Consider the following 72,089-nt stretch of genomic DNA (forward strand, 5'->3'; position numbering starts at 1 on the left):
TCCTTCATCGCGAACGCGAGCAATGCCCCGTGAACGCGAAGGCCAGTGGGGAGTAACCATCACGAACATGTAGGCTTGGCAGCCAATACCCTTCGCGAACGCGATGAACACTGTCGCCCAGCACTTAACAGAATCCAAAAACGGGATTTTAGCCAAAAATTCATTTTCTCAAAAACCAAATGGTGAAAGGCGATTTTTCAAGAGCCATTTCTTTCCCAAATTATTGGTAAGTGATTCTAAACCATTTTCTTTCAATTACCCATTATATTTCTTGAATTTTCAACCTAAAATCTAGAGTTTTCATGGTAGAATTAGGGGTTAGGGTAGAAACTAGGAATTTCGGGAATTTGAGGATTTAGACCCCAATTTGAGGTCGGATTCCAAAACTAATTATATATATTCGGGCTCGGGGGTGAATGGGTAAAAAGATTTTGATCCGAACCTCGAATTTTGACCAAGCGGGCCCGGGATCGATTTTTCGACTTTTTGGAGAAAAATTCGGGAAATTTAATTTATGAAATATAATTGATTACTTTAGCAATATTTGATATTATTGAGGCATTTTTGAATAGATACGAGTGGTTTGGAGGTGTATTCCAAAGGAAAAGATGTGATTGAGAATTAAGTGGCCTTCGGAGCAAGGTAAGTGTTGTGTCTAACTTTGGCTTGAGGGAATAGGTATTGTGTGAGTATTTGCTATGTGTTTTGTTATTGAATACGATGTATAGTTGAGGTGACGAGCATCTATGCATTGTAGTCGAGTCATAGCATGCGAGTGAAATTTCATTCTTGCAAATTTGTAGTCTTAAATCTTGTTATCCATGCTTATTCTTGTTGTTGAAATGTTGGGAGACTTGTATCCAGTTCCACCAAGGTTGATAAAATTGTGAATATTGATTCGAGATTGAGATGTTAAATTGTGAAAGTAATCAATGATGAAATATTGATTTCTTTGTGAAACTTCTCTCTATCCGTTGTGATTGATTTTGTGAATTGTAAGGAAGAGTGTAAAGCATGAAGGGTGATGTCGTGCATGATTTATTTATATTGTGAGGAAGAGTGTAAAGAACGAAGGGTGATGTCGTGCATGATTTATTTATATTGTGAGGAAGAGTGTAAAGCACGAAGGGTGATGCCGTGCGTGATTTATTTATATGGTGAGGAAGAGTATAAAGCACGAAGGGTGATGCCGTGCATGAATTATTTATATTGTGAGGAAGAGAGTAAAAGCACGAAGAGTGATGCCATGCAGTCTTATTTATTATTTGGTGAGGTTGAGAGTAAAATCACGAAGGGTGATGCCGTGCAGTTTTCCTTGCTGTTTTAATTGCTCAATTCGTTTAAGGATTTTCGGTTTCATTCTGTCTTTTCATTATTCTCACTTTTTATGTTGTATTCCCCCATTGTATGTTCCATTCCCATTATTTCTGCGTTATTTCTTTATTTACTGTTGTTGACACTAGCATGATTATATTGTTCAGGTTATATGTGGGTGTCTTGTCTTAGCCTCGTCACTACTTCGCCGAGGTTAGGCTCGACACTTACCAGTACATGAGGTCGGTTGTACTGATGCTGCACTCTGCACTTTCTGTGCAGACTTTGATACCAGCTCAGGTTGATCGAGATTTTGCTGTTGGTCCGTTGTCCGGAGACTCAAGGTAGATCTGTCGGCGTTCACAGACCTTGAAATCCCCGTCTACTTTTTATGTCATTGTTGTTTTCTTTCATTCAGACAGTTGTATTTCTTCTAGACTATTACTTGTAGTAAATTCTAGAATGCTTGTGAATTGTGACTCCAGATCCGGGTGGTAGTAATTAATACAGTTTTATGATATTTCGCCCTTATTATATTTCATCTTAGTTAATTATTGTTAATTACTGAATGGAAATAAGGAATTGGTTTAATGATTCTATAACGTTGGCTTGCCTAGCAAGTGAAATGTTAGGCGCCATCACAGTCCCGTCGGTGGGAAATTTCGAGTCGTGACAATCTGCTGGTCTGCCAAGAACATAAGACTGCCACCATCTACGGGCTCTGCCCTCTAGTTGAAAAGTAGCGAAATCAACCCCATGAGATTCTAATATCCTCATGTTGTGCAGTTTGTCCCTGCAACGATCAATGAAGTCCTGTGGATCCTCATGTCGCTCACCCCCGAAGACAGGAGGATGTAGTCTAGTCCATCGGTCCAATAGTTTCTGAGGATCGGCGGCTACAGCTGGCCTGGGCTCAGGTGTAGCTGCTGCCACTGGCTGGGCTCCACCCACGGGTAGTGCACCCTGGGTATGATATACAGCAGTTTCCTGTCCATGAGCCTGCGCGGTAGGGGTCTGTGCTCCCCCGCCCGCCTGAGATGTGGCTGGGTCTGCCGGAAATAAACCGGCATGAGTCATATTGTCCATGAACCGCAGCATACGACCCATGACATCCTGAAATCCCGGTGCAGATGTGAAATCTACCGGAGCTGGCTCTGCCACAGGCACCTCATCTTGTTCCTCAACAATGGGGTTCTCTGCTGGACCTACTGGCGGCATAACTGAAACAGTCCTGTGATGTCCTCGCCCTCTACCACGGGCTGGAGCCCTCCCTCGGCCTCTGCCTCTGCCTCTAGCAACTGGAGGAGTAGCTCTTTCCTGGCCTGGAACCCCATTCGAGCGCGTTCTCACCATATGAGAGAGAATAAGAGAAGGATATTTAGAACTACATCAATTGCACGATGGAATATGAAGAAAGGTAATTTCCTAACACTCTATAGCCTCTCGAAGATAAGTACAGACGTCTCCGTAGTCCGTACCGATCCGCAAGACTCTATTAGGCCTGCTCATAACTTGTGAGACCTACGTGAACCTAGTGCTCTAATACCATATTGTCACGACCCAATTTCACCTATAGGTCGTGATGGCGTCCAACACTACGGCTAGGCAAGCCAACTTAATAAATTAAGCATATATTGACAAAATTTAAAACCAAGAAAATAATAAAACCCAAATTCTACCAAAATGTGTGCCAAGACCTGGTGTCACAAGTGTATGAGCATCTAGTAGATTATACAAAACCTCAAATACTGTCTGAAATAAATATAGACAGAATGAAAAATAAAAGGAGAGACACAAGTAGTTGTAGAACGGCTCAGAAAGTGCAGCTCACCACTATGCCCATGGATAACGTGGGTGTAAGACGATAGGTTCCCCACTAGTACTTGCCTCAGGTCCTGCACAAAAAGTGCAGCAAGTGTAGTATGAGTACGTAAACAACGTGTACCCAGTAAGTATCAAGCCTAATCTCGAAGTGGTAGAGACGAGATGACCGACTTTGACACTCACTATGGGTCAATAATAATAATTGAAATACAACTAGGATATTTAAATCAACATGATTTACAAAATTTACAATAATTTATTTAAGCAACGGAAATAATCAAATTCCTTCAAATGCAACAATTCTCAATATATTAATTAAGTTTCTTAAATTCAAATAATTTTTATTTTATCAATTAATCTCATTTAGAGGAATAACAATTAATTCCTTAACATGCAGGAATAATAATTCATTAAATTTCAAGGATTTTTCAATTTATCAATTAGTTTCGCAAGCTGAAATAACTATTTAAAGTATCGTGTAATTATTATTATTAAGCACGATTTCTGTCGAGGACGTACGGCCCGATCCAGAGTGTCGTGTACACTGCCGAGGGACGTGCGACACGATCCATAGATGCATCTATCCTGCCGAGGCGTTCGGCCCGCTCCACAAGAAAGGAGGACATTTTCTTATGTACCTCCGGAAGGAGAGTATATTTATTATAAGATAAATTCGGGAGGAAGAACCGTTTCTTTTAACAATTAATTAATTTAAATAGAAAATCAAGCATATGAGATTTTCATCCTTTAATATCTTTATCTAACAATTCACAATATATTTATATATAACAATTAATATTAATTAAACAAGAAATGCAATTTACACAAGTAATTTATGCTTTGAATCCTAAACTACTCAGACTTTAGCATTAATAGTAGCTACGCACGGACTCTCGTCACCTCGTGCGTACGTAGCCCCCGCAATTAGCAGTAATTATTCAATTTAATCCCTATGGGGTAATTTTCCCCTCACAAGATTAGACAAGAGACTTACCTCGTCTCAAAGTCCACTTTTCGATTATCGCGTCGCATAAAATTCTCGATTCGATGCCGAAAATTTCAAAACTATCCACAAGTTATATAAAATAATTAATATATGTTCAATAATTCGAAATTCATCTATTAAATAAATTACCCTATCCAAAATGGTAAAATTTCTAAAATTTACCCCGGGCTCACGTGCGCAGATTCCGAAAATTTTCGGATGAAAACGTTACCCATAATCTCAAGAACTCAAATATATAATTTCTACCAAATTCCATAACTATTTTCGTGGTTAAAATTCCATTTTTTTAAAATCTAGATTTTTCATCTAAACCCTTGATTTCTAAGATTTACTAGTTATAATCTATCAATAATCTATGTATTTAACTCAAAGGGTATAGAATTAACTTACCTCAAAGTGCTAGGTGAAAACCCTCTTCCAAAAGCTCCAAGAATCGCCCAAGAGATGAAAGAAAAATGAGATAAATGGCCTAAGTCGCGCATTAAATGAGCTGGGCATAGGCCTCTGATGTCGCATTTGCGACACCAGGTTCGCAAATGCGAGGGTCGCAAATGCATCACAACTCTCGCAAATGCGAAGCTTGGCCTTCGGCTACTGGGGGTCACAAATGGGACCAAAGAGTCGCAAATGCGAATTCTGGTGGGATCGCAAATGCAGCAAATATGTCGCAAATGCGAACACTGCCTAGGTCGGGCTTCTTCGCAATTGCGAAACCCTTCTCGCAAATGCGAGGTTCGCATTTGCGAACAATTTCTCGCATTTGCGAGACCTGCAACTGCTGCCAAGAAACACTAGAAAACTGATGTATTTTCATTCCTTCCGAACGTCTGAAACTCACCCGAGCCCTCGGGGCTCCACACTAACTATCCACACAAGTCTAATAACCTCATACAAACTCGCTCGAGCGATCAAAATCATAAAATAACATTAAAAATCAAGAATCGGACGCCAAAACGCATGAATTGACTTATGAATTCAAAAACTTCTAAAAAAACTTCTGCTCGTCTGATTCCTATCAAATTAACTCGGATTGACCTCAAAATTTGCACACAAATCATAAATGACATAACGGAGCTATGAAAATTTTCGGAACTGTATTCCGACTACGGTATCAAAAAGTCAACTCCCCGGTCAAACTTCCCAACTTAAATTCTTGTTTTAGCCATTTCAAGCCTAATTTCACTACGGACTTCCAAATAAAATTTCGATCACACTCCTAAGTCCAAAATTACCATACGAAGTTGTTGGAATCATCAAAATTCTATTTCGGGGTCGTTTGCACATAATTCGATATCCGGACACTATTTGAACTTAAATTTTTTTTTAATTGTTTCATCAAAATTCCATATCTCGAACTAGTGACCTCAGAATTTGATTCCGGGCATACGCCCAAGTCTCAAATCACGATACAGACCTACGAAAACTATCAAAACACTGATCCGAGTCCGTTTGCTCAAAATATTGAGCAAAGTCAAACTTGGTCTTTTAAAGCCATCTTAAATAACCAAATGTTCTGATTTCAACCCAAACACTTCCAAATCCCGAACCAACTATCCCCGCGATTCATATATTAATAAAAGCAAGTTCGGGGAGTTTTATTTTAAGGAACGGATTTCTAAAAGTTAAAAATGACCGGTTGGGTTATTACACTGCATTTCTGTAAGAAGTTGTTTCCATAACTTGAACTCGTGATAGGCTATTTTCACAACTTGAACCCATGACCTCCTGATCACATGACAACAACTTTACCAATTACGTCAAAACTCACCTTCAATATCTTGGATATAATACGGTCAACACAAAACATTTACATAACCAAATTGATTGCTTGATTATTGGTCAAATGTTATCTACTTTTTTATAACTATACGCGCCAATCTGCATAAATTTCAATTAATAATATTTGCTAATAGATATGGCATGACTCTAAATGAGAATGTTGTAGTACTAAGTAAGAAAACAGAAATGTTATAGTATTTGCGTATATTTGTATGGATAGTATTGAACACGCAAAGATGGCCATGTACAATAGAAAGCGCGCTAGGAAATCGACATTTCATGTGGGACCAACTTTGATGTGGACCCCAGTAATGATAAAGGTCCCTATATTACTTTGGCCACCGTTAGCTTTTCCAACAATTGGGTTAATAGGCCCCACCAATCGACAATACTTTATACGGTTGAAATTCCTCTTTAAGTCGCTTTGGGACACGTGGTCAAAGCAGCCGCTCTATCCGTGGCACCAAGTTAACGAATGTATTCGTGTGTGCTTCCGATCACGGAGGTTAAGGTGAGCCGTCGCCAAAAGAAATGGACTGCTGACGCAATAGTTAGGGGAAGCGATTATAGTAGGTTTGTGTACTCGCGAGAGTGGGGATGATTAGCTTATATGTGTGAATGACGTGGGTTTTCCGTTAGTTTAAAGGAGAGAGGTTTTTATTTCCCGTTACGGCGAAGCGTCACGCCTATCAAGTTGCTTCAGAGAGGCATAGAGTAATTCCGAAAACAAGAGGAATGAATTTACAATTACGTCCTCGCCGTGGTTTATTAATTTGTTTTTTATTTCTTCAATTATTTATTTTTGGAATTAATAGCCTGTATGACCAAGCTTTTTTCCGGGCCAAAAGTACCTTTTTTACAAGTATTTTTTTTTCACAATTGAGATGTTTGGTCAAGCATTTTTGGAGAGAAAAAAGCAGTTTTAAATTTTTTTTCTTGCCAAAAATATCCTTAGTAAATACTATATATACCAAAACAACCTTACTTAGTTTAAACTATTAACTAATATATAATGACTTTTGGGATGAACTTTCATATTTGTTATGAATTTTGACATATTTAAACCATCTTTAAAGAATAAAGTACTTTTCGATTTTACTTAAACAAGTTAAAAAAAACTTAATTATTGTCTTTAATAATAATTATTTATGATTATTTATCTATTTATATGATAATAACTATTAAGTAAATTTGTTCATGTCCTTATTCATAATTTGATACTTAAAAGCAATTTTTGAAAAGTTTGGCCAAATATAAATTGTTGCTCAAAAGTATTTTTTCAAATTAATTAGTCAAACATAAATTATTTTTCTCAAAAAACACTCAAAATAACCTGATTTTTATAGCTTGGTCAAACAGGTTATAAGACTTTATAACATATAATACGTTATACAATGAGTTCCAACGGGAGAGGTGGAATTATAATTTGTTTGCGCTCCAAATATCTTTATACCTTAGTGGTTAACATTTTTTTCTTTACCAAATTGTTTACTTATGACTGAGTCAAAGAATAATTTAGGTATTTGAAACGATTCAAATTATATATAAAGTTTATAAGGTATTTATCCTTAATTAGATTATTATAGATAAGCTTTTCTAAATATGGACTACAGGGAAGAAGACCGATTAGCTGCAAGGATCTACCGATAATTCAAAAAGTACAATAGAGATTGAATCACACATTTAAACAATCATCACATTCAATAATTGACTTTGTAGTAAAATAGTTGAGGTTTCGAATATATGATTATTGTAAATAGCATGACAAAGAGAAGAAAAAAATCGAAAAAAGAGAAAAAGAAGGAAAAGGGAAAGACTCATCACATGGGCCAATTCACCTCGAACAAGAGAAGACTAGAACAAGCAATAAATAAAGAAAAGAAAATGACGTTTCGCCAAATTAACTCCAAGATACCAAACGTGCTAAATTAATCTGTAGAATTATGTATATCTCACACAATTAAGGCCAAATCCTTTTGTTTCACGAAATGCATGCGAGTCAATTGTGAAAGTATTAGTGGCTACTTGCCGTTACTTTACGATATATTTAATTTTTGTTGTAACTACTCACTTAACTTACTCTTGATAAGTCAATTATAATTAATAGCAGTAATGTTGGGGATAGGAGAGCATTTGTGTGACTCATAAATATTGAGACATAGAAAGAAGGTTTTAAACCAACAAACAACGCTCGATACCTAACAAGTTGAGGCCAATTAAGATGAATCATCATCTTTATTCGTTCATATCGCTTATTTAAAGGTGTTTGATTTTAATTTTCCTACATATTCTAATGAGATATTAATCTATAACAAGGCTTTAATATCATATCAAAAACTGGATCTAACGTATACAAATATACTAACATAATATATATCAACATATTGAAAATTCGATGCAGAATTAAATCTATGGCCAAAAAGTGACAAGTAGTGCTCAAATTCGAAAGTACAATTCAATTAGATACTTTTTATTTTCAATTTATTAAATTAAATAATAGTTCAAGATAAATTACGATATTTTATATATGATGATATTTGACTACATGTACAACTACAAAAATAAAATAAAAAATATTTTAGCATCACATGCTATATATGGAAGGCACAAATATTATTATTATATATTGTTTTTACAAATTAAATAAGAGATGGTAAGAGTTCCGCACCTTGATGCGTATTTATTCTACTTGTAAAAGATCAACTTTTATCCCAAATATGTATTCAGTCATTAATTATTAAGTAGTTTCTAAATACGAAATGTAATCAGTATTAGGAGTAATTCATAAGCCTAAGCACTGACGTAATTACCACAACGTTCCAAAAAGGAGGAACTAGCTAGGGTTAAAAACGTAAAAGAATTAATAGGAGTACCGTTGAGAGACAAAATAATGACGTGGCAGCCTTTCTGGATAAGAAACCCACTCATATTCCAACACGCCTTTTCTTCATTTTGCACGCACTTTTGCATTTCCACAAGCAAATTCAATTCTCGTCATCAATTTTTTTATAAATAAAAAAAGCACACACCAAAAAGCTCCCAAACAGTATATACAAAAAAGAAAAAAACTCTCTCTCTCTCTCTCTATTCGTTTCTCTTCACAAATCATCGCGACTTTTCTCGAAATTCAAATTTCAATTTCTCTTATAAGAGTTTTAAAAATCCATATATTTTCGAATTAAAACGTTGTAATATCCAATATCCATAGATCGAAAGCTGAAGTTGTAAAGAGTGATTTGATCGTTTGTTTCGGAGTAATTTTTCTTTTTCTTTTTTGGAATTATTGGGATATATAGGAGTTGTTTGATTGGAGGAGATATAGGAATATGGAAGTGGAGTCGCCGGAAAGAGGGAAGATAGGTGGAATAGCGATGGAAATTCCGGCGACTGACGGAGCAACGTTGTTGTCGCCGCCGAGGATTCCACCTAGGATTCTTCAAAAGCTGTCAGAGCCTAAGCCTAAAACTCCTTCTACTGCTGAAGAAATTGAAGCTAAGCTTCGTGGCGCCGATCTTCGTCGACAGGTCTTTTTAACTTTTTCCGATAAAGCTGTACACAGTCGATAATAATTTTTTTCTTCTGTTTTTAGGACTTACACGGAATTAGTTAACTGATTCTTTAATTTAATTTTGAATATGTTGATTTCTAACTTGTAGGATCAGTTTTCTTCAAAGTCCTGGTTTTTGATTAAGTATTTACTTTCTTTCCTAAATAAAAATTTTTATGCAGTGGAAGGCTTCGCCTTTATAGTAATTTTATCTCGTCTATACGGTTGTTTGTTGAGTTAGGTAAGGGTATGCGATTCTTTCCTTTATGTTGCAGTTCTTGTTAGGTCTTTGAAAAAAAAAGACCATTTATTTTGAAATATATTCAATCAAGTAATCAACTAAATAAATACTCAAATCCCGAATTTGTTGAGATAAATAAATTATTAAACCGAATTTGTTGAGATAAATAAAGTATTAAACTATTAATAAGAAATTATGTGTATTTTTGCAATATTGATGATCATTGTTCCACTTTTACCTTGATATTTTACTGTATGGATTTTAGTACTTCTTTGTTTTAGAATCTGTTCCCTGTTTGTCCCTTTTCATTTTTTGGGGTATGATACTTTAACAACTTTTATGGATGAAGAATTTATTTTAACAACTTTTCTTAGTTAACCACATGTAATTCCTGGTTAATTTTCTTAATTGTTGTGGTCCTAAAGGGCTTTTCATTAGCAGGAAGCATAAAGATGAAAACGTTACATGATAATTTTCTGTCATGCTTTCTTTTTAGGATAATCCTGTCATATTATGTCATGCTTCGTTTTTTGGATAATCCTGTCACTAAAACTTGCAATTTGGTATCAAGCAGAAATTCTATGAGTATCTGTCAAGCAAAGCCAGACCGAAGCCCAGAAGCCCCTCACGGTCTCCAACTCACGGAGAAGATCTTGGACAGCGTCTTGAGGCTAAACTTCAGGCTGCCGAGGAGAAAAGGCAACTATCTTATTTCATATAGTTTTGTCCCTGAATCTAAACTTTTCATTTATTATTTGTTCTGAGCAGTTTTCTACTGAAATCCTATGGTACATATTTGTGCATGTAAGCAGCTTTATTTTTTAATTACGCCTTTCTACAGAGTAATTGGGTCATTTGACAATGCTCAGGGTTTTCGTTGAAAAATATAAAATGTTTTGCCATGTGATTCATCATAATTATGTAGAGCACTCTAAGTTAGTATTACACTGCTGGTCTTTTTAGGTTTCTCTGTAGGCCTTTTTCGGTTTGTCATTATAGCAATTTATGGGGCGGGCCCTGACATGTAACAGAATTATGTTCTCTTTGTTTGCCGGTGGTTTAAAGTAGTACTCCCATCATTTTTCGGACTTCCTTTGTTAATCACTGTCGGATGTGACTACTTGAGCTTTCTCTTTTCTGTTGATCGTTAAAGATCTCATTGAGCTTGTTTCTATCTCCATTTGTACTCATAACTACTACTTTTAAGCAAACTATTTTAGTCAAAATATCTTGTGTGCTGGCGTACATATACATCGGAATCTGGGGAATCCTCTATTGTGTTTTTCTGGGTTCAAATACTTATACTAGTGCATTTTATATCAATATGGTCTGAATTGAAGATTCTTCCGGAGGGAAACACAAACACATCCCGTACTCCTCAAGTACACTTGCCTAAAGAAAAGCAAAAAAGAGAAATGAAAAGCAAAAGCAGGGGAAATACTACTTTGATATGATGTATGCACATAATCTCTTTTCTTTACCTGATTAATACAGCTTGTGGAGTTAAAGAACTGATTGACTTCGGGCAACTATCCGAATGACTGTGCATGTGCTACTAAATATTGATCTTGTACAAGATAATGAGTAAAATGACTATTGTATGTTTATGTCTAGTAGGTTGTGCTGTGTGATTGTGCAAGCCATCCTGTTATTCGAATTCTAAGTTCTTTTTATACGCAGGATGAGCATTCTAGCGAAGGCTAAGTTGCGGCTTGCAAAATTAGATGAGTTGAGGCAGGCAGCTAAAACTGGAGCAGAAATGCGCTTCAGACAGGAACGAGCTGAACTGGGTACAAAGGTGGAGTTGCGTGTTCAGCAGGCTGAGGTAAATAGGATGCTTCTCCTAAAAGCTAATCGCCAAAGGAGGGCCACACTGAGGGAGAAGACATCTCAATCATTACTACGTCGAATGGCTCGTGAGAGCAAGTACAAAGAGCGGGTGCGTGCTGCAATTTATCAGAAGCGTGCAGCTGCTGAGAAGAAGAGGATGGGATTGCTGGAAGCCGAAAAGAGGAGGGCATGTGCTAGAGTCATGCAAGCGCGGACTGTTGCGAAGTCTGTTTCTCACCAGGAAGAGGTCAAAAGAAGAGAAATGAAGATTAAAATAGAAGACAAACTACAAAGGGTAACAACATATGCACTTGGTTCAAGTCAAATAAATTTTGATGATGTCCTATGCATAATGTGTGACAATATTTCTGTCGCAATGAACAGGCAAAGAGGCAAAGAGCAGAATACTTGATGCAGAGAGGAAAATCACCAAATTCCTTTCATGGCAGCTATGACAAGATTCATGACCAGGCTGACCTTCTTTCAAGGAAATTAGCAAGGTATGGAAGCAGCAAACCCTCTTTCATCGCACATGTTGTCTTACTATAAGTTAGCTCATTTTCCTGGTTGCATGTAATTACTGACAGTAAATGAGATATGTGGATCTTATAAGTGTTCTTTTGCAGGTGTTGGAAGCAGTTCCTTACACGTGGAAAGACGACCTTCCATCTTGCAAAAGCTTATAATATGCTGAGTATTAATGAGAGATCAGCTAAGTTAATGCCATTTGAGCAGCTAGCAATGATGATTGAATCGTTTGGTACACTACAGACAGCTAAAGATTTGCTCGATAGGCTTGAGCTTCGCCTTAAATTGTTGCGTGATGTTGACAGTGCCGCAAGTACTTTTGGTTGGGGGGACATTGATCATCTTCTTAAACGAGTAGCTTCACCAAAAAGAAAGGTTACACCAAGGAGATCTCTCTGCAGTGGTGGTGTAAAAAAAACAGTATCCAACTCACCAGCAGCCAGAGCTCCAGTGAAGTTGTCGAGATATCCAGTTCGAATTGTGCTGTGTGCATATATGGTTCTAGGTCACCCTGATGCTGTGTTCAGTGGTAAAGGGGAGCGTGAGATTGCCCTGGCCAAATCGGCTGAAAAATTTGTCAGAGAGTTTGAACTACTGGTTAGGATAATTTTAAATGGCCCCACACAGACTTCTGATGGGCATTCTGATAGCGGTTTGGCAAGTCGCAAGACCTTCAAGTCACAACTCGCAAAGTTTGATTCAGCATGGTGCTCTTACTTGAATAGCTTTGTGGTGTGGAAGGTTAAAGATGCCCAGTCTTTAGAGGAGGATTTGGTTAGAGCTGCTTGCCAGCTTGAACTTTCTATGATTCAAAAATGCCGGATAACTCCTGAAGGCGATAGTGTTGCTCTTACTCATGATCTGAAGGCTATCCAGAAACAGGTTTTACCCCTAGCTTTTCTTTTTTCCTTAGTAGCACCGAAAAGTTGTTATTTCAATATTTTTGATTCTTAAGTTTGGTTCAGAGAACATTACTTCCATAAAAAATATTCATTCTTATCGAGCTTGGTTTTTGAGACTTATCATTTCTGTCATGTAGGTGACAGAAGATCAGAGACTCCTTAGAGAAAAGGTGCTTAATATTAGTGGAGATGCTGGTATTGAACGGATGGATGATGCGATTTCTGACACACGAAGCAAATACTTCGAAGCTAAAGAAAATGGGAGTCCTCTGAGCTCTCCAATTCTGCATTCAGCTCCAAGCCCAACTGCGCTCCCAAGTGCCTCTTCTTCTCTTGTTGGTACTAGTAAAGGAGAGAATTTGCTTGAGGTGAGGGATCAGAAGCCAAACCGTGTGGTGCGCTCCTTATTTAGGGATGAACCACATCTAAAAGTTGGTTCTTCATCCAATAACAGCACGCAGTCATCCCGTAGTGATGAGGGATTGGAAATGGAGAATGAATTAATTGTGAATGAGAGTCTTCATGGGCAGCATCTTGAATTTGATGAGTCTCCAAAAGTTGCTGATAAATATTATAGTAGTATTGAGGTAGGTGCATTTCTTACATCTTGATTTACTAAACCGGAGCACAGTTTGGTTAGGCTCCTGAAACGAGAAGAGATATTAGAAATTTTAGTTTATTCTTCTGCTCTGATGACCTTTACAGGACAAAGTTAGAGAGACAATGGAGAAGGCTTTCTGGGATAGTGTCATGGAATCCATGAGAAAGGATGAACCTGGATACAACCGTGTTGTTGATCTGATGAGAGAAGCAAGAGATGTACTTTGTAGCTTGGCTCCTCAGAGCTGGAGACAAGAGATCAATGAAGCGATAGATATAGACATTCTCTCTCAGGTATCTGGTCATTAAGTTCATATCTCTGATTCTTTCACCTTATGGTATGAGCAAGCTTTTTTATCTGTCTATTAATTTGCCTTCTTTTTTAGTTGTTGATCTCAGGCAAACTGGATATGGATTATCTACAAAAGATCATGGATTTCACATTAGTCACTTTGCAGAAACTTTCCTCTCCTGCTAAAGAGGATGAGCTAAAAGCAAATTGTCAAAAGTTATTTAGAGAAATAGCTGATATATGTCAGGATGGGTCAGGGAATTCATTTATCCTGGCACTGGTTAGGGGTTTGCGTTTTATACTGGAAGAGATACAGGTAAAAATCTCTCGGTATCTTTCATTTGTTCCATGGTTTAACACATCACAGCTATAGACTTCGGTCAACTAACTTTGTGGATAACTGCAAGATGAGTATGTCTGTTGTGTCAAAGTAGAAAACTTTCCACTTAGATGATCAGGGACTGATACTGGTAATAATATAAACATATACTGAACTTTTTGTTTTCCTTGGGATCCCCCCCCCCCCCCCTTCTTTTCTCTCCTGTAGAATGGGGGTGCATAAATCTGTAAGATAATAAAATTAGCATTTGTAATAGTCTAGATAGGTTCCTACTGCACATTCCAAAAGAGTTCTTTAGTGCGGGTATATTCTATTCTTATACAGAGTGTTGTCACACTGTCACAGTGTGGTGCTTGAATTCATCTTGAAAGATTCTGTGGGGTTATCTCTTGCCAATGATTCTCCTATCGTAATTGTTGTATCACTTTTGCTTAACAAACAAGTCTTTGGGGTAGAGATTTTCCGTCAGCTATGTCTTTGAGGATGATTGTGCTTACAGTTCTGCTATCTCTGTATTTTCTTAACCTGACATTCCTCTTCTTCTGTGCAGCTACTCAAACAAGAAATAAGCAAGGCAAGGATTAGAATGTTGGAACCAATTCTCAAGGGACCTGCAGCTTTTGATTATTTAAAGAAAGCTTTCACCAAGCGTTACGGTCTTCCTTCTGTGGCTATGACCGCCTTACCCTTAACAAGGCAGTGGCTTTTATCTGTCAAAGATTCCATGGACCAGGAATGGGATGAACACAAGGAGGCTCAATCAGGGCTGAAAGGCGGAGAGGGTCGTTTCCTTCCTTCTGCCACCCTTAGGACTGGAGGAAGCTTTTCAGTTAAAACATATAAAAACCATGCTTCACCTTTGACCTCTATAGGTTGGTTACCTCAGAGTTGGCCCTTTCCTTCCAAATGGCATCAGATGACTTTAGAGCATTAAAATGCCTAAACTGCCTGTTTTCTTTTCCTGACTACTGTCTGTCTTTTCTTTTCAGAAGCTACAGATGAATGCCAAGAATGCACGGGGGACAAGGTTGATTTATTGGTGAGGCTGGGTTTGTTAAAGTCGGTAAATGCAGTATCTGGTCTGACACAAGAAGGGTTGCCTGAAACTATGCAGCTGAACTTCTTTAGACTAAGGGTTGTTCAGGCAAAAATCCAAAAGATCATTGTAATAGCTACCAGGTAAATCTTATCTCCACTTCATTCACCTCCCCTCCCTCTGCAACAGGTAAAGAAAGAGGCCCTGAGATACAATAAATGCTCTCGTTTTTGGATATCTGTTATTTGACATTTGATGATTTACTTGTTGACTTGATTATGATTGTGCAGCATTCTAGTCCAAAGGCAAGTTCTCCTGAGTATGCAAATGGTATCGAGTGCAGCAGATATGGATAAAATTGTTCAGGGAAGTGTCAAAGCGCTTTCTGAGCTCCTCGACTCCAACAGTGATGCTGGGATTCAAGAGATCATAGAGACACTTGGCAAACCTTTAGAGCATGGCAACTATGGTACTGATGTGATGAAGCTTCAACAGATCAAGGAGATCATGGCAAGGATGTTATCCAAGAGCCTGCAAGCTGGGGATGCTATTTTTGTACGTATATCTCAGGCGACATATTTGGCTGGAAGAGGAGTTGTACTTGGGGGAACCGGAGGACCGGGAAGAGAATTGGCTGAAATGGCTCTGCGGCAGGTGGGAGCAACTGCTCTAATTGACGAGATTGTGGAAGCTGCCTCTGTATTGGTTATGGCAGCACGTGTGACAGTGAATGTTCATGGTCCTTGGTATGCACAGTTAGTAGATAGTATGTGAAGGTATTTTACATTCTTTTGTACATATCAGGGCATGTAGTTACTATTCTGTATCTCATCTAGTTGTGAAGCTAATAGTCTCCCTAGATTGAAGGTAATTGTTATTGCAGTAATGTGAATGGAAACCTAGAGAATGTTGATATTTGCTGAAATAAGGCAAACTGAAACGCTTGCTTGTATGTAACATTTAAGTTTGGCTAAGACAGGAGCCTAAAACAGAGCTCTCAAAAGTAGCTTCTGAAGTGCGTTCCTTCATCTAATTACCTATGCAAATAGCGTATTGCTGTCTGCGCCACACACACTGTTATTAAGTCAGTAATCTATTTTTCCATTCCATTCGGAAGTTCCTTCTGTTGTGTTCTCTCACCGCTGCCCAGACGGTTGCATTTGGAATGATCCATTCCAGCCTGCTTCTCGTGTGGCACCTACTTCAACTATACAAAAGATTAAATGCTGTCCTATCCCGTACGTGTGTATGGTTAAAGGTGGTACTCCCTGCAGTCGAGGTGTGTATAAGTTGACATGGAAACCATCACTATTAAGAGGGGGAAAAAGGTTAGCAGTTGTAACCCGAGAAGGCCCAAGAAAGAGAACTAAAGAGAGACCATGCAAGGTATTCCCCATTTCCCCTAGAAGAAAAGAAATTCACAGTAGAGAGCAATCACGTCATGGTTATTTAGAGGCATTTCATCACAGGTCAGAACTTCTTCTGGACTCCATCAGTCCATCTCATTTGTGCTGCCATAGTATACTAGGTGCACTTGGACCACAGCTGTTCAGTACTCCTTTCAAACTGACTATAAAACGCTCCTACGTTAAAATTCATATTCAGACAACGCAAATTTGATCAGGGAGAGTGCTGTCGGAATTCGTAAGCCCCTTTGCCTTTGAGAGGTTTCCTTATGGAGAAACCTTGCACAATGTCCTGATGGGTTGTTGATGATTGACTTAATGCGGTGTTGTCGTCCTAACTCATTTCAAAAATGGCAAGGCAAACTTCCAGCACAGTGCAAACTGCAAACTTTGCTGTTGCTTTACTGGTTTTTGCAGTCAAGAATGTTTCATCTCCGTTTCCTTGGTGTTCTTTCCAAATTGATTGTGCAAAGAATTGCGAAATCACTTCTTCATCGTTGAAGAAATTGGAGGAAACGGAAACAGGCTTCAAGTATGCGCTTGCCTTGACGGGAAATTTCCTGATTTGCTGCTCTCATATGACTAACAGTGTTCTCAACAACACCTCAATAGCTTAAAAGTTAATTTTACTGATGATCATTGAATTATATTTTTTCACTTAAAAGTAATTAAACTTTATCATTGTCACTTAAAAATTATTTTGCCTCAAACATAACATATTTATAATTTTCTAGTGAAGTTAAAATACTATTGTGCCTTAAAAATGATTTTTAAGTGACAATGATAATGTTTAGTTACTTTTAAGTGACAAAAAATAGTTGAATGACTTTAGTGAAATTGAAAGATAGTTCAATAACCATCAATGAAATTAACCCCTTAAAACGATACACATTGCCTGAATATTTGAACAACTTTGCCCGATTTCCGGAAACATTATCCATAGGCAACCATTGTTTGTAACTCCCGACTATTATAATGCCTATCTATCGCTTTTGCTTTAATGCTAACGCAAGCTTTAGTAGAAAGTTTTCCTCTTTTTTTTCTTCTTTTCCCTTGGACATAATTAGTCGAAGTCTCTAGTTTTTTCCTTCTTTGATGTATCATTTGATCGCATTATTCCTTCGTTTGAGTTTCCTTTGGATTTTGTCAAAAACTATACTAGTACGCCTGTAATATAAATTTTTTGTCGCCCCTATTACATGCAACTCTACGTATTCAATAGCACTAATTTTTTCATGCTATGAATGTAAAAGCAGGTATAGATTAAAAGTTGTGTAGCACCGAAATAACTAAATAAACTCTAATGATACCAGATCCCTCCACAATGATACTGGGTATTTCGCATCAATGCAACCCAACTAACTGACAGAAATAATATAAGAAAACAAAAACTAGTACTACAAACAAACTCCTTAGAACTCGAGGAAATAGTGGCAAGAGCCTATAGAACAGGGCTTGTTCAAGCAAGGTCGTAAACTCGCAAGTAGTACAACACTCTAGCAGTTTTCTGATAGGTATATATTCTTATTTCAGGCTTTCGGGCATGATTCAACATGTGACAAAATGGAAAAGAGATTAACTAAATGAGTATACACTATACATATCTATCTGTACAGAATGGCAGGCAAACGTAAGGCAAGACCGTCTCAAACTTGACAAAGCACACTTCGAAGACATCGAAAACCCACAAAAGGAGAGCAAGATCTTTGAAAATCCAAAATCTTCAAGCTCCACAATGAGTTGACTACAAGTGTCTGCTTCATCACTTGGCAGCTGTTAATTAGCAGCAAAATCTGCAGCAGCCATGTCCCTAACATGCCGAAAACGCCTTCGTCGAAGGTAAAGTCCAACCAAATATAACACTGACGAAAGTGCAATGGCAGAATAATCAAAGACATCAATGACATTTTGATGACCTGCAGTGAGATGACAATAAACTTACGTTAAACGAAAGAATATAACTGGAAAAGGCAAACACATCTTGAGTTCTTCGCCAATAAAAACACCAATTAGCACCCAGGCATGCAGGGCAGGATGGAGAAAGAAAAGCTCAGCGAAGCCAAGCTCTCATAGCAAATAAATAAAGGAGAAAGGTGTATTAGTAAGACACAAGAATATGCATATTCTCAGCTCGTCTTCACATGCATTTCAGTAGCACCTCTCCCAGTAGTGCCACAGAGATTCATAGTTTATATTTGTACTAAAAGACCAAGACTACATCAAATTGCTTAAGTCTTATTGTTCTTCTGAATCTACATCCATCAAGTTTAACTAGAAGATGTGAGTACCTATTCTGAGAAAATCAAAGGGGCTGAGTGTGTAAAGGAGTCCCAGGAACATCTGCAAGAAATTATCTGCTTCAGCGGATAAGTAACGAAATGAGGTCACTACAATATATTGAAGGATAAAATGGCAAAGTAGATAAAGATAGTTGATCCGAAAAGAAACCTATAACAACCATTAAGGCCAGAAATTTATGAGGCTTCAGTGTTCACTTTTGAAATGTTTGAGGAAAAAAATTGAGACTGTAGAGCTATAAAATGTAAATACTACAGGTAGCTGACTGAAGTAGATTGCATTATGCATAGCAGTCAATGCATTTAGCTGTCAGATGAACTTACAGCAAAAATTCGCAATTTGTTCAAATGAGCACCAGGCCTATCAGGATTCATCATTTCATTAAACACTCTTTTCATGTAAAAGGGCAGACCAAGCACCTTCTGCAGAAAATAGAAAGAAAAGGATTAAATATAAAAGAAAACATGGTGTTCTGCTATTACTTGATGGTAAACCAGTAATCATGTCCGCAGAAAGTGCAGCACTAGAAACCATGAGAAAATGTGGCTCTCTGCTATTATTGAATGATCACCAGTACGAAGGCAGCACAAAATCAGATCAGTTCAACTAATATGACAAACATTGTCTAATTTGCATAATCTCTTGCTGGATTCGGGGAAATCACATACTAATGACCTTTTCTTTTCAAGCACATAATCTTGAACTTGAAAGTAATGGATTCAGCAAAAATATATTCTGTTTGAAAATACAAAGGACAATGCACAAATAGATACCAATCCAAATTTGCAAGTCTCGTAACATAGAGAGATAACATCCAGAAAGATAGTCCAATCGGCACTTTGAAATATAAGGATAATTCCATCTATGCAATCTCAACACATGATAGAGTAACATACGAGTCCAACGCACCAGCATGAGGCCATACGTGCCACCCACAAAAAGGCGATTATACTTTCTAACTTTTTTTAAGACCTCAATTACTTCAGCATCCTGCTGACTGTACAATGATGCCTCAGGTGTCAAATCAGTAATCTTCCTCGAACACATGGGGCAGTTACAAGGCTGAAGTGCGGCACCATAGTTCCAGTACTGCAAAATGCAACCTCCTACACATGGAGAAACCAATTGTAAAGAATATGTTAAAAAAGAAGTATTGCGAAAAGCTTGACCGAAATAACTTCAAGACAAGCAACTTGGTGGTAGACTGGTCAAGACGTGGATTTTCACATTATCAACAAATAGGCAGTCAAGAGTGCAGTTACTTTTTCTCTAACCAACATCTAAACAACCAACCCCAAACACACAGAGCACATCACAGGCTTGATACATCACCCAAGAGGGTAGGAAACCAAGGTTAGTAAAGTTATGAGATTACAGATCTCAACAATGCTCAAGAAGATTCAAATATCATCCTAATCAATATTTGCTTACTACACTTGCATCACATTATCATTTCCTTCTCCTCCCTTAAACAATGACAGAAGAAGGGATTCCCAAATAAAATAGTGGATTTAAACCCTCATATATTTCAGATTTTGAACAAATAACAGAAAAAAAAAACGTAGAATGATTTAAGGAAAATGATCTGCATCTTTAAAGCCTCCTCATGAACCAAAAAATAATAGGATTAATCTGGCTTCCAACTATATATAATTTTTTTGATACGTAGTAAGAAATTTATTATAGAGAAAACAGCACTAAGGTAATGCTGCAAAACATAGTTACAAATAGTGCAATTCCTCGATTGTATCTAACATGGCAACTACGTCCTTCACAAGAGCTAGGTTGAACTATATATATGTGATGCTTTTACATCCTGTACCGTCACTTTCCTAGGCAAGTTGCTAAAATCAAAATGTAGAGTGAAACGACAACTAGCACTACCCAGTAATTAAGAAATTTCAGAAAATAGCGAAGAACATCCGTCTGTTCCATGTAACCCTAATTCATTCCCAATATAACTGCACAAAATCGATTTCATGGAAAACCAAATCATATCCTTGAGAGATATTGTAATTAAACAATCACAATAAACTGGAAAATGAACCAGCGATTTTTAAGACTAGCTAAATTTTATTACCGCAGTACCAGTGGCCACAGGGACCTCGGCAAGGAACCACAAAATTGCTAAAGCAGATTGGACAACAATCGTCAGTCGGAGGTTTTTCCGTCCTCATAAACGCATTATCCGTCTCAACAACCACAAGGCTCTTCGAAGATGCACCATCCGACTCCCCACGGTTCTCGTCCTCAATTGTCCGTCCATGATTGCCGTCCAGCTCATCCTCAATCTCCTCGGCCACTGAAAACGACGCCGTAGTGTCCACCGAATCCTCACTCTCCGGAGATTCGTATCCAATTTCTTCCTCTTCTTCGTCCTTATCAGAGCTCATCATAGCGGAGGAAGAGGCCCCCGCCGCTTCCTCCTCTTGTATGTCGCCGGATTCAGGAGCTAATTCAGAAAGCGTAGAAGGAGAAATTGTGAGGTTGAGGTCAGTGTTAGGGTTTTGGTTGTGGTGACGACGACGATTTCGTAGACGAAGACGATTCAGGAAGAACTTCATGTTTTCTTCGTGATAACTGAAAATAATGGGAAAATGGAAATGGAAACATTTCAGTTTTGAATTTGTTTTTATATGCGGAAATGACGATGACGTGCCTGAAAGTTTATCCAAAAATCAGCTCGCTCGCTACCTCACTAGTTATTTCGGGGTAGCAAAAAATTAATGAGGGATGAATTTTAATAGAAAGATTATTAATATAAGAATTGTAAGAAACGTTAATCTTGCATAATTTATTAATCATGAATAATACTCAATATATATGATCTGTTTGTCTTTTAAAAAACTATTTAGTATTTTAAATGATTTAATCTATATATTATTTTTTTTTATATTCTTATTTCACTTTTGATTCCGTATAAAATAATATTATATAAATTAATACACAACTTTATTAGGTAAAATATGTTATGGCACATGGCCACCCAAGAAGGGGACACGTGGAACCTAAGTCGGAAAGACGAAAAACTAGGCGTAGATATCCTGTGTGTCATCGGAAAAGATAACGTTCGTGAAGGCATTGAATACTCTGCGCCTGTTGCGACCAAACACACTCACACAAGTATACGTGGCCGTCAAGTAATAGAGTAGTGAATAAAGTATCGTTCTCACGAAGACTTATGATTAACTTTTGACTAATTTAAACTCAAATAGCTTATCGATTCCAGCGATTTATCATAAAATAGATAATTGTCTAATTTACTACCTAAAAACTATCAATTATTGAAATACTAGAATTCAACACAACACTTAAATAGTTTTAAATAACAATAAATGGGAGATAATATTTCAGGGTCACGGGTTATCTAACAATCATGTTACATTCTTATCTTAAAATAACTAATTGATTTATCTGGATTGTTGATTGACAGGGTTGATATTACTCATAAGAATCTGTCGAGTTCTTACTCGCCTATTCAAGCTAACTTAATGCCTATATGTCTATGGAATTAATATTAACAAGAATGCATTTACACTTCCTGTATTTCAACCGAACAAGACAATTAGGTATATTTCTATCCTAATTGCGAATCCGTTCCCCGATGCCCGGGTTTACGAACTTGCTCTATTTAATTCTATATGCAATCTAGACTTCCCACTTTCGAGTTCAACTCTAGATTCGTAGATAGTAATTTACTGTTAGCTACTCAGCAAATTAATTAAAAACAGAATTAAATAAACAACCCAATCTGATAAAATCAACTTCGTCAAATTAAACTTCGAACATCAATATTCATGTATACCCATGACCCTAGAACAATAGGGTTCTTAGCCACTCATGTTCATGCAATCATCAAAAAATTCACAAGAGTGCATAAGAATCAATAAAAGAAGGAAAAATAAGAACTCAAGATGAATTCAGTGGTTCCCCAGCTTTTTCGTGGCTTTTTCTCCTCCTCCCAATCTGTTAGATTCCCTAAAAGAGGCGTTTTTAGCTTATATATTGCGTACAAAAGTCGTGGGCCAAAGTTCTCCTATTCCTAATCCAAATCAGCTTCAGGGATCGATGCTGGGGTGGATGCGTCGCATCCACCTCGTCCTCGACTTCCCAGCTTTGCCCAGGTGCGGATGCTAAGGCGGATGCTATGGGCCGACTTCACTGCTAAGGGTACACGAAATCTGATTTTTTCTAGATTGGATGCGACGCATCCAACCCCTCTTCCTCTACCTAGAGCACCTTTTCTTCATATTTTTGTACTCCAAACACCCTAAATCATCACACATAACTCAGTTAGTCATAAAACCAATAATTAAACTATGTTGGATATTTTAAAGCTCAAATAACATTAAAAAGTGGTTAAAATATGGATAAAGTAACATCAACATATATCGAAATATGCCCAACATCACCCCCCACACTTAAACCTTTGTTCGTCCTCGAACAAACCATCACTATAGTAGACGAAACAAAATTAAGATCTTTTCATTCAAAGCACACTTCACCTATCACCATGGTCATTTGCCACAATTAGGCTCTAGAATATGCATCACATACACTTTCCTTTACTTATGTCATTCTTAAAAAAATATTCACACAAAGACAACATGCTCACAACAATCCTAACCTCAAAAACCGACTCAGTGTCACAATGCACTCATGGTTTGAACACCCAACATCATAGAGAAGTCTAATAACGTTACCTATCCCTCGTGAAACTATGTGCCCTCACAACAAGAACAAGAGAGCGAGTTCAATCCACACATTTGAATCTCATGATCAAATATATTTTAATGACTCACATATATCAAAGAAAATCGCTCACTCTCACAAAGAAGTCACATGCATGCAATTGGTACCATAGGCTTGCCCTTAATATAAATCTCTACTAATGTAAGCTCGCTCGATCTAAAATCAATTAGGACTTTTTCATGGTTGTAATGTGGGCTAAAGGACGGGTAGGATATATTTAAGGAATAGTGACTCACCCTCCTAAGCACTTTAATATCACAAAATTACTTTGAGCGTATTTTCTTCAACCTCACTTCAATTTCACAAATAATATCACCCCCACAAATATTTCCTCTTTCTTTAAGCACTACTTTAATTCATACCTACTAGCAAGAACAAGATAACAATTTATTCATCTATATTTTTCTTTTCTTTTTTTTTCTGCTAGTGGTGTATTATTTTACAAAACAAATGCACCTTTCTTTCTTTCATTAGTTCCACTCAAAAGTCACCCCACACTTAGTCCCTTCTTACTTCTGTTAGCGCTCATCTAACAATTAAAGTGCTTTAAGAGGTAAAAGGATCAAAACAATGTCAATTAAGAATAAAAAGGGTATAGGCTTGTAATGTGGTTACCAAATAAAAGTCAATAGGCTCAAAATGGTTAACTAGGGATAAATTTTATTTGTGATAAGCAATAAGCTCAAAAAGATCAAAGAAAGCCTAAAATCATCTTTCAAACCGAGCATCACCTCAAATTTCGCTTCAACTCACATACCGGGCAAGTTCTAGACACAAGTATAATACATGAACTACACAAAAACCTCACCACACATGGCATATGACTCACTAAGGACGATCACATTCCGACTCTCAAGCAATGCAAGTATTCACGGAGCCACGAGATATTAAGCATCAAGCACAAAGTGAACACGAATCAAGAAAATGAGAAATAGTCGTCACAAAATATTCTATCTAATATATATAGAGGCATCAAGATTAACATCACAATATAGGGGAGATACTATACATGCCAAAGCATAAGTACGTTACTATGAAACAAGTCAAGAGCGCTTAGGTTTATCATTCTTTCTCCTTTTATTTCCTAAATTCCTAATCTATTCTTAAAAATAAAAAACAAAACTATTACTGCCTGGTTCAAAATAGATCCCATGAAAAAGAACCGAGGCACAAAGAAAAATCACAGGAGATTATTATTACCTAAAAAAATTACTAACTATTTTTTTGATTTTCTTTAGTTGTCTGTCAATCTTCTAATACTAACACTAATTTCAAAAATCAAATGAAAATCTTTTTGTGTTTTTCTAAGGACCTTAATTCCTCGAGAGAACTGTCCAGGTAGTCCGTCGTCGGGAAAAGTCCTTTATTTTCTATGACTATACATAACAATGAACTGAGAGTTACTCCATATAGATGACATTTACTAACTATTACATGCCATTAATCCAGTGAATATCACAGCCCTCAACAGTATCAGCATCAACAAAATTTGTAACAGCTAAGTACATTCATCCACATGCATAAGGATAACCCCCACCCCACATTTAAAACCGTGTTTTGCCCCCAATGCACACAAATAACGTAAAGTAGGGTGAGAAGAAACTCCCCTTAAGTCAAGGTGGAAGGCTCATCCGCAGTCTGTGGAAGAGCATCAACATCCATGGCATTCATTAAGACCACATCCGGCCTGGCGATATCATCCTCACGAATATGGGGAGCTGTCACAGTCCTATCATCACCAACTAGAGCCGAGTCTGTAGTAGGTGGGACATCGGCCTCAGCAGGCATGGTGTGTGGAACCTCGGGGACTATAGGAGAAGCAGAAATAGATGGTCCAGCAGTGGACGATGCAAGCAGCTGTGAGATGTCTATATCTGCACGTTGAACCAGAGCACGGAGGAGTAATGATACCTCCCTCATCATCATGGCATGCTCAGTCTGAACTTGGCTTAGATCCGCACTAGTCTGACTTAACTCATCCCTGGTGGCACTCAACTCTACACGAGTCGCTATCAACTCAGCCCTATTCTCTTGCATATCAACTTGCATCTGCTCTAACAACTGTTGAATGGTGAGCTTAGAAGACCTTCCCTTGTTCGGCTCAAGAACATGAGTAACATCATATGGTCCTAGAGCTTTAGCCTCAATGTCATCATTCTCCTTGTCCCATAGTACCCCCATCTCTGTCAAGAAAGCCGATAGGGTATTTGCAAAGAACAGCTTCCACTTGTAATTCATCCTGGTGCGCTGCATTTGGTCATGCATGATGGCTCCTAAGTTGAGCGGTATCCCCTCCAATAAAGCATACAATACTAGTGAGCGGTGACGAGGGACATCAGTTTTGTGTTGGCATGTCATCAGGCGGTTGCATATGAAATTTAGAGCCACACGTGCTAACGCACTCATGAATTCCTTAGCCAGATAATGGTACTCCATACTCCCATGTTTCCAATTTGCATCCTTCCTGGTAGGGCATAAGACCGACCGAATGTGTGCATAATCCGGTGTTGTGCATATGGAGTCAAACCTATCTGTTAGTGTGTGTGGCACCCCTAAGAAGTTATTCAGAGCTTCAGCTGAGACATTAATATCCACCCCTCGTACTCTCACAATGTTGCCCCTGGAATGACGCCAATTGGCGTAAAGCTCCCTGACGATAGTGAGGTTGGCTTTGCCGTGACCCTTCAAGATAGGTCCCCATTGTTGCACCTCTCGAATTGATTTTAGAAACTCTGGGTACTTTTTCTTAAGTGTTCCGATGTTGATCGGCTTTTCTGGAATGTACTTCTTTGAACCCAGTATCTTATTATAAGCTCAGAATTCCTTTTCATTAACAAAGTTCTTCTCCCAAGCAGCTTGGTCTATTGGTTCACCCTCATCTTCATCACTCATGTCGACATGTAGAAGGTCATTATCCGAATCGGACTCGGACTCAGATTCTGCAGTAATCTTCTGCTTTCCTTTATCAGTCGGATCACTCTGTTTGGAGGCTTTTCTCTCGTATGTCACAGGTTCTCTTATCTCTATCCCTTTGCTTGGTGGATTTAATGATGTTGTTGAAATACCCTTCTTCACTGTCCTCCTGACTAATGGTTCCTCCTCTTCTTGCTCTAATTCATCAATTAACTGCCTAGTCTGCAGTTCCTTTTCTTTGTCAGTCCGCTTCCTTTTTTTTTCTGTGGATTTGGAGTACCTGTTGCCTTTCCGGTGGGATTTTTGGGTGGTTGCTTGTTATTATCTTTGTCTTGTTGCTTGGACTGTTTGCTCGTTGCTGCCATTTCCCAGCCTCAGTACCTGCAATGCGAAGAAATCAACAATAAGCGTATAGAACAGTGAAGTTCAGCTATAAATCAGTTGCAACATCTAGCACTTCCAATCATTTGCATAGTCATGTCATTTATGACTGTATGAGAGTATAGCCCATGTCTTTCAGCAGGGATGTGATAACTCTTTTCAAGTTTACAAATAAGCACTTCGCGATATAGATATCACTATGCACAACATGAGGTTTATCCGAGCGACGCTCACTAACCATGTTCAATTACACATAGCAGCTCACTCGACCCCACACTTATTCTCACGACATATCATTACGCATAGAGCTCACACAATTCAGATCGAGTAACACTTTACAATACAAGATATCTAGCATGTGCATGATGTTCAATTCTCTTAGACAATCTTTCATAGGCTAAAAACATTCCGACAATCAAGACAAACGACCCTATACTTATTCATTAGCATATACCAGTGTTGCTCGGTTACTCAGACTTCACCGGAGCCTAAATTTACCTCTCGGGCAATTCGTCGAACAGGTGATATGCAACAATTGTGCCTAGTTTCTTCTATCAGTGGGGTAATTCGACTACCCTCCCAAAATTAATGAGATGAAGGGAATTATAGTTTATCATCTCGCAACCATTACAACCAACAGGAACGACGTCCCCAAATTATAGTTGAATCACATGTGTGACATTTAAATTGGGGAAACTTAACCTAGGGGAATTTGGGCAGGGGGTCTATTGCTACTAGCGAGAGAGAGAGGAGAGGAGAGTAAAGAAAAAGAAAGAATGAGGGGGATGATACATACCTGTCGCAAGAGAAGAGAGGAGATGTGTTTGGTCGCAAGTGAGATGAGAGGGGCGGTTCTGGGCAGAATGCAAATTTATGTGTAATTGTGTTTTGGCATAGGATGTGTTAAAATATAACACTTACCTGTGCGTGTGAGCTTGGACGCGACGCATCCCCACTATTTTTTTTCTGAAATTGGGTGGACGCGATGTGGACGCGATAGGCAGACTTCACTGCCGTGAGCAATTGGTCTGTCAAATTTTTTATGCTAAGAGGGATGCGACGCATCCACCCTGTTTTCCCTATATCTGGACCTTTTTTTAAAAAAAAAAAAAATACATACAAGATCTAATTCCTAAATACAGGACTTGGGTGGCCTCCCAAGAAGCGCCTGATTTAACATTGCGACACGACGCAACATGTTCTTCACGCCTCCACTAAATCCATCGAGGTCTTGTGACGTGCAATGTCACCACCGCAATAGTGTTTTACTCTCTGGCCATTTACCAAGAATGTCGCATTGGAACTTGTATCATGTAATTCCACTGCCCCATGAGGTTTCACACTAACCACTTCAAACGGACTCGACCATCGTGATTTAAGCTTTCCGGGAAAAAGCTTTAGCCTCGAATTAAACAAGAGAACCTCTTGACCTGGCTCAAACTCACGATGTTGGATATGCTTATCATGCCACCTCTTTGTCTTTTCTTTATACAATTTGGCATTTTCATACGCATGCAATCGAAATTCATCAAGCTCGTTGAGTTGTAGCAATCTCTTCTCACCGGCCAAGTCCATCTCCATATTTAGCTTTTTAATCGCCCAATAGGCTTTGTGTTCAAGTTCAACAGGCAAGTGGCACGCCTTCCCATAAACCAACCTGTACGGAGAAGTACCTATGGGGGTCTTGTATGCAGTGCGATATGCCCATAATGCATCATCCAGCTTTCCGGCCCAGTCCTTTCTATTCGCACTTACTGTTTTCTCCAAAATCTGCTTTACCTCTCTGTTGGAAACTTCTACTTAACCACTCGTTTGGGGATGATAGGCGGTGGAAACCTTATGCTTAACTCCATACTTTGCAAGAATATTATTCAGCAATTTGTTACAAAAGTGAGTTCCCCCGTCGCTTATCAACACTCTTGGAGTCCCAAAACGTGTGAAGATGTGCTTCTTTACAAAGCTTACCACTACCTTTGCGTCATTAGTAGGAAGAGCAATGGCTTTCACCCACTTAGAAACATAGTCGACCGCCACCAAGACATACCTGTGCCCATTAGAATATGGGAACGGTCCCATGAAATCAATCCCCCAAACATCAAAAAGCTCTACTGCCAGAATATTTTGCAAGGGCATCTCGTGCTTCCTTGTGATAGTTCCGGTTCTTTGGCATCTGTCACAATTTTTAACAAAGACATGTGCATCCTTAAACAATTTTGGCCAATAGAAACCTGATTGTAGCACTTTTTGGGCGGTTCTATCCCCGCCGTGATGGCCTCCATATGGCGAAGCATGGCAATCATGCAGTATAGCATTCATCTCTTCCTCAGGAACACACATTCGCACCAACTGATCCGCGCACTGCCTATATAAGAATGGCTCATCCCACATGTAGAGTCTCACGTCATGTAAGAATCTTCTTCTATTGTCAGGTGTCAATTCTAGTGGCATCACCCCACTTGTAGTAAAATTCACATAATTTGCATACCATGGGGCTTCACCTGAGGTGACTGCTAATAACTGCTCATCAGGAAATGTTTCTTTGATTGACCCTCCTTCAGCTACATGGTTCCGACTTTCTAATCTGGACAAGTGATCAGCCACTTGATTTTCTGTCCCTTTTCGATCTCGGATCTCTAAGTCAAATTCTTGCAAGAGGAGGACCCAACGAATCAGTCTCGGCTTGGCGTCTTTCTTTTCAAACAAATATCTGATAGCTGAATGATCTGTGTAAACGATGACTTTGGTTCCCACTAGATAAGATCTGAACTTATCAAATGCCCACACCACTGCAAGCAACTCCTTTTTAGTAACTGTATAATTCATCTGAGCTGGATTCATAGTTTTGCTCGCATAATAAATGTGGTGAAAGATTTTATCTCTCCTTTGCCCCAAAACAGCTCTGATTGCCATGTCACTTGCATCGCACTTCAACTCAAATGATTGCGCCCAATCTAATGATAATTGGTGCAGTCACCAACCTTCCCTTCAGCTCCTCAAATGCTCTCAGACATGCATTATCAAACTTGAAGGGCACATCTTTCTCAAGAAGTCTGCACAAAGGAGAAAAAAATTTCGAAAAATCTTTAATGAAACGACGATAAAAACCTGCATGACCCAAGAAACTGCGAATGCCTTTGACGGATGTCGGTGGGGGCAATTTTTCAATCACCTCCACCTTCGCTTTGTCCACCTGCAAACCATTTTTGGACACCTTGTGCCCCAAAACTATACCTTCACGTACCATGAAATGGCACTTTTCCCAGTTTAGCACCAAGTTCGTCTCTTCACACCTAGCAAGCACTTTATCAAGGTTCATTAAACAATTATCAAAAGAACATCCAAACACAGAAAAATCATCCATGAATACTTCTACAAATCTTTCAACCATGTCAGTAAAAATAGCCATCATACACCTTTGAAAAGTCGCAGGTGCATTACAAAGACCAAAGGGCATTCTCTTGAACGCATACGTTCCATAAGGACACGTAAATGTAGTTTTCTCTTGGTCCTCTGGGGCTATAGCAATCTGATTATACCCCGAATAACCATCCAGAAAATAGTAATATTCCTGGCCAGCTAACCTATCAAGCATTTGGTCAATAAAGGGGAGGGGAAAGTGGTCTTTCCGGTTGGCATTGTTCAATTTTCTATAATCTATGCAAATTCTCCATCCAATAACAGTTCTTGTAGGAATTAAGTCATTATTTTCATTAACTACTACAGTCATCCCCCATTTATTCGGCACACATTGAACGGGGCTTACCCATTTGCTATCAGATATTGGAAATACAATACCTGCATCAAGCCACTTAATCACTTTTTTTCTTACCACCTCTTTCATGATTGGACTTAGTCGGCGTTGTTGATCTACACTTGGCTTGTGTCCATCTTCCATGAGGATTTTATGCATGCAAAAAGCTGGACTAATGCCTTTAATGTCAGACATTGTCCACCCAATTGCTCGCTTGTGCTCACGTAGCACCCTCAATAGCTTTTCTTCCTACAATTTAGACAAGTGAGAAGAAACAATAACAGGTAAAGTGTCAGAACTACCCAAATAAGCATATTGAAGGTGAGGGGTAGGGGTTTAAGCTCTAATTTTGGAGCTTCTTCAATTGACGGCTTTGGAGGGGGGCCACTTGGCCTATTCAGGGGCTCAAACGGGTGTATTCTTTGCATGTAAACACATGATGCATCTAGGATATGCATCATCTCCTCAACCTCATCATCAATCATCAAGCTATCAAACAACATGAGTGCTTTTTCTAGAGAGTCGTCTAGATATACACTCATGTCAAGAAGTTGCTCATCCACCTCCACAACAGATATCATAGAGAGCTCCTCATAGTGGCGGGGAAGTTGGATTGCTTTGTAGACATTGAAGACTGCTTACTCGTTGTCCACCCTAATAATCATTTTCCCTTCTCGCACTTTAATTATTGCATCACCAGTAGCCAAGAGAGGTCGTCCCAATATGATTGGAACTTGTTCATCAGCCTCAAAATCTAGAATAATGAAGTCAGCTGGTAAGATAAATTTCCCAATTTGTAGCAGCACATCTTCAATCACTCCTTCAGGGTAGGCTATGGACCTATCAGCTAATTGCAACATCATAGTGGTTGGTCTTGGAGCTCCCAGACCCAATTGCTTAAACAAGGACAATGGCATCAGATTTATGCTCGCACCCAAATCACAAAGAGCATGACCCACATCAATATTACCGATTCGCACTGGAATGGTGAAGCTGCCGGGATCCTTAAGCTTTTGAGGAAGCTTGTTTTGGACCCTTGAAGTGCACTCCTCAGTAAGTGCAACTGTCTCGAACTCAGTCAATTTCCTCTTGTGAGCCACTATATCTTTTATGTACTTAGCATACTTTGGAATTTCACGAAGTACATCCACCAATGGAATATTTAATTGAACCTAACTCAACATAGAGAGAAATTTGTTGAACATGCGATCGTCATTCTTTTTCTGCAATCTCTAGGGGAAAGGTGGTGGTGGCCTTGCAGCCTCCACTGGCTCTGAACTTGCATCATTTTTCTTTGACCCGTGTATTGCCTTAGGGGTCAGCTCCCCCTCGGGTATAGGTTTGTCCATTCTTTTCTTTGGCACTTCCTCTAGTTCCCTCCCGTTTCTGAGTGTAACTGCATTAACTTGAGGGTTCTTCTCTGTATCACTAGGAAGAGAGCCTGTAGGTCTAGTATTTTGATTTGCTGCTAACTGCCCCATTTGCCTCTCAAGATTTCTAAAATCGGTCCTGAGCTGTTGATTATCAAGTAATAACTTTTTTAGCAAGTCATTCGTACTCTCTTCTGTTTGTTGGGGTGGCTTCTGAGGCTGATTGAAATTTCCTTGAGGCCTATACTGATTCTGATTCTGTTGATTTCTGCCCCATGAGAAGTTAGGATGATTCCTCCAATTTGGATTGTAAGTGTTCCCATATTGTGCATGCTGATTCATGCGACCTCTATTTTGTTGCCCCACATAGTATATAGATTCAGGATTCGTGGGGCACATGTCACTCATATGACTGTCACCACATAGTTCGCAACAAATAGACATTTGTTGTACATGTTGCATCTGTTGTGTTTGTTGCATTGTCATTCTGTTCATCTGATTTGCCAGCTTTGCAATATCTGCGCTCATGGCTGAGAAGTCATCAAGCTCAATCACCCCAGCTGCCTTCTGTTTAATTACTCTTCTTACGTCCCCATCTCCTTGCCAATTATGGTCATTAGCAGTGAAGTTATTTGGTAAGAGTTGTATTTCACTATACGGCCTTGTCATGCAACTACCCCCACAAGCTGAATCAAGATTCATCTTTGATGCTTTGTCTAGCCCATCAACAAAAGTGTGACCCAAAACCTCATCAGTCTAACAATGATGTGGGCAGTCTCTGAGTAGCTTCTTGTATCTTTCCCAAGCTTGACGAAGTGTCTCGCCATCCCGTTGTTGGAACCCAAGAATTTGGCTTCTCAGCGATTTTGTCTTCTTAATGGGGGAAAACTTGATTAGGAATTTCCTTGCTAAATCATCCCAAGTGTGGATTGAGTTCGCGGGCTCCTTTTGCAACCATTCCTTAGCTTCCCCCAACAATGAAAAGGGGAATAGTGTCAGCCTGATGTAATCCTTGGAAATATTCGGATAATTGTAAGTGTCCGTAATTTCCAAAAAAATTTGAATGTGCCTCTGCGGGTCTTCATGAGATAGACCCACATATTGCCCTGTGGACTGAATCAGCTGTACCATATACTGTTTGAGTTCAAAATGCCCTGTGATGTCAGGCTTCACGATAGCCTGAGTCATATTAGCAAGATTGGGTCTTGCGGCTTCTATCACCGGACGCTCCTCATTACCTGCCATCTCTATTGGTTGTGGTTGAACTACGATGTCCAACTCTCTTTCTATTCTCGTTCTAGCTTCGACTTCCCCCCTCACTCTATGAAGTGTTCGTTCAATTTCTGGATCAAAAGGAAGGAAGTTGTTTTCACTTCTACTCCTCCGCATTCAAGAGAAGATCCTGCGTTAACACAAACAACGCCAGCTGAAAATTAAAACTTGAACATATAAGTAATAAAAGCTTAACTCAGTCAAGTAGCTAATTTCTAAGTCCCCGGCAACGGCGCCAAAAACTTGTTGCGACCAAACACACTCACGCAAATATACGTGGTCGTCAAGTAATAGAGTAGTGAATAAAGTATCGTTTCCACGAAGACTTATGATTAACTTCTGACTAATTTAAACTCAAATAGCTTATCGATTCTAGCGATTTATCATAAAATAGATAATTGTCTAATTTACTACCTAAAAACTATCAATTATTGAAATAGTAGAATTCAACACAACACTTAAATAGTTTTAAATAACAGTAAATGGGAGATAATATTCCAGGGTCACGGGTTATCTAATAATCATGTTGCATTCTTAGCTTAAAATAACTAATTGATTTATCTGGATTATTGATTGACATGGTTGATATTACTCATAAGAATCTGTCGAGTTCTTACTCGCCTATTCAAGCTAACTTAATGCCTATATATCTATGGAATTAATATTAACAAGAATGCATTTACACTTCCTGTATTTCAACCGAACAAGACAATTAGGTATATTTCTATCCTAATTGCGAATTCGTTCCCCGATGCCCGGATTTACGAACTTGCTCTATTTAATTCTATATGCAATCTAGACTTCTCACTTTCGAGTTCAACTCTAGATTCGTAGATAGTAATTTACTGTTAGCTACTCAGCAAATTAATTAAAAACAGAATTAAATAAACAACCCAATCTGATAAAATCAACTTCGTCAAATTAAACTTCGAACATCAATATTCATGTATACCCATGACCCTAGAACAATAGGGTTCTTAGCCACTCATGTTCATGCAATCATCAAAAAATTCACAAGAGTGCATAAGAATCAATAAAAGAAGGAAAAATAAGAACTCAAGATGAATTCAGTGGTTCTCCGGCTTTTTCGTGGCTTTTTCTCCTCCTCCCAATATGTTAGATGCTCTAAAAGAGGCGTTTTTAGCTTATATATTGCGTACAAAAGTCGTGGGCCAAAGTTCTCCTATTCCTAATCCAAATCAGCTTCAGGGATCGATGCTGGAGTGGATGCGTCGCATCCACCTCGTCCTCCACTTCCCAGCTTTGCATGCTAGGGTGGATGCGTCGCATCCACCTCGTCCTCGACTTCCCAGCTTTGTCCAGGTGCAGATGCTAAGGCGGATGCTATGGGCCGACTTCACTGCTAAGGGTGCACGAAATCTGATTTTTTTTCTAGATTGGATGCGACGCATCCAACCCCTCTTCCTCTACCTAGAGCACCTTTTCTTCATATTTTTGTACTCCAAACACCCTAAATCATCACACACAACTCAATTAGTCATAAAACCAATAATTAAACCATGTTGGGTATTTTAAAGCTCAAATAACATCAAAAAGTGATTAAAACATGGGTAAAGTAACATCAACATATATCGAAATATGCCCAACATCAGCGCCCGGTAGCATTCAATGAGTAATATTCCACAGCATTAAAGAGCAACGACCCGTTACAGAGAATTTGACATTTATGTTCACTGTTACGTCTTCATTAATGCTCCCCATAATTGACATTAAAGAAAGACACGACCTTAGTACCTTCCTCATAGCTATAAATAATAAGTTCAATGATCATTGTAAGGGACACGAATTTTCTGGCTAACTTATATTACATTATATATAGAATTTTAATACCATTTTGCTTTCTCGCTTTTTGATCTCATCATTATTGTGCCCGGAAATCATGTTCCCGGACTCGTCAGTTATGTCATTTCATCTACATTCTAAGGCTAAATATTTTATATTTCATCAGTTAGTTCGTTACTTTTTGGATCAAATTAATTCACTTGTCTAGAAACTACAAACAAATTCAACTGTATCGTTTCACGGGAAAACAACAACTTATATACTATTATGCCCCCACAAAACTACGATTATAGAGTGTATTGCACGACATTGCATATTTGCATTACTAATGTTGGATTCTATGTACATGTAACCAAACGAGCTCTTACTTTTTGTTTTTTGTTAGTTATTTGTTCCTCTTCACATAGTTAGAGGTCTAGCTTAATGTGTTTTAAAGCGTTTCCCTAAGCATTTTTTTTAAAAAAAAAATACTGATTGCAGTGCTTAACTGTTAATTTGATCACACATTTTAGCAAAAAATAACAGTAAAAAGAGGATAGATATGATATAGTAGTAACAAGATAATATTGACACCACATTTGGAAAAGTTTGCAAAGTGTAAAATCATTTCAATCAAAGGTGATTTAAGATATTTTATTGACATAGTTTTAAAGAAATTCGAGAACTTAAATCACGCTTAAACTTGACTTCATATGACTCAAATCAACCAGGAGAAGCCACAAATATCTAACGAATTCTTGGTGCACTGGACAAATGTGAAAGCACATAGTACAACACAGACTTAAAAAAGAAAATTTTCAGCCAATTAAAAGTCGCATCTGACCAAAGAAAGAAACACCATAAAAAACTGAAGAATTATTTCGAAATGAAAGCCAATAAACTTTGCCCCGTTGGGTAAAACTAACAAACAAACTACCCCAGCTTTGCTAAGTAATTAGGAAGAACTACAAATGCAAAGAAGCACCATTTCAAAGTAGCTCAGACTTGTGCCCTGTAGATGCCGGCCTAAATAAGTAGGCAACTGAATATCATGTTGCGATTTTCTTCCGGTTAATAAATGTCTGGGACCTCGGATTACTAATTGGTTGGATAATCTACTGAAGTTTGAATCTGAATCAAAAGCATACTACATTTGTATATCTACGCTTAACACTTCATTGATTAGAGTGAGACTAATATGGCCTAGTAGTGGGAGCTACCTTTAAAATAACCTCCCATACAATCAATTTTTTTCCTGCAGCAACAAAAGTCAAGATATATTCACAGCATGGACTCTCCATTAGGCTGGCATGGACTGGACTTTCAATAGGGTTGTGCTGGTAGAATAGCCAACTGTCTCACACGACGACGAAGAACCCATCTCCGATATAGGCCAGCCAAGGAGAAAATGCCAACCATGAAAATAGCACATAGGTCAAACAGCCTCCAGACTCCTAGTCCTCCTACAAACAGGTATTTTATCAGCTTATGTTGAAATCCAACCAAAATCTACCAATGGGTGCAAAAAACAAACAAGATGTGGAAGTCTGGAAGAGTAATTAAAACAGCCTCCCTAAAGAAGGCGGAAACAAGTAACATCTTCGATATAGTTTACTCTCTATTAAGTTGCATTCTGAAAATGAGCATGATTATATGATAACGGATAAATGAAATCACCCTCTAAAGGATGATTATTTGTCAGAATCTCGCAATATTCACAGCTGCAGATAACGTAAAGCTTAATATACAATTTCATTCTCTTGTTGAGTATGACAAGTAGAATACCAGTAGGAATGAACTCAAATTGGCAGCTACAGTAGATCCAACTCAGCAACAACTGCAGTAACCACAACGAAATTACTTCACAGCCAATATTGAAACAAAAGGAGCTAAAGCATTAACAATCAAAAACCAGAAGTAGCTAACAAAGAACATTTACGACATAACTGCTGCATGGAGCATGAAGCAATGTCCAAAATACGATTAATGATCTTCGGGTTTTGCATAGTACAGTACTAAGATTTCTGATATACGCAATGTCTAGATTTGCAATGACAAGTACGCAGAAAAGTTCTACCAAAATTCACTTCCTGAGAATCTATGCTTTACCTTGAACAGAGCATGTCAAAAGAATATGAATTGTTTCTCTCATAATGTAAGGTTATTGAGTAAAACTAAATCATAATCATAAATGAACCGGAAGAAATGAGAGTGCATCGCAATTCAAATCTCCGCATGTTTAGACCTTCCAGCACAAACATGAATTTGCATAGACCTTTTCCCCATGTAACGTCGGAACAAGAATCCAGAAAGTAATTGCAATATTTCCAATTAACTGTTTAAAAAACTTACCGCAAGAATGCGCATCAGGTAATAGTTTAACCGAATTTGATCAGGATTCATCAGTCCATCCATTACAGACCGGAGAGTTCTTCTCGTTAAAAGTGGTATTGCTAGTACCTTCTGCAGGATCGAGAAAGAGAACCCATGAAACCAGACCTATGATAAACATTATTCTGAAGTTTTAAAATAAAACAACTAAATGATAGCACAGGAAGGTGCAATTTTAACGTTTTACTGATCCGAAATAAAATCAATTGGCTTAACTTCACCGATAAGTTGTCTCAGTAAAGAACAAACTTGCCTGACACACTATGTTATATAGCACAGTTGGACCATTCAAGGGCTCAAAGCACCATAGAAGGTACAAGCAAATATCCTAATCTACTTTGAGAGCTTAGATATGAGGACAAATCCTAATAGATGCAACTAGATAATGAAACTAATTTACATTTGACAGGGTAGAAAAGCACAAAATCAGCTCGTGTCTTATTTGTAATTGTAAAAAGAAAACTGCTTCAGTTTAAAATAGACATCGTCATGTAATCTGCTCCACTCATTAGACATTTACAAAGCAATAAATCTTTACCTGAAGATGCTAAAAGAGTTTAATTATTATTTTTTCTTCTGAGAAAGATTTATGTACAAGATGCTAATACAATTTCGCGAGAACCAAAAAGGAAAGAGACCCCAACCAAAAAGAAAAACTATGAAGTATACAACAGATATGCACAACTGAGAATTGCATTGCAGGTATGGAGCTCCAACGTAGCAGCCTACCAGAAAAAACCCATAGGCACCACCGACGTAAAGGTGATTGTAGCGCTCAATTTTCTTAAGGAGCTCAATGACATCCTCTTCCTGTTGAACAAGTAGTGATGCCTCTGGTACCAACTTACTGATGGGGCGACAGCATATTGGGCACTTGCATCTCTGTAGCGTTGATCTGTAGCGCCAGAGCTGCAATATGCAACTTGCTGCAGAGCAGAGGAGAGAGCAGGAATAAGGAAAACATCATTTACACAGAACTTATAAACTTTATATGTGCTACTCCCTCCATTCCAGTTTACTGCCTGGCAGTGTTTCCTCCTTAGCACATTCCAAAAAGAATGGAAGCTTCAAAATGTGGAAATAATTAACTTAAACTTTTTATTTTACCCTTATTGACAAGCTTTTATAGTCACTTGTTATGACATATATAAAACAACATTCTTCAAAAGTCTTATAGCCGCACAAATGTTGTGTCCTATTCCATACCGCAAGTTCCCAAAGTCTTCACTTCTTTATATGTGAGATAGATTGAGACGAAGGGAGTATACACACACACATGCGCTCACGCTGCACAGAACTTTGTGTTATTGACAGATTCTTCCTCTTATGGGCTTTTGTTGGGTCGACTTTGGAGGAAGCGAGAGAGGGAAAGGCAAGAGGATAATTTGCAATGTTTAGTTTAAATCAAATGCAGTTATAACTTATAATCAGAAAGTTCTTAGACTCTAAACTGTTGAAATTGGCAAAAGTACCACATCGGTGGATGACAATTTTGAATGAGAATTTCACCCTATAAAAGGAGGCCTAATGTTTAGGATTTAAATACCTCTCATTTGCCTTTTATCTTCTTAAGGCATTTGTATCTTCTCTCTTTAGTATTATTTCACTTGTAATTTTGGAGTGGAATAAAATATTGATTGTGTCCGAGGAAGTAGGCAAAATTGGCCGAACCTCGTAAATTCTGGTGTTCTTTTATTGTTGTCTTATTGTCTTGTTTATTATTTAGTGGTTGTCATAATTTTTGGTATAGTAGTTGTGACTCATTCACACTATATACATTTGGCTTCCGCAACAATTGGTATCAGAGCCAAGGTACTGTCTAAGTATGCTCTGTGGTTGCAGCATAGTCTGATCTTCCACATCAGAAAAGATCTATCTTGGTAACTGAGTCAAGGTTCTATCTGAGTATGCTCTGTGGTTGCAGCTTAGTCTGATCTTCCACACCAGAAAGGAAATAATCTTGATTTGTGTCGTCAGCTACTAAATAATATTTGTGTCAAAATGGGAGACAGTAAACAAGAAGAATCTACATCAAGTGTCAATAATACGTCATCGTTGGCATCTTCGCTTATGACAAGAATTGTGTCAAATGCGAAATTTGCGGTAGAAATTTTTGACGGGTCAGGACATTTTGGGATGTGGCAAGGCGAGGTTCTAGATGTTCTTTTTCAACAAGGGCTAGATCTTGCCATTGAAGAAAAGAAGCCAGATGTTATTGGAGAAGAAGATTGGAAAATTATCAATCGTGTTGCTTGCGGTACCATTCGATCCTACCTTGCTAGAGAGCAGAAATATCCATACACAAAGGAAACTTCTGCAAGTAAATTATGGAAAGCACTGGAGGATAAATTTTTGAAGAAAAACAGTCAAAATAAATTGTACATGAAGAAGAGACTGTTTCGCTTTACCTATGTTCCTGGTACCACAATGAATGAACATATCACCAGTTTCAATAAGTTGGTCACAGATTTGCAAAATATGGATGCAACTTTTGATGATGGTGACTTGGCCTTGATGTTATTGGGGTCACTTCCTAATGAGTACGAGCACCTTGAAACTACTCTACTCCATGGAAATGACGAAATTTCTCTCAGAGAAGTTTGTTCAGCTTTGTACAGCTATGAACAAAGAAAGGGAGAAAAACAGAAGGGCGGAGAAGAAGAAGCACTAATTGTGAGGGGTCGTCCTCAAAATCAAACGAGGACTAAGAAGGGAAGATCCAAGTCGAGATCTAGACCCAGCAAAGATGAATGTGCCTTTTGTCGAGAAAAGGGGCACTGGAAGAAAGACTGTCCGAAGTTGAAGAATAAGGCCAGACATAACAATGGAAAGGCCATTATGGATTCAAATGTAGCTGATTGTGATGATTCAGACTTCTCATTAGTTACAACAGAGTTATCAACATCATCAGACATATGGTTGATGGACTCGGCTTGTAGCTACCATATGTGTCCCAACAAGGACTGGTTCGTGAATTTTCAAGAAGGAGAATATGGAGTCATCCACACAGCGGATAACAGCCCTCTTACCTCATATGGCATTGGTTCAATAAGATTAAGGAGCCATGATGGAATGATCAGAACATTAACAGATGTTCGATATGTACCGGGTTTGAAGAAGAATCTCATCTCTGTGGGAGCCCTAGAATCAAAAGGGTTCAAAATCATTGCAGAAAATGGAGTGATGAGAATATGCTCCGGTGCACTAGTGGTAATGAAGGCCAATCGGAAGAACAATAACATGTACTGCTATCGTGGTAGCACAGTTATTGGGACAGCAACAGTGACATCCAGTGATGACAAAGAGGCAGAAGCAACCAGGCTATGGCACATGCGCTTGGGACATGCTGGAGGAAAATCCTTGAAAGCTTTATCTAATCAAGGATTGTTAAAAGGCGTAAAGACTTGCAACTTGGAGTTTTGCGAGCATTGTGTCAAAGGGAAACAGACAAGGGTTAAATTTGGTATAGCGATCCATAATACTAAAGGCATTTTGGATTATGTACACTCTGATGTTTGGGGTGCTTCCAAAACACCTTCATTGGGTGGGAAGCACTATTTTGTAACCTTTGTTGATGATTTTTCCCGAAGAGTGTGGGTGTATACAATGAAGAGGAAAGATGAAGTGTTGGGAATTTTTCTCAAATGGAAAACGATGGTGGAGAATCAAACAGGCAGGAGGATCAAGTGTATTCGCACAGACAATGGAGGTGAATACAAAAATGATCATTTCAATAAGGTCTGTGAAAATGATGGCATCGTCCGACACTTCACTGTCAGAAATACACCACAACAGAATGGAGTGGCAGAACGTATGAACCGGACTTTACTGGAGAAGGTACGGTGTATGTTGTCCAATGCTGGCTTGGGCAAAGAATTTTGGGCTGAGGCAATTACATATGCATGCCACCTCATTAATCGTCTACCATCTGCTGCTATTGATGGCAAGACACCATTTGAAAAATGGTATGGAAAACCTGCTGTAGATTATGATTCTTTGCACGTGTTTGGCTCAATTGCATACTATCATGTGAAAGAGTCAAAATTGGATCCGAGAGCAAAGAAGGCTATATTTATGGGGATTACTTCTGGAGTCAAAGGATACCGCTTATGGTGTCCAGAGACAAGGAATATTATATTCAGCAGAGATGTTACCTTTGATGAATCTACCATAACAAATAAGATGACAGTTGAAGATGTCAAACAAACTGGTGGTGCATCAAAGCAGGTGGAGTTTGAGGGAAAATTTATTTTTCCTACACAAGAAGCAGAGGAGGAAACTCATGAAGATTACCCTCTGGAAGAAGAGCCAGTAGAAAGGGAGATTCCAACTCAGGAACCTCGACAACAACTTGAATCAATAGCAACCAGCAGGCCAAAAAGGACAATAACGAAACCTGTTCGTCTTATAGAGACGGTTGCTTGTGCAACCTCAATTGTAGCTGATGGTGTTCCTACCACTTATAAAGACGCAATCCAAAGTTCAGAAGAAGATAAGTGGAGGATTGCCATGAATGAAGAAATGCAGTCCCTTCATCAGAATCATACATGGAAATTGGCCAATCTCCCGAAGGGAAAGAAAGCAATTGGGTGCAAATGGGTATTTGCAAAGAAAGAAGGATTTCCTAACCAAGAAGATGTTCGCTACAAAGCAAGATTGGTGGCCAAAGGATATGCTCAAAAGGAGGGAATTGATTACAATGAAGTATTTTCTCCAGTTGTAAAACATTCCTCCATTAGAATTATGTTGGCTTTGGTAGCACAGTTGGATTTGGAACTAGTTCAGATGGATGTAAAAACTGCGTTTTTACATGGAAACTTGGAGGAGGAAATCTACATGACTCAGCCAGAAGGATTCAAAGTTGCTGGAAAAGAAAATATAGTATGCAAACTTGAAAAATCGTTGTACGGATTGAAACAATCTTCTAGACAATGGTACAAGCGATTTGACAAGTTTATGTTGCGGCAAGGGTACAAGAGAAGCAAATACGATCATTGTGTGTATTTGCGCAAACTTAATGATGGTTCCTTTGTATATCTTCTCCTATATGTTGATGATATGTTGATAACTTCCAAGAATTCGGAAGAAATTGATAAGTTGAAGATTCAACTGAAGGAGGAGTTCGAGATGAAGGATCTGGGTGAGGCAAAGAAAATTCTTGGCATGGAGATAATAAGAGATAGACGTACAAAGAAACTCTGTTTATCTCAGAAAGAATATTTGAAGAGAGTACTAAAGCGTTTTGGCATAGATAAGAAGACTAAGCCAATTAGTACGCCACTTGCTCCCCATTTTAAGCTAAGTACTACTATGTCGCCAAAGGATGAAACTGAACAGGAGTATATGTCAAGGGTACCATACGCAAATGTTGTTGGTAGCTTGATGTATGCAATGGTTTGTACGAGACCTGACATTTCACAAGCCGTTGGAGTTATTAGCAGATATATGCATAATCCAGGAAAGGAGCATTGGCAAGCTGTGAAATGGATTCTACGGTATATTCATAGTACTGTAGATGTTGGGTTAGTTTTTGAGCAGGAAGGCAATCGGTCTGTAGTTGGATATTGTGACTCAGATTTTGCGGGTGATCTGGACAAACGAAGGTCAACTACTGGTTATGTGTTTACTTTTGCAAAGGCACCAGTTAGTTGGAAGTCTACTTTGCAGTCAACAGTTGCTTTGTCTACAACAGAGGCAGAGTACATGGCTATTACGGAGGCTGTGAAGGAGGCAATTTGGCTTCAGGGGTTGCTAAAGGAGCTTGGTATTGAACAAAAAAATATTACAATTTTTTGTGATAGTCAAAGTGCTATTCAATTAGCGAAGAACCAAGTTTATCATGCAAGGACGAAGCACATTGATGTTCGGTATCATTTCGTACGAGAAATCATAGAAGAAGGTGGAGTCACGGTGAAGAAAATTCATACTACGGAGAACCCTGCTGATATGCTGACAAAAGTGGTGACTGCGGTCAAGTTTCAACATTGTTTGGATTTGATCAACATTGTTGAACACTAAAGATTGAAGATGAAGACACAACCAAAATTTGTTATTGAGAGAAAATTGAAGATGTGGAATTTTGCCAAGGTGGAGATTTGTTGAAATTGGCAAAAGTACCACATCGGTGGATGACAATTTTGAATGAGAATTTCACCCTATAAAAGGAGGCCTAATGTTTAGGATTTAAATACCTCTCATTTGCCTTTTATCTTCTTAAGGCATTTGTATCTTCTCTCTTTAGTATTATTTCACTTGTAATTTTGGAGTGGAATAAAATATTGATTGTGTCCGAGGAAGTAGGCAAAATTGGCCGAACCTCGTAAATTCTGGTGTTCTTTTATTGTTGTCTTATTGTCTTGTTTATTATTTAGTGGTTGTCATAATTTTTGGTATAGTAGTTGTGACTCATTCACACTATATACATTTGGCTTCCGCAACAATTGGTATCAGAGCCAAGGTACTGTCTAAGTATGCTCTGTGGTTGCAGCATAGTCTGATCTTCCACATCAGAAAAGATCTATCTTGGTAACTGAAAAACAAGATCTCCAATCAAAGCATGCTACTACGCACAATTATCTGTAATCTGCGTTTTTTGGGCCCATTAGGCACATGATTTCAGTTATTTAAGTTGCAAAATAAAAACTGCAACATTAGTTAGTTCAATCATTCTAGCAAAATTAAATCCATACTTTGTAAAACTTAAGGATGCCTGTTGTATCACGTAAAATGTTTTGTCTGATGAAATTGTTTTCTAATAAAATATTAGCACTAGTAAACTAGTAGTAGTAATAAGTAAAAGAGTGTAGAAAGGTACCACAAAACCAGTGACCACAGTTGGTTTTGCAAGGAATGGAGAAATCTCCAAAGCAAATGGGACAACAGTCATCCTCTGGTGGCTTTTCACTTTCCTTTCTTCTCTTTAAATTCTCTTCCTCCTCCATCTTCTTACTTTTTGAGCTAGAAATGCTAGGGTTTCCCCTTTTTTACAAAGACGTACAGAAATTGTTAGTACAAGTTTCTCTCATATCCCCATTAACTATAAAAGCATATATACAAATCGAGAAAATAGGCATTAGCCCATAGAGTTTTTGCTCTTTCTCAAAACTTGCAAAATAAACACAAAGAGAGCTTTTTTGTTGTTTCTCAGTTCTCACTGTAAGAAACAGAGTGAGAGGTGTGGAATGATTATATAAGCTGTGAGTAATGGGAGAGTAAGCATAACAATAACAAATATATAAGAAAATGAAGCGCCTACTCTAGTCACCGCGAATTTACTTACATGGCACGTAATGCTGTTGACACGTTGCTGATTCACTTGAATTATGTGTACGAATTTGGGACCCACCCTTCTCGTACTTTTTGTCCTATTCTCGTTTCTGAAATCGCGTATTTCGCCCTACTCGTGCACTGAAATATCTTCTCTCTTCTTTTTTTTTTGTTTGTTACTTTATTTCCAAAAATCTCATACTGAAATTTATAGTAGTATTTCTTTTGTACAAAAGGAACGGTTTCGATTTGAAGAGGTCAGTAAATCTAGTTTGTTTTATACTCCATTACTTTAAAAAAACATTATTTTTCTTTTAATTTATTAAAATGAACAAGTAAAAATAAAAATATATTTTTAATATAGTGGTTAAGTAAAAATAAATAAATGGAATATTTGAACATATTATCTACATAAAAAGTGATATTGTATATCACGATGTTTGTACAAATACTGTTTGATTTCTTAAATAATAATAATAATAATATAATTTTGCATCAGATTAATATATGTCAGTAATAGCAAAGGAGAGATATAAAATATTCCTAGTTAACAATTAAACATTTTGATTCCAATATTTTGGGATCTGCGAGTTTCTTCGTAACTTGAATTTGGAATGGGAAGAATGTTTATGACTCTGAATTTAGAATTAATTAACTGTAAATGACACGTTAACCATCAGAATAATTCCAATTGCATAATTTTATTCACAGTCCTTAAAAGATGTAGTAATATTTTATATTACTTCTTAAAGTAAAGACACCACATGATCCTAAAGACGACCCAACCTAGTTTCTAAATTAAAATTTTATATAATATTCACTTCTGACATCATTCCAGAAAGTAGTCAATTTTACCCTCAGAAAGTAAATCAGTAATAGCGAACTGGCAGTTTCAACATGTGTTTTCTTTACGAGCAATTCGCCCATGCAAAAGGTCCAACAAGCTGATTCTGGTTACAAGGTATTGCCATATTGATTCCAAGCCGAATTATCATTTACTTCTCATGACCAACATTACAAAGATTGTGATTTTAAATCTTAAACAATAAATACACATTTTGTATAAGCCAACTCCCCTAGCATCTCGAGCCAATCACCTTATTGTTTATTTAAAATCATAATTGCTACATGACTTTTCCCAACTTAAAAATCAAAAAAAGTATTACTAAGGTAAAATCCAGACTAAATAACTTGGCCATAAAATTATAGAGAGCAAAGTTGTAACAAACTTTCAGTAAGAGAGAAGTGTAAAGCCAATTAAAACGGAAAATAGATGGCAGGATTCTAAAATCCCTTCCCTCGCAAAATCTTCCCCTGTACACTTAAAATCCAACAAAAGTTCAGAAATACACTACTCCATAGAGAAAGGAGAAATATTATATACACTTAGGATGGTATCACTTAACAGCAAGATTAATTTAACATCTCATAGTAACTGGAATTTTGACCTTGTTCCAGTAGCTTTGTCCACAGATAACTCAATATTTCACGAGAATGGATATAAAACAGTGTAGTGATGATAAACTTTTCTCCCATGTAAATTATGAGACTAAATCCAAACAGTTTCATAAAATTCTTCCTCCATTTTGATCAACACTTGAAAAGGAAGCCTTCACTATGGCATCATAGTCTCATCGAAGTCAATGTCACCGTCCATACATTCATCAAAATACCCGAGGTCCCTATAGTCGATAACCTCTGGATTTTTGTTCTGCTTCTTCGACACCCTTTTCTTAGAACGACCAGTGCTTCCAGTGAAATCCTCCTCATCTTTGGAGTTCGCATTTTGTACATTGATGGAATTTCTCCTCTTTTTACCTGAATCTGTACTGTCATTGCCGCTGCTATTGGTCTTAACTGACTTGTGCTCGTTGATGGTAGCTTCAATGGTTTCTAGCACCCTATCCCCGTACTTGATGATTTTTACCCTAAATTGCACCACCAAGCTCATTAAAACATGTGGAACTATGGATGAAAACATTGTCCAACTTATTCTCAAACTTACTTGCCAATGCCATTGATGTCGAGTAGCTCATCCGTAGTTCTTGGTACTTTAATGCTAATCTGCTGCATGGTAGCATCTCTAGAAAATGAACCAAAAAAAAATCATTTTAGCAGCAGTTCTCCTGACAATAAAGAAGAAAAGTACAAACTGGCAAATCAAAGAGCCTTATAAATCACGCACTTCTAACTTCTAAGCAGTACAAAGTGTCAAATCTGTTTCCCTTTGCATCCTCCAGAACAGAAGAATATTCAAGCGAAGCATCGTATTTATGAGAATGCCAGAGAAAAAGCATACTTACTGAAAGCCCTCATTATGTCCAACCTGAGTTCGAAAGTCTGAAGAAATTTATACTACACTAGAATGTTCAACTTTAAAAAGAGACAGAGTCCAGCATAACAACTAAAAAAAATTCAAATCTATCGTTTGATTACTCTCCTCTTTTAATAAGTTAGAATAAGTTGTACAAAAATAGGCAACGTAGGCCGCTTGAATGCAAAGGGCTCTTGCAAAGAATACATATACACCAACTTTAAGAATACAGAACATCAATCAGATTTTATTCCATGGCACATTATGTCATTCAATAGCAATCCTTTTGAATGGGTTCTGAAATTCTCCGGAGTTCTGAATTTCCCGTGAATCTTTGGTCCACGTTTCCCATATGGTTTAAGAGAACCAAATCTTGAGGCAGCGAAACAGCAGGTCTGACTAGTATATCACATCTTTTAAAAGCCAGGAGAAATTTAAGAGTGCAACTTAAGTTCATCGCCACTGCCCAAGTGAAATACTAGCAACCAAAAATGCTTAATGATATTAACAAAAAGGAGAAGGAAAGAAAACGAGATTAAATAAGGCACTTACCCAAATATATGGTAAGCCATGACACCGTCTCCAGCTTCTTTAACGAGAAGAGTACGAAGTCTCCGTAGAGCTGTATACAGTTTCGCTGAAAGGTTCTAAAATAAACAAAAAGAATAAGGTGTGGCAAGAAACTTATTGATGGGAAAAGCACACCTATAATGAGGTGACAGTCATATGTAATCTGAAGGTACCGTATCAACTGGAGATTGAGGTGCAGCAGAAGGGTCTGTCCTGGGAGGACTCTGCTTTCCAGATGTTAGTGAACCTTTTGCTGGAGTGGCTTCAAATTTACCCAGCTTAGATTGAGTCACAGATGAAGGGAACCTGTAATAACATCAAATAGATCATACTCCTTCCATGTGTTGCATGTGACAATTTGATCAGGAACAGATGAAGATATTTGTTTAGTTGCTTAATAAACGAGTAGTCATAGAAAACGGCACCATTTAGAGACTGATTATTCTACTTTATGTTTAGATCATTTGATGCGAGTATATGACCTTTACAGAGTGAATTATCTAATGATTTCTTCAAATTTATAATAGTATTAAAAAATGTGATTATTGGTAACAAGTTTGCCAAAAAATTTGCAACTCCCGAAAAGGAAAATCAGACATGGGCATTCTACACGTGGTAGAAGATAGAAAGGGACAATTTTCCCACCATCTAGCTGTCATAATATACATACATTAACTGGACTCATGATAGTCAACCACCAAAATACTAAATTATCACAGACCAGGCAGGTAAGCATGTATTTACTTGTAAAAAAACAAGTCAGAAATGTGTAAGTTCGTCCTGATTATAACAATTTATGATAAACCGGAATGATTTCAATAACCAGAACCATGTTTATTTTAGCAATAGATATATTATAGATATGTGGTTTGCACTAATCAAGAGAAGGGAATGAATAGGATGGTTATTGATATGTAAAAGACCCATTGATTGGTCTTATTCTACACTTCAGGAAAGCTCTTAGCCTCTCACGATGGCGGCTGCCAACACACAAAGTGGGATGTACTACATTTTAATCCCTTGGAATATATAGTCTTCCCATCCCATTGAATATGACACCATTTAACTAGCATGGAGTTTAAGATATTAATATAACTTGTGGTTGAAAAGTTATTTCACAGGAAACATCATATCAAAGTTCAAAAGTCGAATTGTTAGATGAATTAGAATCCTGAACGTTGTGAAAGTTGTATAGAATAATATAAAAGGTGCCAAACATTCCGTGACATCCCCAAGTTGAATTATATGTATTGGGATGGAGGAAAGAGATGGAATAAGAAGATTCCTATTGTAAGTAATGCATGAACCACATCCCTAATTGAAGTTCTCAAAAAATACAAGATAAAGGTTGGAATACAGTAAAGATGTTATTGTTCCTGGCCACAGTTTGACCAAATTTGAAAGCCTGGGAGAAAGCCAACAAACTTTCAAGCTCAAAAACACATCTTTAATGATTCTGATAAGCCATGTTTCTGTTTACTCAATTAGTAGATGCAAAATCAACTTATATCAGACAAAGATGAGTAAAGACACTTTCAGATGACAGACCATGCTAGTATCTCCAGATCAACTTTAAAACAGTAGTTACTTTAAAGTAATGGTAAGAAATGTGAAAAGAATTTGCACACATCCAGTAACAAGGAAACAGATAACAAGCTAAATGGAAGTAACGAGAATAGAAGTGAACCTTAATCTCATTGTCTGAGCACCAGAAAATAGATTGTAGGCTTTTGATTCATTCACCTGAATACAAAATACATTTTCCGTTTCTTAGAAAAAACTCAAATGGTTGAGATTTAAAAGATGAATATCAGAGATGAAAGACAAATTTTTCACATATGATATCTGAAAGGCTATTTTGCTTCTATTCTATCTTCAGTAAATTACCTTTAGGACTGATGATACAGATCCATATAGGTCACTCTTTTTAACATCCTCCACAAGAATATCTTCAGTAACAAGATGACGTAGCACGCGGGATGCTTCACCCTTGGCTAGATGTTTTCCAGCTCCATGCAGACGCAAGGACTCATGTCTGTGTTTCTTCACCTATGTTTTACATAATCGTACCATATTAGCCAACCAGAAAAAATAAGCAATGAGAAATTAACAGCTAAGACATACATATTGACTCAAGGAGCCCCTGTAGACTTCCAAAACATGGGCTGACGAGAACTTCTGTCCTGTCATCTTCACCAATTCAACCTGACATGCAGGCAAGATATCAATGTTTACTAAAACCAGCAACAGTCTAGTGTTTCAAGGAAATGAATGTCTTCCTATGAGATACAGAATTGGACAAACGAAGTTTTCCCTTACTAATTGCTTTGCAACTTCCGTGACATCTTTCTCAATACATTTCTGAATCTTGGAACAATTATCACATGTTTTTCTGCAGTTGGTAGATTCAAATTTCTCTCCGAAGTGAATAAGCTGAAGGAGACGACGACAATCAACATCATTCTCACAGTAACTGACCTGAAAAATGTGTTGAACGACTTAAGCATACTAACATTACAAAGTAAAGATCTCAGACACTTAAGAACAATCCATGCCATTCTTAGAAGATTTTCCACGTTTGTCTCAAGGATCCTCCCTGAAGTAGCCACATTTGAACGACCATATCCAGATCCAAAGGAATTCTGATCTACGGTTCCTTGACTTATCATATGCTTGACTCGTATCTGTTGAAAATTGAAAAAGAAAAAATATGTTTGATACAAAAAAAAACAAAGTAGAGGAGATCAACACTCATTTACTTTGCTAAAGGAAACAAGAACATATTGCGACGGAGGCTCACATAATCACTGTAACTGTAGTACAAAACACAAGAGGAAGGTAGACCATCTCTACCAGCACGACCACACTCCTATTGCACAGGCATAACAGCAAAGTCAATTTCATACTCTATTGAACTGAATTTAACACACTAGTTATTCTGAGAAGCAAAAGAAAGAACTAAAAATTAAAGCTTCAGCAACCACCTGATGGTACCCTTCAATAGATTTTGGCAAAGAATGATGAATGACAAAACGAACATCTGGCTTGTTGATACCTGAGGCGATCATGTTAATGCTGATTAGTTAACAGCAAATCAGCCTTAAAAAGCCACATAAGTCTCAATCGTACCCATTCCAAATGCAACAGTTGCACATATAATATTGATCTCATCTTTGCTCCACTGCTTCTGGATGTTAGCTCGCTGAGCACCCTCCATGCTGCCATGATAAAATGCTGCTTTATGTCCGTATTCCTGCAAATTGAACATTCCCATTAGACAATAATAAACTCCAAAGAAGAATTATCCGGACTGGACAAGAAAAGAAAAGGTAAAAAGGATCTTTGTTTCAGTCATCATCTATCTAGCTATTGGAAGAAAACAAAGGTGTTTTTCTACCTAATTCAATCATACAGCCACAAGCTCCTTGAACATAACTCTGTTTCATAAGGAATAAAGGTTGCTAAGTATTTGACAAAGCACTTTCTGTTTATTTAGAAATGAAATATATACTTTTAAAAAATGAATTATTTCACATAGCCTTAACTTATAACTAGATTAAATATAAAGTACCTGAACTTCAGAGTCACAGTGAGATTTCCAAATTTAAAACTATCTTTTATAAAACTAATGCAATATAAAACAAAACATTCTTCAGTAGTGGCTGCAAATCAATGATTTACCATTATGAAAGAAGATTTAAGGAAGAAGAGAGTTTATAAGATGATATCTAGATACTAACAAGCAACCACTCAAATAAGTTCACAATTATTACTACATCACATGAGAAATGAATACAAACATCATCTTGCATCATGCTCTGTATCAAGTTTTAAGAAAGTTCTCGCCGGGAAACCAACAATATAAAAAGCAAGAAAAAAATAGAAAGAAACAGACTGGCTTTGTGATAAACCTGCAGCTTTTCGGCTACTCTCTCACAATCCATTCTAGAAAGACAATAAATTATCCCGCATTGATCAAAATGAAATTTCTTTATAAAGTTGTCAATGTCTTCCAAACACTTCTTTGTCTTTGGGATAACGGAATATCTGCAACATCGACAAATTATCACAATCATGTTTCTGTAAGGCCAAGAGTGGAAAAGTACCACTAGACTTTCAGAATTATTTATTCACCTTAAATTTGGACGATTAAAGCTTTGTCGGAAAATAATGCAGTTGGCAAGACCAAGGGCCTGAACAACATCTTCCTTGACACTCATTGTGGCAGTAGCAGTCAAGGCCAGAACAGGCACAGTTGGGAACTTTTGCTTCAGGATACCTAGACCCTGGATGACAACTGAAAACTTTAGCATCCGTCAAAAGTACCCCAACAAAATATGAGGGCATGAAAAAGTTTGCAAAGACATTACCTGATAATCAGGCCTGAAATCATGTCCCCATTGGCTCACACAATGTGCTTCATCAATAACAATTCTAGCAAGTGATTCACGAGTATGTAGACTTTCCAAGTGTCTCAACAGAACATCACTTCTGCACTACCATATCAGTAATATTTGAGTATTTTAAAATATAATTTGGTTTCAAATGTTACCAAATGAAATTACAAGCACGCACTTGGCAACTTTCTCCGGGGTAACATATAAAAATTTGTACTTGCAAACATCTGAATTGAGCTCTCTAAGTATCTCCTGTTGCTCAGTCCACTCCATATTGGAACTAAGATAAGCAGCAGGTATATTAACCTGTAATGTAAACATACCATGAAAACCAGTATTAGATAGATTTCTTAGAAGCAGATAGTTATTATGGTCTCAACCAGCATTACCTGCAAAAGATGCATTATCTGATCTTGGATGAGCGAAACAAGAGGTGAAATGACCAGAGTAATCCCAGGACAAATGAGAGCAGGAAGCTGCAGGAAGTTGGACCTGAATGTGAGATCCCAGCAACCAAAAGTTCTAAGTACCAAGCCCGGTAAACAATAAGCGGAACCCGCGCATAGCGGGAGCTTAGTGCACCGGGCTATCCTTTATTGGAATAACAGCAATAACAAAGTCCAAATATGGGTAGTAATTACCAAGGGAAGAGAAAGAAGAATGTTGATATCAAGAATGGAGCCACATCCAAGGGGAGGTGTCATGGTGCATGTTATTTGCAGACGACATTGTTTTGATTGACGAGACGCGAGACGGTGTTAACGCGAGGATAGAAGTGTGGAGACAGACCCTGGAGTCTAAAGGTTTCAAGGTGAGCAAGACCAAGACAGAATACTTGGAGTGTAAGTTTAGTGGTGCAACTCAGTGAGTGGAAGGGGAGGTGAGGCTGGATTCACAAGTCATCCCTAGGAGGGCAAGTTTTAAGTACCTTGGGTCTATTATACAGGGGGGCCATTGGGGCGGGATGGATGAAATGGAGACTTGCTTCCGGTGTTTTGTGTGACAAGAAGGTACCACCAAAACTTAAAGGTATGTTTTATAAAGCAGTGGTCAGACCGGCTATGTTGTATGAGGCTGAGTGTTGAGAGCTCCTATGTCCAGAAGATGAAGGTAGCAGAGATGAGGATGTTGAGATGGATGTGCGGCACACCAGGTTAGATAGGATTAGGAATGAAGTTATTCGGGATAAGGTGGGTGTGGCCCCTATTGAGGACAAGATGCGGGAAGCAAGACTTAAATGGTTTGGACATGTGAGAAGGAGAAGCACAGACGCCCCGGTAAGGAGGTGTGAGGGGTTGGCATTGGAGGGCCTTAGGAGAGGTAGAGGTAGGCCGAAGAAGAGTTGGGGTGGGGTGATTAGGCATGAGCGCAGCTACAGCTGACCGAGGACATGACCCTTGATAGAAAAGTGTGGTGGTCGAGGATTAGGGTAGTAGGTTAGGCAGTCTAATTATTCATACCGGTAGTATTAGTATGTACTCTCACATTTGGTTGGTATTAAGTTTCTTTGACTACCTGCCGTTTTTTGCATTTCGATCGTCTTACTATCTTGTTATTTATGTTGCTTTTACATGGCTTCTCTGTATTGTCCCGTCTTGTTTTTCTTTTTATTATTGTGGTGCTTATACTTTCCTGAGCCGAAGGTCTATTGGAAACAGTCTCTCTACCTCCACAAGTGTAGGGGTAAGGACACACTACCCTCCCCAAACCCCACTATGTGGGATTATACTGGGTATGTTGTTGTTGTTGTTTATTAGTATAGCTCATTCCATAATCATGGTACAGTTTTTCTAATTGATGCATTTATTAGCCATAACAGTTCATGAATAACAATTGACTCGAGCCTTTTTAGACAAATAAGACGAGCTCAAGACAAAGCTTGGCTAGAATATTTTCACAAACATGTATTTATGGGGTATATGCCTTTCGGCATATTATGGGGAGTATCTCTTTCAAGTTTCAAAAAGGAACTTCCTACTTAAACTCCCCGCAGCATGCCCCTATGGCTTCACCCTGCTTCTCCTCATAGGCAAGGAATCACCTACCACTGTTGTTGATGGCTTCCTACTTATCGTAGACATTCATTAGCCTCATCGTGGCTATCTACTTCTCCTCTAGCAGTCACCAGGGTTTCAGGAAAATTGTCACTGGTGGAAACATACATCCTTGTCAAGCTTCAACAATTCTCCTCCTAGCCCTCCTCTGTTACTTTTTTGCAGGGCTAATTCCATTAAAAAGATTGAACAAATACGTTTCTCCATAATTACATGAGTTCTTCTTCAGCTGTGAACTACGCATATATGTGCTAGAATTTGTAAATTTTCTGATAGCTCTTTTCTTTTTCTTGGGAAATAGGTGTCGATTTTATTGGTACGTGGTTTTACAAGAAAGAGGTAGGATTACAAACTTGGAAGAATCATTGACTCCAGGCAGTGCAGAACTTTTACCAGACGACGTTGAAAAAAGAAATTCAAACAAGCAAGTTCCAGAACAAGCTGAGGTAAACGTCCAAAACCGGGTGACTGTTAAGTGTTAACAGCTGTGGATGTATTTATGTCAGCACTTATAGAGCTGCCGGAGTTACAATTTATGTAGGAAAGATAGAATCAGCGAGCACCTCTCCATAGAAGACATACTTCTATCATTTGCAATTACGAACCGAAGAAAATTGAACAAAATTTAATGCTATGAGATGTGACAACCTTTGTGGCTATTATCGGCAAGGCAATGATTACAACAACAACAACCCAGCAAAATCCCAGAAGTAAGAGGTCTGGGGAGGGTAGTGTGTACGCAGACCTTACCCCTACCCCATGGAGTAGAGAGGTTGTTTTCGATAGACCCTCGGCTCAAGAAAACGAAAAAGACAAAAGAGACAATATATCAGTACCATCAACAGAAACCATAGAAATAATAAAGCATTATAAAAAACCAAAAATTAGTTGAAACGCAATACAATAACCAGTAAAGAAAAACGGGAGAATAGTGAGAACACAACATAAACCACTAGAAATCTAAGACAAACCCTATGAGTCTATCCTCATACCCGGAACGAAGTAGAAAAATGCTCAACTACCTCCTAACCTACAACCCTAATGCTCGATCTCCACACCTTCCTATCAAGGGCCATGTCCTCGGAAATCTGACGGCAAGGCAATGATTAAGCAGTAAAATTAATCAATAAGGGATTTCTGTAAAATATGTTGGCCTCTCAGCAAAATAAGCACAGAAGTGAGCATAACTAAGAAGGGTTGATGATTCTTCTGCTAGAGTTGCTTAATCACCTTTTGAAACAGTAGGTACAACCAGGTCTCCCTGTAAAACTTGCAATTTTACCAGATAATATCATCATGAACAGATTAAATTTGATGCACATTATAATCAACACACTGGGAAGGCCAGAAAATCAAATGTCTTACCTGATATGTCAGACTCTTGCCTCCTCCTGTGGGCATTAAAACAAATACATCACATCCACTCATTGTTGCATTTATCACCTCTCTTTGATTAGGACGAAAAGAGGGATTTCCAAATACTTTTTTGTTATCGGCCTGTCAGTGGAAAATATGTCCAAATGTCAGAAATTGTACAGAAACATCTCGTTCGTGCAGTCACATGTAAATACACACCTCAAGCTTCTTTGTCCAGGGGAAATCTCGGCTACTCCACTTCTTGTCATTTGAACCTTCAGTATACTTAACTTCAAGATACTTTGGGATGTAGGGTTCTCTCTCCACTGGAGCTGTTGAAAGACCAAATCCACCAGTCACATCAAAGGAAAGTGATGAGGAATTCCAGTTGCCAAAGCCACCGGACTCATTATATCCATGAAACTGTGTGTCAAGTCTTATAGGATCAATCCTGGAAGACCCTGCACGAGGTGTTTCATACTGAAAGGCGGAAGTCTGTGTGGAAGCAGAAAACTGTGACATCCTTCTTTCCTCGTTGCCTGATACAGTTTGAAGAAACTTTTCAAGGTGCTGAATTTGCAGCTTCAGCTGTGACCTGAGTATGCAAATGCAACCAATTATCTTCAATATTGTCTAAAACCTGTCAAGGAAGAACGAATGTGCAGCACAAACAAGGCAAGATGAGAAAATAAAAATAGAAAAGAACAATTGGAGAACACACCGTTCTTGGCGAAGCATTTCAACCTGCTCTAAACTCAGTTCTGAAACATTGTCAAGAAGATCATTTGAAATGTTAATTAGCCTATCCTTCATTTCTTGTAAATGATCCAACGCTTCTGGACAAAGCCCTAGCTGTATTAATGGCAGGAATCAGCATAAGAATTAAGAAAACATCAGTTACTTCGAGATGCACATAATTGAGGCATGAAAAATTACCACACCTTCAACCCATGATTGCAGTTTAAGGACAATTCCGGTGGCAAATTTGTCTCCTCGGATCCAGCCAAACATTTAGAATCTGTAAATGGAGTAATTGGCGGACATCTTGAGACAGAAGGCTGCGGCGTGCAGTTGGTCTGATAGTGTTCTACTATTTGGTCGATATCTATATTCTGATAAAGGAATGTAGCAGAACTTTGTAACCGTCTAAAATCCCGGGTAGAGACAAATTATAGCAGGAAGATAGTCGAAGTGACAAATATAGTAACTGATTAACAGGCACATTTCATCCTTTACTAGAAACAACTAAACAAGAGACAGTAGCAATTAGTGCAGGATATCTATTCTGTTTTCTCCTTTTGGTTTTTTCTTTCTTTTTGGAATTAACTTTAAAGAAGCTAGGTAATCACTGGTTTTGATCTTTTTTATGAAAAATCTCAGCATATTCAAATTGGATCAGATTTGCAATTTCTCGTTTCAAAGGTCAACAACCAATGATCTGATATATTCTACGGAAAGATGGAAGTTCTTTCTGTTAAATGCTTAAGCCACACAAAGAAATACCTGAAGAATGTCATCTTCATCAGTTCCATCAGCACATGTGTTATTATACTCCCTCGTCTTGCTTACACCAATTGCATGATTGCTGGATATTCCCCCTATTCCTCGAGAATGAGAATTATTAGCCAATGAAGTGTCTGCTCCATTCTGCCTGTTCACAACTTTCCCAATTTCTGCCCCACCACTTGAATGTGATGGAAAACGATTTCCTGCATACCTTGTTGTGTCACTGTATTCGCTATTTTCATCAACACCTTGATGCAGTGGCGTGCATCTTGCAGAAGCATAGTTGACATCAGATGCGCGCAGAACATGTGTGTTATGAGAGTGTTGTGAAAAGGACTTGTTATCTTTGGTTAATGGTAGGGTTTTCCCTGGTCTTGTATAACTCTTGGAAGACAACTTAAGACTGTTTAGAAGCTTCCAAGCCTGCCAAGAATTTGGAATCCAAATATGAAAAAGAAGCTTTTAGCTTACCAAACAAGGACGCAGGACTCGAACACAAACAAATATGTCCTTCAGCATTTTGTGCAAGGATCTTGTGGAAATGTGCTCATAAAGCTAATGCCTACATATATCCATTCTACAATTTTATAAAATACGATATTTTAAATCAAATAAAAAGCAAAACTAATACTCATTTGATCTCAATTAGTAATAGATGTATTGAGCGCTATCATGAATGAAATGACTGGAGGATCAAAATATCCTGCCGAGTGCCGACCCAAATGTACCTTTTCAGTTTCCAATTTTGTTGCACTTCTAACTTGACAAGCCATTGACCTGTAAAAATGACAGCAAGCAATAGAATAAGAACACAAGCATCCTTTAACTGATAATGAACCGTAAAGAGCATAGATGCAATTAGCATTCATATAGTATAAAGAAATAAAAGAGAAAATTCCCGAGGAATTAGCTAAGTGATAACATGATGATGGCTCTGAGTATGTTAACTAGGATGGGCCAATGCATGACATCCTGTGTCTGTTACTCTTCATAATTACTTATCTTGAGATGGACAATTTTATACGTGCACTGGCATTGAATACATCCAGCATAATAGCCATTACTTGTTCTAAAATTTTTGCATGTATAGTGATGGTGGAATAAACAAGAATTTAGAAATGGTGAAATATGACTATAGTAGCACGGTTAAAAATTCAATCAGACAACCCAATGCCCAATATCTTTGTATGCATTAATCATGTACAAAAGATATCTTCTTTGAAACATTTAAGTAGAAAAACTATGCACTCTTAAGAGCAAACAAATCAGGTAATGATAGAGTAACACACCTGGCATTCATTTGTTCTCTGACACAAGGTTTTTGCGTTGGCAGAGAGAAAAGGAAATTTGAAGTCAAGAACTTATCTTGGCATGAAAAATTCTCGTGTGCAGTAGCATGCTGAGTCCAGTTGACTTTTGGAAGCTTATCTTTAGACATGGAACCTCCAGCTGAATTGACTGTCCTGCAATTGAACCTCCAATTTTTTAAAAAAATGAAAAAGGACAACTCCAGCAAACAAAATTTCAAAAAAAAAAAGGAAATAAAAAGAAAATGCATATCCAATTGAACTAATAAGACTAGCCTCATTTGTTGTGCCTTTGGGCATGAATTAGCATAATGTACTTCCCTTATGGCTAGCTCGATGAAAACCAAAACCACATATGAAAACCTGTATATGACACCACAATTGTCCAGAAGAGGAGCATGAAAACTGAGTCTATAACCAACTGACGAAGGAAAACAATGTACGCATACATAAATTTAACACGCGCAGGCACACATACACATGTATATAACCAAAAGAGATAAGCTCTTCAAAAATCAAAAAAGAAAAAAAACTAAAATGATAAGAAAAATTATGTGCACACAGAAAATGTTAATGGTGATAATTAACATATGGCGTGTTCGTACTAAAACTCAGCTAATCATGTAAGAACATTCGGAAGATGTGAAAGCTAACAGAAATTAGCAATTACTGAAACGGAGATCTCGAATTAAAGACTGAAAAAAAAAAATTCTTCGAAAATATAGGGTTACGGAATGTGAGGAATCGAACTGACCATTAAAGATGACAGTCACCGTCGCCGATCAAGCCGTCCCCGTCGGAAAGTCACGATAAGGGAGGGGAAGGTGGGGGTGGGGAGAGAAATGAAGGACAATACTGGGTGAAACTGAAGAGCTTCAAATATCGAGACGCGGGATATTGGCGGGATAGTTTCACAAAAAGAGTTAGGGCTTGGCCCTATTTTGACGATATTCGGTTGGGGCCAAACATACTAGTCGGGTCATTTTTGTTACGTTGGTTCAAAAGTGATGTCACTTCAAAATAACTCGTGTGATGCGCGGATAATTTGACAGAATATTAATCTTATAAAATTATAATCTAATATATCATATTAACTTAATAAATATTAATTATATTTTATTATTTAATACAATGTGCAGAAATATAACACAATCTATACAAAATTAAAGGATACACATCATATAGTAATCCAATAAATTGTTTGATCATTTTTATTTTTATTATTAAATTAACAAGTACTTAGTACTATAGATAATTTTCTTGAGTGTTATTTATTTATCTTTTATTTTTTAATTAATTTAAAATATAAATATCATAAAATTATCTATATCCCCCTCTTTTCTTACATTATTTTCTATTGTAATACTTATTTGATTAGTTTTCAAATTTTGTAGTTTATTAAAAATTTAAATAATGTAATATTTTTTTACTAAATTATAATTTTAAATTCAACCAAAGTATAAAGAGATAAGCATTTATATATATAATATACTTATCTTATGTATAATATCCTAATAGTATCTTTATATTTTTGTATTTTTAATTTGAATTGAAAATTCCTTTATTTTTTTATTTTATTTTTTATTTTAAAATAATTTTAAAACTCTAACTTGAAACTACTCCCCAATTTGAATGGATAATTTTATTATATATTTTCATTTTTTTATTATAGCTAATTTTATTTATTTTTTTAAATATTTGTAAAACTCCAACTTGAAACTACTCTCCAATTTCAATGGGTAGTTTTTTTTTCCTTTTTTATTTTATATATATTCATTTTTTAATTACAGCTAATTTTATTTTTTCTTTTATTTTTGTTTTTTTTATTTTAAAATATTTATAAAACTCCAACTTGAAACTACTCCCCAATTTGAATAGGAATTTATTTTTTCCTTTTTTTTATTATATATATATATATATATATATATATATATATATATATATATATATATTTTCATTTTTTTATTATAGCTAGTTTTATTTTTTCTTTTATTTTTGATTTTAAAATATTTCTAAAACTCCAACTTGAAACTACTCCCCAATTTGAATTGGTAGTTTCTTTTTTCCTTTTTTATTTTAGCTAATTATAAAATATCTCTATTTATAATTTAAATAGAGTAACTAATTAATTCAAAATTTAAAATTCAAAGTTTTTTAGTTAGAAAGGGAGTAACCAAAACTACTCCCCAACTTGAATAGGTGATTTTTTTTTGTTTTTTTATTAATATTTTCTTTTTTACTGTAGCTAATTTAATCTTTTCTTATTTTAAATTTTTAATTTTAAAATAATTTTAAAACTCCAACTTGAAACTACTCCCCAATTTGAATGCCACTTGAAAAATATTTTGTCTTAACAATGCCATTTGACTTTTTGTATTTTTCATTTGAATTGAAAGTTATTTTATTTCTTTATTTTCGTTTTTTTATTTTAAAATAATTTAAAACTCCAACTTGAAACTACTCCCCAAATTAAATGGGTATTTCTTTTTATATATTTCAATTTTTTATTATAGCTAATTTTATTTTTTCATTTGTTTTTTTATTTTAATATATTTGTCACGACCCAAACCGATGGGCCGCGACGGGAACCCGGTACCTTACTCAACCGAGTACCAACGTAACGTATCTTTCTTATTACTTCATCATATACACGTGACATACAGGCCTAATAGGCCAACATGATCATTTATAAACTCAAAACATAGGCCGACAAGGCCGTACAGTCTTTCATGTACACGACATATGTCTACAAGTCTCTAAGAGTACATAATTGTCATAAAGGTCGGGTCAGAGCCCCGCCATACCAAACCATACACATCTAAATCATACTGACCAAACAAGCAACTCCGGAGCAAATGGAGTGCACCAATATCTTCTGCTGAGTTGATCGCCTACTTGGAGGACTCTCGACCTGTCTATCGAGACCTGCGGGCATGAAATGCAGTGTCCCCAGGCAAAGGGACGTCAGTACAAATAATGTACCGAGTATGTAAGGAATAAAAATCAGTAAATAATAGACATGAGAGAAACATGGAGTAAAAGACTCGACATGTACGCTTGCATAGCTCTGTGAATCATTTCATTTTTATAATGTCATGCATATGCGTATAAATGTCATACCATGCATTGGTATATGCGTTCATAACATCATCAAGCCTCTGAGGGCACCCTATCATATCATTTCGACCATTGTGGGCAAATCATCAACGTATACCAGCTGATCAGGTGGTGGTGCGTATATAATATCGTAACCTTTTCCCATATTCCATATACATATAATATACATATATACGCATATATAACGCCATCTGGTCATGGGTCAATGTATATGTATAAATGCATAAGAAATACGTTAATAATATTTTCTCGAAATGTCATAAAAATAATATGCCTTAAGAAATACGTTAATAAGATTTTCTTGGGCTGTCATAAAAATAATATGCATGTCGGATAAATTTTATCAAATACGTATTTTTTTAAGACCCATGAACAGAAGATATAATAATAATTCACATAGGGAATCAAGAATATATACACCCCTAATATTTCTATGAATAGAGTCATTTATAGAAATTGTGCATTTGCTCATTTCATTCGTGTCATATAGATCATGCCAAAAGAAAGGTAGGCTTAACCTTAACATACCTGGAGTAGGGAAAATTCGTATGATATTCTTGGAAAAGATTGCATTGTACTCTCTTAGAATCACAAAATCTCGCGTTGCTAATGTGTTAAGAAATTTCGTCGGAATTGTTTTGTTGCAAGAATTTTGTTGAAAGCTTGTCGGATGGAGTTCTAGCGTCTGGTTTGGAAATGTCTTGAGTTTGAATTAAAAGGAAATCAAACTTGGAATGTCTTATGAGACCAACTTGTAAGAATTTCTAACGTTTTTGATTATAGTACTTTTGTATACAAATTCTAAGGAATTAAGTGTCTTTTAACTATCAATTAGGTTGCCACCTAATCAAAAGTGGCTAAGAGTCACTTATTTGGAAAGTGGCTTGTTGCCACGTTCCTTTTCCTTGCTTATCTTGAAAGACTTAGTTAATTAGTATTATCTTATTTAACTAATTAATCTTTCATTAACCGATAATTAACTAATTATTCACATAATTAAGAATTATCTCAAATCACTTAAATACTACTCACTTTTAACATACCTTATACACCTCACTATCACGGTCATGTGGTACCTTGTAGGGTACTAGTCCATAAATACCGGGCATTATAGCTCGGACCGTATTTTATTCCAAAATATCAAACTTCGACGAAACTCATTTTCTTCGATTTGCTTACCCTCTCACCTTTATCAATTTACTCATCACTTGTTTAAAATAGTATAATGCTTATAATCACAAAATAATTTCATTCCCGAACTTGCGTTGATTAACCTACGACAAAACTTTAACGTCCGAAAATGCGGGATGTAACATCTCATTTTCGAGCTTCCATTAATTTATTTATGGCGTACTTCCATGTACGAAAACATGGGGTGTAACATCATTCCTCCCCTTTGGAACATTCGTCCTCGAATGTTGACTGATGCACTTATCATTCTCATAACCCATAGCTCTTCTGAATACTTTAATACTCTTCTTGCCATTTAGGCAACTATTATGTGAATGAATCCCAAAGGCCAGGACATTCCTCCGTTTAGGCCTCTTTCTCACACCACGGCTTGTGGTCGGAATCCTTCCAATCTTATAATTATTGCTATCTTTTATCATGGAGCATGTACGATTCTGACTTTGTAAGTGCGCCTATGTGGCTCTTTTCTTTTTCCCTCTTTCCTCCAGCTTTTAGCCAATCTCTAGGCCTTACTTTGCAAACATATACAGAGCTTGATAAAATGTCCCTCTGGCATCTGTAGGTATACTGAAGTTCTTCGCTCGGTACTTTGTCGAACTTACGAATATTGTTATACCTTATTTCATAGATCCGCTTATCCATTCGTATGACTTTACTACATCTAGGTAGGTCATTCTATACCATAACTCTTACTTTGATTTATCGTTACTGATGTCTGCTACCGAACTCCAACTTATCCCATATGTATAAATCTAAGTCATTTAACGCTTCCTCGTTACTTGTTCATCTTAAGAATGACGGCCTAATCTCACCTCATACTTTGTGACTTTTGTCCATCCACTGTTGATTCACCTTAATGTTGATCTATGATCTACCACTGATAACTTGATCTCTTATGTAACACTGCCGCTAGGGCTCACGTCTCATCAGGGACATCTGGAGTAATTAGATTGATCCACCTAGGGGCGATACTATACTTCCATAACCGTATTTTATAGCATCCCAATATGACTCATCTTACATGGATATTTTAATCTTGTACAACTCATGAAATCCTCTTCAAGTCATTACTCAATCGAAGGCCTAAACGTCATAATTATCCATCACAATCACACCCTCATTCCACTCTAGATGATATTAGTCTTAGACTCATTTGAGTTCATTCAGGCTATACTGAGCTTTCTATAACTTAGAGAAACCATTAGCTCTCTTATTTTTATGAGCTTAATCTCGAGGACTTATCCATTCTCGTCACCTTCTTACTTGTCCTTTCTCATCCTTAATCATGTCATAAAACTTTGTCGCTTTACTATACTTTAGTCTGCGACCTCTACGTATCTATTTATATTATTCATAACCTTCTTTCAGCTTGCTTGCACCATAGATTTCCTTATGTTATTCCGGAATATCAAGTGAGACATCACATTATCTCAAACTCTTCTTTACTCTTTTAGCTAGACATCTCGATATTTAAAAACCATAAGTTGGAAGATATGCCACTGACGACGCCGTTATCATTCCTGGATACTGAATCCTAGTGCTTCTAGCCTTCTATCCGAAGCATGGACTATTCACAACCTTCTGCTTTTGAGTACCTTGTACGTTGTTCGCATTTACCTTACTTACCTTAAAAATCTTACATTATATCTTCTACCTTTTTCATGACCTCCCTTCCACATAGGTATGATTCACGTCCATAACTTGAAGCTCTATTATAATACTCGCACCTCCTTACACAATCCGATGAGAGCTTCATACTGACTTCTCATGAGGTTGGTACCCTTCTAACTGGCTTTATCGTGGGGTCATTATAGAATATGGTTGTTGTACTCTCTTGTACCTCTAATATTAAGAGCGATTCTGCAATGTTCTTAATACGATTTCTATAATTGTCTGGGGCCAATAATCAGACTCATGATTCACTTGGTTGATGTAACTCTTTAGTTTCCTCTTCCTTCTGATAAGCCTTTATGTAGGCTTAAGCTATCTTCCGATCTGCGGCTCATGGAATTTAGTTATTACTTTAGCCTTTCATGGATGCTATGGAAAACCATGATACAATCTTGTAATGATTCAATCCTTTGTCTATGACCTGGACCCAATTCCTTTTTTTTAACTCATACCGGAGTCTTTTGCGGATGATCATTAATCGAATAATTCCTTTCGTTCTATTTGAACTTTCTTCAAATGTAAGCAATTGCCTTTCCTGGTCTTTTTGCCCCTTGTTGCGTGCATACTTAACTTATCTGAGCTTAGGTTGAAGCATTCTTCCTTACTTCCTCAACTAATCTTTCATTGTAGTATTTAGGGAGAATTATTTGACTCTTGTAAAGCTGTGAGTTTATTACATTGCATACTCGACAAACCTTTTGATGTCCTTTCTTACCTATAATTATCCGTAGTTACTTATTTCCACCCCTTTGTGCTTTGGTTGCTTCTAAACTTGATATTTTGACTGACTTCCCAGTGGCACTCTATTTTATCTCTGTAATACTCATATGGTACATTTAACTACCCCAACTCTTATCTAAATATTTCTCAATGATCACGATGTCATAACTGCGAGGCTGAATTTACTATATCGAGTTTTACTATGTTTATCTTACACGATCTACTGACTCGTCTATAACCTCATGTTTAGCCATAACTAGGCTCTTCCTGATCAATTACTAACTACTCGTTGGCCAATTCTCATCCCAATATTTCGCGTAATCTTCTCGGGTTATTTCCTTTGTCTTAACTTACGTCTCGCACTGGCTCCTTATTTATTAATAACAGCTCAGGCAGGAACCCTTACTTCTTCTCCTTAACGTCGTGCTTGCACAATATTTTGGAATCGTAGCATATCTGCAGGATTTGGGTAAGTGCCATCTCATTCCTTTTTCATTTTTATCACATTCTTTCTTTATCATTCCATAGTCACTAGAACCACTTAATTCCGACTTAATGCCACATCACTCCATATTATTCCCCCCCTTTAGGGGGGTACTAAGAGTTGAAGCCACGAGGATCTACTTGTAGATATTTTACCTCTTCATCTTTGGCATTTTCTCACATCATCAATGACCCTTACTCGCCTTGCGGTAATCCTTATGTATCAAAAATAATAAAGTTCCTTAATCACGAGGGTGACACTTAGCATAACTGGCACCTACAATCCCTTAAGCTTAACTTTGCTTACATTGCTTGCTTTAGCGAAACATCTTCCTGAATGACCATTCTCTGAATTTCTCATGAATCTTCTTTTGTTGTCCATTCTATCATTGCCGGAACGAAATCTGAAACTCTCATGATGCCGACTATTATCCAATCACTTAGTCCCTTAATTCACATTTAGTTTATCTTGTTCGCCAGCCCTTACTGATTCCTATTATTCTGGGGTCTAACTTTTCCTTCTGATAGTCGCGCTAAAGTCATGAACTTATTTCTCGAAATGAGGATATGGATTTATGGCCTATACTCTTTTGTTGTCTCAAGGCTTGTCACCTCTCGTCTTTTCCTTCACTTGACAATAGACTCTGTAATATTGTCATCTTTTTGATCTACCATTGTCATCCATGTACCACATTTTACTCATACTGCTTTATTAACTCTCTTCTTATTTTCCTGCTAACATTTTTGTCTATCACTTTATTCTAAAAACTCAAACAAAACATTCATTTGCTTTTAGCCCCTCTTGCTCCATCCATTGGCTCCTCGAATTGCCTAACATTCTCTTTCTACTAGGGATGGGAGCCACACTAAGGTAATATTTATCTCTTCCAGGCTTCGAGTGCTTATCTTTGTAGTACTCATATCTAGCTGTACTATTTTAGGGTGCACCATCGAGGTGACTCACAAGGAGATCCATTACCATGTTTGCTCTATCCTTCGGAAACGTCAACTAACTCTACCAATCCATCCACTATTTTGGGTTACTCTATCCCCAGCCAGATCCTGATAACTCGTCCTTCTCTTAAACTATGTTTGTTAGCTCCCATAGGGCATAACTGAGATCGGTGTGGCCGATTGTACATACATTTGTCACTGTCGAAGGTAACTCAAAATGCTTATATCTCCCTTCCTAAATGGTAAATAATAATAATCTTTATTAATTGGATACTTCGTACCCTTTTTCATCATGCTTCTTTTACTTCTTGAAACTTGTATCTACCTTCCGATTATGTTATTCCTTTTTACCGTAAGAGTGGATAAGTATTCTTGCCTTAAAACTCCTTGTAAAGAACCTTACATCTTTTAGTACACGCATGGTCTGCTAAAGATCTCACATTTACTCATCATAAGCATAATGAAAAAATCGAGTTCCTCTGACTCAACACTTCCATGGCTGTATCTCCTACTGACCATCTTTCTTGTCACGACCCATTTTCACCTATAGGTCGTGATGGCGCCCAACACTACAGCTAGGCAAGCCAACTGATAAATCAAACGTATATTGATTAAACTTTTAATCTAAGAAAATAATAAAATACCAAATTCTACCAATGTGTGTGTGCCAAGACCTGGTGTCACAAGTATATGAGCATCTAGTAGATTATACAAAACTTCCAATACTGTCTGCAATGAAATAGACAGAATGTAAATATAAGAAGAGATACTGGTAGCTGCAGAACGGCTCAGAAAGGCATCTCACCACTATGCCTCAGGATGACGTGGATATGTGATGATATGTCCTCCACTAGTACATGTCTCAGATCTTGCACAAAAAGTGCAGCAAGTATAGTATGCGTACGTAAACAATGTGTACCCAGTAAGTATCAAGCCTAATCTCGAAGTGGTAGAGACGAGATGGCCAACTTTGACACTCACTATGGGTAAATAATAATAATTGAAATACAACTAGGATATTTAAATTAACATGATTTACATAATTTAAAATAATTTATTTAATCAGCGAAAATAATCAAATTCCTTCAAATGCAACAATTCTCAATATGTAAATTAAATTCTGTCAATTCAAATAATTTTTAATTTATCAATTAGATTCGCAAGCTGAAATAAATTATTAAAGTATCGTGTAATTATTATTATTAAGCACGATTTCTGCCGAGGACGTACGGCCCAATCCAGAGTGTCGTGTACACTACCGAGGGACGTGCGACGTGATCCATAGATACATCTATCCTGCCGAGGCGTTTGACCTGCTCCACACGAAAGGAGGACATTTTCTTATGTACCTCCGTAAGGAGAGTATATTTATTATAGGATAAATTCGGGAGGAAGAACAATTTCTTTTAACAATTATTTAATTTAAATAGAAAATCAAGCATATGAGATTTCCATTCTTTAATATCTTTATCTAATAATTCACAATATATTCATATATATCAATTAATATTTATTAAACAAAGAATACAATTCACACAAGTAATTCATGCTTTGAATCCTAAACTACCCGGACTTTATCATTTCTAGTAACTACGCACGGACTCTCATCACCTCGTGCGTGCGTAGCCCCCACAATTGGCAACAATTATTTAATTTTAATCACCTACGAGGTAATTTCTCTCCCGCAAGATCAGACAAGAGACTTACCTCGTCTTGCTCCAATTTAATCCACTAGAAGGCCTTTTCCACGATTATCCAACTCTGTCTCGCTAGAATCTAGTCAAAAATAATTCGATAAAATCACTAAAAATTATAGGAATCAATTCTATAAGAAAATACTACATTTTCAATAAAAAAAATCCGAAATTAATTAAAAATTCATATGTGGGACCAACGTCTCGGATTCCGGCAAAAGTTACGAAATATGAACACTCACTCAACCACGAGTCTACCCATACCAAAATCACTAAATTCCGATAACAATTCGGCCCTCAAATCCTCAAATCTATCCAAGAGGGTTTTCAAACTTTTCCAATTCAATTCACCAATTAAATGATAATAATAGTGATGGATTCGGGTAATTTAACTAATATTGAGTTAAGAACACTTATCCCGTTATTTTCTCTGAAAATCTCCCAAAAATTGCCTAAATCCGAGCTCCAAATCTTTAAAAATGAAAAATGGGACGAAGTCCCATTTTCAGAACTTAAACTCTCTACCTAGTGATTTCTTCTACGCGATCGCGAACTTCCTCACGCGACCGCGTAGCACAAATTTTACTGCCCAAATATTCACCATACGCGATCGCGAAAACTCCAGGCGATCGCGAAGCACAGTCTCCTCAAGCCTACACGATCGCGAGCCTCCTCACGCGATCGCGAAACATTAAATGCGTGGTCAGCTTCAGCTTCGTTTACTCTTCGCGAACGCAGCCTTAGCCACGCGTTCGCATAGCACAACTGAATCCAACCTACATGATCGCGGACTTGCCCACGCGATCGCATAGAACAAATTCTCAGCTGCCAAAATAAGCCTACGTGATCGCAACCCCATTCACGCGATCGCGTAGAACAAATCCACCTCTGCCTAACTTACTCTACGCGATCGCAGACCAACATCGCGTATAAGGATACCAGAAGAAAAATACCAACAGTTATCAACATTGTTTCACCCGAGCCCCTCGAGACCTCAACCAATTATACCAACAAGTCCTAAAACATCATACGAACTTAGTCGAAACCTCAAATCACATCAAACAACGCTTAAACCACGAATCATCCTCCAATTCAAGCTTAATGAAACTTAAAATTTCCAACTTCTTCATTCGGTACCGAAACCTATCAAATCAAGTCCGATTGACCTCAATTTTTTGCACACAAGTCATAAATGACATAACGGAGCTACGAAAATTTTCAGAACTGGATTCCAACTCCGATATCAAAAAGTCAACTCCCTAGTCAAACTTCCAAACTTAAATTCCTATTTTAGCCATTTCAAGCTTAATTTAATTACAGACTTCCAAATAAAATTCCGAACACGCTCCGAAGTCCAAAATCACTATACGGAGCTGTTGGAATTGTCAAAATTCTATTCCGGGATTGTTTTCTCAAAATGTTGACCGAAGTCAAACTTAGCACTTTAAGGCCAGCTTAAGGAACCAAGTGTTCCGGTTTCAACCCAAACACTTCCAAATCCCGAACCAACCATACCCGCAAGTCATAAATCATTAAAAGCACATACAAGAAGTTTATTTTAGGGAACGGGGTTTTAAAAGTTAAAATGACCGGTTGGGTCATTACATTCTCCACCTCTTAAACAAACGGTCGTCCTCGAACGAGTTTAGAATTGTACATGGAGTGCTGAATAAGTGTGGATATCTGTTACGCATGTCTTCCTCGGCCTCCTAAGTCACTTCCTTGACTGGTTTGCCCCTCCACTAGACTTTTACTGTAGAAATCCTCTTGGACCTCAACTGGCGAACTTGTTTATCAACAATGGCAAATGGCTCTTCTTCATAACCCAAACTCTGATCTAGCTGAACTGTGCTGAAGTTCAACACATGTGATAGGTCCGCATGATACTTCCGGAGCATAGATACATGGAAAATCGGATGAACTCCCGATAGACTGGGAGGCAATTCAAGCTCATAAGCAACCTCCCCAACTCGTTTCAACACCTCAAATGGGCCTATAAACCTTGGGCTCAACTTGCCCTTCTTCCCGAATCTCATAATTCCCTTCATCGGCGCAACCTTCAAGAGAACTTTTTCACCTACCATAAATGATAAATCACGCGCTTTCTGATCCGCGTAACTCTTCTGTCTGGACTGTGCTGTACGAAAGTCGCTCCTGAATCAACCTACCTTTTCCAAGGCATCCCTTACCAAATCAGTACCATATAACTTAGCCTCACCGGGCTCAAACCATCCGATAGGTGAACGACATCGATAGCCATATAAAGCCTCAAATGGAGCTATCTCGATGTTGGATTGGTAACCGTTATTATAAGCAAACTCGACCAAAGGCAAGAAACGATCCCACTGACCTCCAAAGTCAATCACACATGCCCTGAGCATATACTCCAAAATCTGAATTGTCCGCTCTGACTGCCCATCGATCTGCGGATGAAAGGCTGTGCTTAGCTCTACACGGGTCCCTAATTCATTCTATACTGCTCTCCAAAAATGTGAAGTAAACTGAGGGCCTCTATCTGATATGATGGAAATTGGTACACCATGCAACCGAACTATCTCCTGAATATAAATCTGGGCCAACCTCTCTGAAGTATACGTAGTCACAATAGGAATAAAATGTGTCGACTTGGTCAACCTGTCAACAATCACCCAAACTACATCAAACTTACTCAAGGTCCGTGACAACCCAACTACAAAGTCCATAGTGATGCGTTCCCATTTCCACTCTGGTATAGTCATCTGCTGAAGTAGGCCACTTGGCCTCTTGTGCTCATATTTAACTTGCTGGCAATTTAGGCACCTAGCTACATACTCAACTATGTCCTTTTTCATTCGTCGCCACCAATAATGTTGCCTCAAGTCACGATACATCTTCATAGCACCTGGATGAATAGAGTACCGAGAACTGTGTGCCTCCTCCATGATCTTTTTCCTCAGTTCATCCACATTAGGAACACACAGACGATCCTAGAGTCGCAAAACACCATCCGCACCAATAGTAACTTCCTTGGCACCACCTCGTAGTACGTTTCTCGAAGAACCATTAAGTGTGGGTCATCATACTGGCGAGCCTTGATCTGCTCAAATAGTGAAGACTGAGCTACGACACATGCAAGAACTCGGCTGGGCTCTGAAATATCTAGCCGCACAAGTCTGTTGGCCAAGGACTGGATATCCAAAGCTAATGGCCTCTCTTCTGCTGTAATGAAAGCCAAACTTCCCATACTCTCTGCTTTTCTACTTAAGGCATCTACAACTATATTTTCTTTACCTGGATGATATAGGATAGTAATATCATAATCTTTTAGTAATTCCAGCCATCTGCGCTGCCTTAAATTTAAGTCCCTCTGCTTGAACAAATGCTACAAACTGTGATGATCAATATAAACTTCATAGGACACCCCATAAAGATAATGCCTCCAAATCTTAAGGGTGTGTACAATCGCAGCTAACTCCAAATCATGTACCAGATAATTCTGCTCGTGGGGCTTCAACTGACGTGAAGCATATGCAATAACTCGCATTTCCTGCATTAATACACAACCCAAACCAACACGTGAAGCGTCGCAATACACTCTACACATCCTCGAATCGGAAGGTAACACTAACACTGGCGTTGTAGTCAATGTTGTCTTGAGCTTCTAAAAGCTTGACTCACAATCATCGGACCATCGGAACTGAACACCCTTCTGGGTTAATTTGGTCAAAGGTGCTGCAATAGATGAAAAACCTTCCACAAACCGACGATAATAACCTGCTAAACCCAAAAAACTCATGATGTCAGTCGCCGAAGTGGGACGATACCAATTCTGAACTGCCTCAATCTTTTTGGGATCAACCTTGATACCATCACCCGATACAATATGCCCCAAAAATGCTACAGACTCTAGCCAAAACTCACATTTGGAGAACTTAGCATATAACTTTTGTTCCCG

The 72,089-nt window shown here is 37.8% G+C and overlaps 4 protein-coding genes across 8 annotated transcripts; 1 reads left to right on the forward strand and 3 right to left on the reverse strand.

Annotated features, from left to right (window-relative positions):
* The first annotated feature begins 8,940 nt into the window (after nt 1–8,940).
* On the forward strand, nt 8,941–16,254 carry LOC104106539 (uncharacterized). The gene is made up of 11 exons (XM_009615105.4): nt 8,941–9,447; nt 10,286–10,410; nt 11,392–11,836; nt 11,926–12,041; nt 12,168–12,951; nt 13,109–13,558; nt 13,677–13,865; nt 13,958–14,179; nt 14,754–15,075; nt 15,193–15,382; nt 15,530–16,254. Exons 1-11 carry the CDS (start codon nt 9,250–9,252, stop codon nt 16,011–16,013), a joined length of 3,525 nt encoding a protein of 1,174 aa, XP_009613400.1. The 5' UTR covers nt 8,941–9,249; the 3' UTR covers nt 16,014–16,254.
* A 1,786-nt stretch (nt 16,255–18,040) lies between these two features.
* On the reverse strand, nt 18,041–21,566 carry LOC104106537 (uncharacterized). 3 transcript variants are annotated; one of them, XM_009615104.4, is made up of 5 exons: nt 21,024–21,563; nt 19,853–20,049; nt 19,267–19,365; nt 18,934–18,999; nt 18,041–18,561 (listed from the first exon to the last, which is right to left on the reverse strand). In XM_009615104.4, the coding sequence occupies exons 1-4, from the start codon at nt 21,505–21,507 to the stop codon at nt 18,934–18,936; spliced, it is 846 nt and encodes a 281-aa protein (XP_009613399.1). In that variant the 5' UTR covers nt 21,508–21,563; the 3' UTR covers nt 18,041–18,561. The 3 variants fall into 3 exon arrangements, with proteins under 3 accessions (XP_009613399.1, XP_009613398.1, XP_009613397.1); XM_009615103.4 differs by having other exon boundaries at nt 18,934–18,985; nt 21,024–21,562; XM_009615102.4 differs by lacking the exon at nt 18,934–18,999 and having other exon boundaries at nt 21,024–21,566.
* Nucleotides 21,567–36,016: 14,450 nt separating this feature from the next.
* On the reverse strand, nt 36,017–44,760 carry LOC104095802 (uncharacterized). The gene is made up of 5 exons (XM_009602016.4): nt 44,370–44,760; nt 38,285–38,481; nt 37,517–37,627; nt 36,950–37,001; nt 36,017–36,627 (listed from the first exon to the last, which is right to left on the reverse strand). The coding sequence occupies exons 1-5, from the start codon at nt 44,494–44,496 to the stop codon at nt 36,488–36,490; spliced, it is 627 nt and encodes a 208-aa protein (XP_009600311.1). The 5' UTR covers nt 44,497–44,760; the 3' UTR covers nt 36,017–36,487.
* Nucleotides 44,761–46,180: 1,420 nt separating this feature from the next.
* Nucleotides 46,181–59,273, reverse strand: LOC104095803 (ATP-dependent DNA helicase Q-like 4A). 3 transcript variants are annotated; one of them, XM_070178583.1, is made up of 26 exons: nt 59,080–59,273; nt 58,602–58,688; nt 58,308–58,481; nt 57,747–57,795; nt 57,016–57,441; nt 56,454–56,624; nt 56,234–56,364; nt 55,732–56,107; nt 55,522–55,653; nt 52,492–52,578; nt 52,281–52,408; nt 52,076–52,196; nt 51,840–51,991; nt 51,617–51,752; nt 50,835–50,958; nt 50,687–50,760; nt 50,506–50,574; nt 50,261–50,389; nt 50,025–50,183; nt 49,830–49,910; nt 49,593–49,754; nt 49,393–49,448; nt 47,879–48,011; nt 47,688–47,782; nt 46,827–46,904; nt 46,181–46,749 (listed from the first exon to the last, which is right to left on the reverse strand). In XM_070178583.1, the coding sequence occupies exons 2-26, from the start codon at nt 58,604–58,606 to the stop codon at nt 46,437–46,439; spliced, it is 3,561 nt and encodes a 1,186-aa protein (XP_070034684.1). In that variant the 5' UTR covers nt 58,607–58,688; nt 59,080–59,273; the 3' UTR covers nt 46,181–46,436. The 3 variants fall into 3 exon arrangements, with proteins under 3 accessions (XP_070034684.1, XP_009600312.1, XP_070034693.1); XM_009602017.4 differs by having other exon boundaries at nt 50,690–50,760; nt 59,080–59,272; XM_070178592.1 differs by lacking the exon at nt 58,602–58,688 and having other exon boundaries at nt 59,080–59,272.
* Nucleotides 59,274–72,089: the final 12,816 nt, after the last annotated feature.

The sequence above is a fragment of the Nicotiana tomentosiformis genome, chromosome 1 (genome assembly GCF_000390325.3).
Source record: "Nicotiana tomentosiformis chromosome 1, ASM39032v3, whole genome shotgun sequence".
NCBI classification, from domain to species: Eukaryota; Viridiplantae; Streptophyta; class Magnoliopsida; order Solanales; family Solanaceae; genus Nicotiana; species Nicotiana tomentosiformis.

What these genes read in the sequence shown, in the direction of transcription:
- LOC104095802 (XM_009602016.4), bottom strand. Translation starts at nt 44,496, where the DNA reads ATGGAGGAGGAAGAGAATTTAAAGAGAAGAAAGGAAAGTGAAAAGCCA. An exon ending in GTGCCTATGGGTTTTTTCTG is followed by an intron (nt 37,628 to 38,284) that starts GTAGGCTGCTAC and finishes TCGATCCTGCAG; the next exon opens with AAGGTACTAGCAATACCACT. An exon ending in ATTTGAGTTCATTCCTACTG is followed by an intron (nt 36,628 to 36,949) that starts GTATTCTACTTG and finishes ACCTGTTTGTAG; the next exon opens with GAGGACTAGGAGTCTGGAGG.
- LOC104106537 (XM_009615102.4), bottom strand. Translation starts at nt 21,507, where the DNA reads ATGAAGTTCTTCCTGAATCGTCTTCGTCTACGAAATCGTCGTCGTCAC. An exon ending in GCACGTATGGCCTCATGCTG is followed by an intron (nt 19,366 to 19,852) that starts GTGCGTTGGACT and finishes TATTTTCTGCAG; the next exon opens with AAGGTGCTTGGTCTGCCCTT. An exon ending in ACAAATTGCGAATTTTTGCT is followed by an intron (nt 18,562 to 19,266) that starts GTAAGTTCATCT and finishes ATCTCACTGCAG; the next exon opens with GTCATCAAAATGTCATTGAT.
- LOC104106539 (XM_009615105.4), top strand. Translation starts at nt 9,250, where the DNA reads ATGGAAGTGGAGTCGCCGGAAAGAGGGAAGATAGGTGGAATAGCGATG. An exon ending in ATATAGACATTCTCTCTCAG is followed by an intron (nt 13,866 to 13,957) that starts GTATCTGGTCAT and finishes CTTCTTTTTTAG; the next exon opens with TTGTTGATCTCAGGCAAACT. An exon ending in ATCATTGTAATAGCTACCAG is followed by an intron (nt 15,383 to 15,529) that starts GTAAATCTTATC and finishes ATGATTGTGCAG; the next exon opens with CATTCTAGTCCAAAGGCAAG.
- LOC104095803 (XM_070178583.1), bottom strand. An exon ending in ACTACAGTTACAGTGATTAT is followed by an intron (nt 50,390 to 50,505) that starts GTGAGCCTCCGT and finishes AATTTTCAACAG; the next exon opens with ATACGAGTCAAGCATATGAT. An exon ending in ATGGCTTACCATATATTTGG is followed by an intron (nt 46,905 to 47,687) that starts GTAAGTGCCTTA and finishes TTCATTTTCTAG; the next exon opens with AGATGCTACCATGCAGCAGA.